Source organism: Atractosteus spatula (assembly GCF_055471065.1).
Source record: "Atractosteus spatula isolate fAtrSpa1 chromosome 10 unlocalized genomic scaffold, fAtrSpa1.hap1 SUPER_10_unloc_3, whole genome shotgun sequence".
Classification (NCBI taxonomy): Eukaryota; Metazoa; Chordata; class Actinopteri; order Semionotiformes; family Lepisosteidae; genus Atractosteus; species Atractosteus spatula.
In genome coordinates, this window is record NW_028296623.1 from 776,315 (window position 1) to 848,403 (window position 72,089).

General features: G+C 41.9%; 5 non-coding genes and 1 pseudogene across 5 annotated transcripts; 3 read left to right on the forward strand and 3 right to left on the reverse strand.

The window, feature by feature from the left end:
* Positions 1-6,488: 6,488 nt before the first annotated feature.
* Positions 6,489-6,562, reverse strand: trnah-aug (transfer RNA histidin (anticodon AUG)). The gene has a single exon. It is a non-coding gene; the product is annotated as a tRNA-His (tRNA).
* A 12,522-nt stretch (positions 6,563-19,084) lies between these two features.
* LOC148812371 (U4 spliceosomal RNA) lies at positions 19,085-19,226 on the reverse strand. Its single transcript, XR_016086347.1, has one exon. It is a non-coding gene; the product is annotated as a U4 spliceosomal RNA (small nuclear RNA).
* A 3,125-nt stretch (positions 19,227-22,351) lies between these two features.
* On the forward strand, positions 22,352-22,425 carry trnan-guu (transfer RNA asparagine (anticodon GUU)). The gene has a single exon. It is a non-coding gene; the product is annotated as a tRNA-Asn (tRNA).
* Positions 22,426-23,859: 1,434 nt separating this feature from the next.
* trnaw-cca (transfer RNA tryptophan (anticodon CCA)) lies at positions 23,860-23,931 on the forward strand. Its single transcript has one exon. It is a non-coding gene; the product is annotated as a tRNA-Trp (tRNA).
* A 1,603-nt stretch (positions 23,932-25,534) lies between these two features.
* On the forward strand, positions 25,535-25,608 carry trnan-guu (transfer RNA asparagine (anticodon GUU)). The gene has a single exon. It is a non-coding gene; the product is annotated as a tRNA-Asn (tRNA).
* A 32,495-nt stretch (positions 25,609-58,103) lies between these two features.
* LOC148812375 (5S ribosomal RNA) lies at positions 58,104-58,222 on the reverse strand (annotated as a pseudogene).
* Positions 58,223-72,089: the final 13,867 nt, after the last annotated feature.

Consider the following 72,089-nt stretch of genomic DNA (forward strand, 5'->3'; position numbering starts at 1 on the left):
CCAGTGTGTCCGAGTGCCAGAACTTTCCTTTGTTCTAAGAGTCTAGAGCGGAGGTTGCCAGAGAGTAACCAGAGGATCCACCCGAGGTTAGCACCAGCAGCAGGCCTCGTGAACAGGTCGGAACTGTGGACAGCTGTGGACAGTGTTTATTCAGAACTAGCGCTTCATCAGGAACGAACCGGTCTTCTTCCTGACTTGCTGGGACCCACAGTCATCTTTTCTCCTGTGCGCAAACTTTGCTAGTTAAAGCCAACACTAACCAGCCGGTCAGTGAGCATCAGCACCGCACCATCACAAGCCGCACAGCACAGCCTGGCACCGAGCCAGAGAGCGCGGATTGGACAGCAACAGCCTGCAACTGTTTCTTTGAGTCTGCAGGAGATCTGAATCCCCAGAGATTGGATGAGTATTCAACTTCACTGCATTACAGCTAGAGAATTCAATTGTTATCCCAACCAGTTGATATCACTTTAATTCCTAAGAGTTATGTACTTGTTTTGAGAATCTAATATAGAAGTTATAACCAAGTTCATTTACGAAACGGTCTAAATGAATGATATATTGAACGTATGTCCTTTTGATATGTGTAACACTTTGTAACTGACTGAATATATACCTTTTGTATTCTGATAACCCCCTCGATAAGATCTGTTAGGTTTATATGCATATTCTATGTATTAATAAATGTATCCTCGTGTATTAGTACCTGTGTGTGTGCGTTGTTCGAGTTATGTCGCATGGTTGGATTCTAAAGCCATCAAAAGAATCAATTTTGTGATTTACTGCTACAATTAATAATTGTCCCAGTAAATGCCCAAACCCTACAGAACTGGTGCCTTCAGAGAGCACACTACAGTGTGATTGCATATTTTTGTGTATTTTCATATGTCAATATTTAATTCACTCACATTCCTTTATGCTTGGAAGGAAGGCAGATTGGATTTGGCACAGGACGCCTGCTCATATATGTTGATCTTTGTTGGGCTGTAAAAACAATGATAAAAAGTGAATGAAAAAAGATCTCTCCAACATTTCCCTTCTCTTGGCCATGGTTACACTGCCCTTTCTTTCCATCTTTTGTCCTTCTACAAAGATTCCAGGGCTCTTTATCCACCATAATATCAGAAGCCAAAAATAACCATCTAATGTGTAAACAGCATTTGTAATGTTGGTAGCTGGAAGAGGTTAAGTATGTTTGCAAGACCTAGTTGATTACACCACAGACTTACCTTGTTTTTTTTTCTCTTTTAAAGGCTGTGCTGGACTGTACCACTATCATAGAAGATTTTTTTCAAGACACATCGCAGTTCCATAGTAGTGTTTATCAACAGTAGAATTCCATAGGACATTATTTATCAACATCTAACATTACCCAGTGTGAGACTCTGCCAGTAAACCTCAGAGCATTGAGTTCTCCACTGGTGAAGATGGCTTTCTGAAGTCATGAAATCCACTGCTGGGATGCCTGAGAGACAGTGATTGAATCCTGGCTGGAATTAGGCTCTCTGTTAGTGTTGATCTGTGGGAATTATGTGGTAAAAAGGGAAAACTCCTTTACTTTAGTCACTTTGAAAGTTCAAATGTACAGATCTTCAGAAACCCCAGTCTGAAGGATGAAGCAGGTTCTGCTCAAGGAGTTGCCTACGTTTTGCTCCATTCAATCCAAGCAGATAGTCCAACATTTGCCTTTTCTTGGCCATGATTACACTGCCCTTTCTTTCATCTTTGTACTTCTACAAAGATTTCAGGACTCTTAATCCACCATAATATCAGAAGCCAAAATTAACCTTCTAACATGTACAAATCATTTGCAGTGAAAGGAGGTGGAAGGGTTTAAGAATGTTTGTAAGACCTGGTTGATTACCACACATAGACATACTTTGTTGTCAGTTTTTTTTTCTCTTTGAAAGGCTATAGGAGGGGTTTGATGGACTGTACCACTATCATAGAAGATATTTTTCTTCTAAGGACACTTATGTAGCGGCAAGGCGTATTTAAAATACAGGAATTAAGTTTGCTGCTCCCTTGCCAGTCCCTCTCTCCCTCATCTCAGTGCAGCTGGATACAGAGAGGCCATTCCATCTGGTTCACATTTAAGGTGTTTTGCTAGCTGATAGAGTTTCCTGATAAGGAACAGCTCCCAAGGCTGAGATTCACCAGCCACCCTAATAAATGGTCATCTCTGGCGCCTTACTGTCTGGGAGATTCCATGGGAGAGGCTCATCCCAAGGTTTACAACCCTAAGGTCAGAGGTCACTGTTACTCATCCTCCACCTCAATCAGCCAATCAGGAACTGGTAGGGCAGGGTAACCCCACGTGGGTCTCGAATGCCCGCGGAACTTTAAGCCACTGAACTACCGTAGTTCCTCCAGATAAAACAGGCAGCACAATGCCCAGAAGGTGCCCCTAACAAAAAGATCTGCCCAAGGTTAGCCCAGCTGACAGCCTCGTGAACCACCGGTACTCCACCGCCAAAGGTCGCCTGATCAACGAGTGAACTACGGTCGGAACTGTCGACAGCTGAATCTCAGGATTCAGGACTAGCGCTACATTGGGAACGAACTGGTCTTCTTCCCATCTAAAGAGTGTGACTGGCTTGGACCCGCAGTCACTTTCCATGTGCACAAGCTCTGCTAGTTTCAGCCAACACTAACTAGCCGGTCTTCAAAGAGCATCAGCAGCGCATCGCAGCAGGAACCTCTCCCTCCTCTCCTTCTCGCCAGCCACACCGGCCACTGCCTGGCACCGAGCCAGAGAGCGCCGATTGCACACAGCAACAGCCTGCCACTGCTTCTTTGTGTCTGCGGGAGATCTGAATCCACACAGATCGGATGAGTATTCAACATTCTGCATTACAGCTCGAGAATTCAATTGTTACCTCAACCACAATTGATATCAATCTAATACCTATGAGTGATGTACTTGCTTTTGAGTATCTAGTGTAGAAGTTGTAATCCCAGTTCATTTACGAAACAGTCTAAATGAATGGTATACTGAATGTATGGCCCTCTTGGTTTGGAACTCTTCATGATTTAATATATACCTTTTGTATTCTGCTAACCCACACTCTTAAGATCTGTTATGTTTATATGCACATTTTATGTATTAATAAGTGTATTAGTATCTGTGTGTGTGCGTTAATGAGTTAACCCGCAAGGTCGGTTTTCTAATAGCCATCAAAGAATCATTTTGTGACTTACTGCTACAATTAATAATTGTCCCAGTAAATACACAAAACCCCTACACATTCATGGAAACCAATATTTACCTGCTAATCCAGAATGCAGCAGAGAACAGTTGGACAGAGTTTAGTATTTGTCGATACTGCATCACAGAAGTCAGTCTCTTCCCCCTCATTATGCAGGCTGACTTGTTGAACGATGAACTGTCCTCCAGTGACAGTCAGCTGCAATCACTGACTCAGACATGGTGTTGATCCATTTATGGCACTTTGGCTGATTTGGTTAACATGCTTTCCTCTTAAACAGGAGATGCTGAGTTCAAATCCCAGTAGTGCTTGTCTTATAAAATGAATCACTATGGATGATTACGTACAGCTTGATTTTGTTTAACGCAAGTTTTTATTTTCTTTCTGGAACAACTTGCTTTTCATGAAATTCATACAGCTTGTGAAAGATGAAATACAAATCTTGCCTTGTATATCGCAGGCTGGTAAGAAAAAAGCATTATTTTCTTTTTTTAAGCTTGCAAATGGAGAAAAGGGACACACGTGAGTCTCTGTTAATTGAAAGGTTAGTGGTTTGAGCCCACCCAGAAATGCACTTCTCATTATTTCAATGTAAACCTCATCTCTACTTATTCGGATTTCTTAGCAAAACCTTAACCCACTTGATATTTGCAAGAAATGTGAATGTTTTTGTTAAACAATTAAGTACGTAAGTCAATATCACTGGGAATGGCCAATAATGACCAACATTCAAGGACATCATATTCAGCCAAGGACTTTGATCTTCGAACGGCTGGCAGAAGAATTCATTTATGCTCTCGATGCATCCTTAGTTAGAATATTTAAAATTACGACACAGATTTGTTGGAGAACTTGACAAGCAAAAAAGACAGTTGGACAGCATGATTATGTTAGGACTGTACATTTGTATTTTAATACTTTTGTATATTTATCTTAATTTTAATATACATGTAACCATAAGTGCTGTTCTATGTAAATAAATTTTGGTTGTATTTTATCATATTTTAGCTGAGGGCACAGGGGGGTATATTATACCTTCCGAAACTTCCAAGACAACTACAGTATAACAGAGGCTCATACTTTAATATAATTTGCTTTAAAAGAAAACCACAATTTGTACGATATCATCCCTCAATATCGACGTTCAAATGAAGGATTTAAAGAAGCAACAGCGATAGGAGAGTACATTGATTTTGGACCAATGGTTGCATCTGAACAATCCTTCCTCCTGGAAAGAAGAAAAAACAGGTATGTTTTGAGTCTCATGATGATGCTCTTCTGGATAAAAAAAAACAGTGCAAATTTGTTTCGGATGTATTTTGGATAAAATTATAACTGTCATCGAAGAGAAATTTGATCAGTTGAATGCAGTTGAAACTTTTGACATTTTATATGATGACAGGACGTACATTTAGGACTCAGTACCGATAACGCTGCTGCTATTGATGGAGTAGAAATAAGTGTATTGGCAATTTTATCTGAGGCAAGAAGTACTAGAACACCTCCTATAAAAATGTTAGGATTCAGAGCAAGAAATATTTTTCCACTTCACCCAATGGTATTGCATTAACGAGGCTGAAGCTGGCTTCTTATTCACCAGCTTCTTCTTCTGCCTTAAATGCTGCTGCTGTGATGTTATGCCGCCTTTCGCCTGTAGATCGCTCTTTACAGTAATTTTTAAAAGTACTAATCGGGATGGATTACTGTATTTATCCTCAGTAAATGGGAATATGTAAGTAGTGACTATCCAAATAACATTTTTGTGTGAAACACATTTCAGAAAATTGTAAACCAATTTTCAAAACTCATAATAACACAAACACAATAAGTAAATAAGACAAAGGCAAAACAGAAGTTCACAGGCACTTTCTGCATATTTACCACGACCTTGCCTTCTGACCATAAAAAGTCTTAAAATCTTGCATTTTACAAGAACTTTTTAATATAAATGGGACGTCTAGAACATGGCATATGAGAATATATGGTTAACCGAGGATGAGCAACGGGTGATGGCACTTTCTGCTTCTTGCTATAAACCTACCCCCTGGTTATAAAAACATCTAAAAAATCTGACAGTGAGGTGTGAGAGACAATGGAACAGACTATCAAAATCCTGAACTTTTTTTAAATATGACCCTGTGAACCTGGCATGTCCCTCCTTCCTCATTACCAAAACATCTCAATGTTCCGACACTATGTACATTGGTAATTACAACACTTCACTGTTGCATTTCTGAGTTGTGACATTGTGAACATGGCATGTTAAAGTATATAGAAAATCTAGATCAGAACAGGCTAAATGCAATTCATAGTGATTTATCATTTTCTTACTTTCTAAATGAAAAAAAAAAAATTTCAGTGATTATGACACTTCGGTATGACATAAAATATGCTTCAATGACAGAATAAATAATCATGGAAAAAATACCCACAGTAGACATTCATATTTGTGATTATAGGAAATTTAAATATCAGGTGAGTAGCTGCGTCAGCATGCGTAGGCTGCAAAGGAACAAGTAAAGGGTTATTCCATGCTGAAAAGAGAAGAAAGGAAACACAACGTGTTGGCCGTGGAGCCTTCTTCAGGTGTGAGAAAGACAAGGCAGTATGCAAAGATCATTTTCTTTTTATCTTTGCTGACTGCAGTTTATCTTTGATGACAACATCAAAGACATTAAGGAATTCTTACGGCTAACAGCTCCACATCAACTTCCTTCTATAACTAACCTCATCAGATCTCTCAACTCCCAACTCTTCCAGTTTCTCACTTCAGAGAAGGATAAAAAACTCAATCATCCTCTACAGAGAAAAACCATCAACACCCCTACCACCTCCACCAATCCTAACCTTGTTGTTACTATACCCTCTGACCTTTCCCTTTCACCCCTTTGCATCCTCAGCTAACATATTTTAATATTACAACACAATTACAACAGATTGTACAGTATTTACAGTTTAAAATTAGGGTAAATATGTCAAAATATCAAAATCCAGATGCACAGTGCTAACAAAACAATGCTTGTCAAGCTCTCAAACAAATCTGCGTTGTATTTTTAAAATATTTCAGCAGAGGATGTGAGGGGAGTATAAATGACGATTAGACGATCATTTTCCTTGGGTGAATATGGTTTTCTGGGGAGTTGCGATGTTGGGCATTATTGGACATTTTTGACACGTGTTGAACAGTCGCATCTCCTACAAATATTAAAATGGCTATGGTTTAGCTGAGAAATCCAATCGACCTATGCAAAAACAATGTTTACATCGCAAAAAAAAACACGTCCCTGGGTGGACTTGAACCACCAACCTTACGGTTCATAGCCGAACGCCCTAACCGATTGCACCACAGAGACTGACTGGTGGAGTCTTTTCTCGAATCAAAAAAAAATCTCTTACCGTTCTTTTTGCCAGCCGGTAATATTTCTTCTGCACTGATAACCAAGAACTGAATTTCATGTTTCGCAAGCTGTGTGAATTTCATCAAAAAACAAGTTTTCCAGAAAGGAAATGAACACATGCATTTAACGAAATCAAGCCCTTTGTGAGTGCCCAAAATGGTAAGATCTATACTACAAGATAGGAAGAAATACACGGCTGGGATTTGAACATAGGTTCTTTTGTTTAATAGAAAGGTGCTTTAACCAACGAAGCTATGGTGACAAGATAACCATCACCTTTAACAGCTACTTGGACACACCGCTCTGAGACATCTGCGTTCAGAAAGCGCTGAAACTGCTCTCAGAGAAAATTGCCTCTTTTACATACAGTAGCAGCCCCGACACTGAGAAACGAAGAGAAATGGCTTTTATTGGGCATTTTTCATGTCCAATGCGTTTGACATCTCCCAAGGGCGACAGAGTTCTTTTGCGACACTATTTCTTCTTCTTTTTTCTTGCTGTACGTTTTGATAAAAAACGAAAAATCGTGCAAGGGAAAAATGTATTTTTTTCATAGAGAAAATGTGCACCAGGAAATGTTGTGTTGAGAAGAAGTGATTTAACATGATACGTGACCTAATTTATCGGAGCAAATGCTCACCCAGCAAGGTCTGGAGAAGTTGGAGAGTCTGGGGGATGTGATAATTATACGGTGTTGTGGAAGAAAACAGTCTTTCTTTGAATTCTCAATCAATCGGAATTTCGGAATCGGAATCGAAATTTTAGACGTGGCGGTGGATTACTAGTAGCGACGCTGAGCACACTATGAGGGAATTCAGGTTATGTGAAATGCCAGCGATTTAATAAATAACGCATCTGATTTCGGATCGTAAGATTGGCTCGTTTAAATTTTATTCGAGCTCCTCAGTAATATCTTTTATGTAATGAACCGCACCTGAAAGCAAACATTGGGTCTGTTTCCTTTGTTTTCCAGCATGAAATAGCAAATCGTTACAAAAAGTACCTGCTATTGTCCAATAGCGGTATTTTTTTCAAATTACATTTTCAGGCTTCAGACACTTTTTAATAAAACAAAAGTGTCCGGAAACTCCCTAACTTTCAGGTTTGCTTGAACCTGTATTAAAAGAAGTTATTTTAAACTTCCGGGATTCCATTCTCTGATGTAGCTGTCTCTAAAGACAGAGGTGATGTTTCGCAGATTTGAACTGTGCCTTCTCTCTTGTGTTCAAGGGTATTCGCTGTGTGAGACCCTAACTGCGTGTCCTGTAGGGTTCTATTGTGTTTAGATTATCTATGTGGTGTACAGATAGAACTCAACTACATGGTGTGAATTCCGTGTTCAGGACCAACAGAACCTGATAAACTAATAGCAGACCTCGACGCGATTTGAACACGCAGCCTTCTGATGTGGAGTCAGACATGCTACCTTTGCGCCACAGATATCAGCACTTTTGAAATCCCCAAAGGAGACAAATCAGCTTCACAAAAAATTCTCCTGTGAAGAGCGCCGCTCTTCCGAAGAGAGTCTCTTCATCCCATACCACATTTTATTCTTCCTGCGCAGCTCTTGTGCAGGTGTTGTTCTCGATAACAGATCCAGGAACACTGACTGTTTTTCTATTTTTTTTAAATCAAATACCCCATGGTGCAACGGTAGCACGTCTGACTCTAAATCCCGAAGTTATTTTTCAAAGTATATCGGAGTCAACTGACACTGATCAGGTTCTGCTGCTGCTGAACCCGCAGTCTTCACCTTAAAGTTCAATTCCCCAAGCCTTCTGACCTTATATGTCCACCCCTTCTCGTCAAAACTCGTATTTTCACAGGGTACCCTACAGAATTCACAGTATAGAATGAAAAACTCCAGTAGATCTCGGCCGCTGTTGGTGATTTTCCTTTAAAAACAAATTAATCTCCGGAAATTTTACGGAGTGTATCACTTTCACCGAGACCGAGAAGTGTTAAGCTGTATATGAGTCCTTGTGGCTCGGTTGTTAACCAAAAGGGTGGTGGTTTGAGCCCTCCCAGGGACACTATGAGCCTTTTAATGTACACACCAGTCTCACTTCATCTCCACAGCCGGTCTTGTACCACAATTAAATACAGAGCCCGCAGCGGGTAGTAGGCTCGCAAATATAGCTCACTGTGTATAAAATGAAGAAGCAGAGGTTAGTTTCTTACCTGCATGTTGCAGAGCCTTACGCAACTCGTACCATTAGCTGAGGTTTGAGCCCTGCACGGGCTATTAGTTGAAAGGCCATTGTAAATGATGTGTAAGAGATTTATCCAGCTGGCTTTTATGTTTCACACTAAATTGAGATCTTGAAACCAAAATAGTTAGAAATATGGAACACAACCGTTGTTCCCCAAGAAGGAAAGCTGTTTTGTACTGACGTCACTCCTTTTTATGTAACCCAGATTGTGAAGACAACTCTGCCCTATCAAAGGAAAATGTTACACAAAAGTTGGAAAGCACACTCTGAGCCCATCTGTATATTTGATTCCCGCGATCTGTTCAAAGCTGCTTAGTGCTTCGCAAGCAAATCAAATATTTTCAGGGAAGAAACTCAGTTTAGTGAACTACTTTTGTATTTTCACTCATTGAATTTGATCTTTGTATTCTCTTTGCATTCTCAGCAATAATATTTCAAAATTACAGTTCGGATTTATTGGAAAACTTCACAAGCATTATTAGTTTAGGACTGTACAATTGTTTTTTAATATCTTGGTATATTTACCTTCATTTTAATATAGATATAACCATAAATGTTGTTAAGCATATTGTACTTTTGTCGCACTTTTTAAAACATTTTAGCTGAGGACACACAGCGACTATTATACCTTGTGATACATGCAAGACATCTGTAAACGAAGATGTAATTACAATAAAATTGGCAATTAACAGAAAACCACAATTTGTATAATATTATTCCTCGATATCAATGATCAATTGAAGGATTTGAAGAAACTATCAAAGAAACAGCAGCAATAGCAGATGATTTTGGTTTTGAACCCATCTTTACACCTCAATAATCCATTTGTCCTCGAAAAAAGAAAAGACAGGCATATTTTGAGTCTCATAATTATCCTCTTCTCGATCCAAAAGAAACGTTGATTGCTTCTGTACTTTTTTGGATTTTCTTACGAAGATCTCACAAAGTATTGCCAGGATCTATATTTAGCGTTCGGTAGCGATAGCACTGCTGATATTGATTGAGTAAAAATCTATGATGTATTTTTTTATTTAATCTTTATCTGAAGCGAGAAATCCTCGAACGCCGCTTATGAAGTGTTGGGATTCATACCAAGAAATACCTTTTGTTTTCCCACCCAAAATGCTACTATTACATTACACATTATGCAAACATTACCAGTTTTAGTAGCTTCTGGGCGCGATTTTCCAAAACTGAAACTAATTACAAATTATTTAAGATGAACAATGTCCAAAAATTGTAAATCAGGATTAATATAATATCAAATGAAATTACTACAGAAGAAAAGGTTTAACTGAAATATGAATAAGACTATGCAAGCCTACAAAATAGAACAATTCAATTTATATAACTTATTTTTTTATTTTTTGAGAAATGGGCTTACACAACGGAAGACACTAACGTTTCTCTTCGTTAGAGTATGTGAATAACAGTTTAACCCCAAATGTTTGTAATTCTGTGATTCTGTTAAAATTCAAAAAAGCATCTATCAATAGTAAGAAATTGTGTTATTTCATAAACTGTAAGACATGAAGACATTTACAAGTTATATCCTTTGCTTTGTCTTTTAACGCAAGCGTTCAGGATCCAAGCCCATGTTCGGACGGTTGTGTTTCTCTTGCAATCATCAAATGGCATTATTTTGTCCGTCAGTTCTTTCTCGAGTTGTACCATGGATATTTTATACCATCAATACTTTTCATGCTCTTTTGCATTTTCCTTCACATACGGAAAAAGAACTCAAGGCGTTCTTGTCACTGTGCTACACAGTACAGGACACGCAGGGACGAATTCGCACAGCTTTCAGCTCAGGGCGGAGTCCAGAGGGAAGACTCGCTCGGTGAATGATCTCTCAGGAAATTCCGGGTGAGATTCAACATCCCGGGTGAGGTTTTTCTGCAACAGCCACGACAAGTGTGAAGACGTTCTCTAGATTTCCTGAATGTGACTTTAAATTAGTTCACATTCTTTGGTAGTTAACAGAACTAAATGCTTTGGAGGTACATTTAAAACTGCAGAGAACACTCTAGCACAGCAAGTTTAATTGTGTAAACCTGGCTCTCTATGAACACGAGCAAAGAGTTCTCACTCGAGAGAAGACTGCGATGTGAGCACAGTAACATAAAGCACTTGGAGATGCCAGGGATCGGACTCAGGACCTCATACATGCAAAGCATACGCTCTACCACTGAGGTACATCCCCGACATAGAAGGGTGTGGAAGTGACTTAGAGATGTGCAGGTGCTCACAGAACACAATCTATCTTTTGCATCTTTTAAGTGCTCTTGATTAAACTATGCATAGAAAAACAGCAGTACTGATGATTTTCATGGACTGATGCACACTTGTTCTGTACAACTCCAGTGATAAAACCTTGTCTGTAAAAATTGTAGAATGTAAAAGGGCGAAACAATGCTCCAACCACAGGAATGGTAACAGAAAGGATCATTTTCTTATTTAATACATCCTTTTGAGATGCCTTGTTAAAGCACACAGACGTTAGAGCTGAACAAATATTTTGTACACAAGACAGCAGTGCGATATTAGATTTTCTGTCTTCTTGATGGATTCAGAGGTCCTTGCTCGCCAAATAACTTTCCAGCTAAGGAAGAGTAGCTTGTAAAATACCCAACTCAAAAAGCGAGCGCATTGGTTGCTCTTGCTCTGAATGCAAGGAGCTGTTTTTTTTTCACTTTAATCATTATTATCCAGAAACAGCTGCACAACTGGTCATATTTGTGATTATGTCACTTCTCTGCTTCAGCAAGGTCAATAAAAGACTCTGAAAGTAGTAGAGAAAAACCGAATTAAAATCATATTAGCAATTCTGAGCGATATCTGCATACAGGCAATCCAATAAGAACGTTGAAATCTTTGAATATCATCTCTCTATATATTGCGCTGCTTTTTACTTGGAGTAAAACTATTGGATTGGAGGAATGCTAACCACTTTGTTAAAATGTATTGTTGTTATTTGGAGAAATCAATGAACTCGTGATTTTATATGTTTTAAAAGACGGTCATGCGCACAGAAAAAAGACAGTGCTGATTATTTTTCTGGAGACGGAGCACTGATGACCTATCCGAGCCAATTGATAAAGCCCACCCAGTGGATACTCTAGCAGAACGTGGAAGAATGTTCACCATTGTAACCAAGGCAACCACAGGAACAACATCAAGAAACACAATCAATTCCCCATTTAAATCTTTCGTGTAAGGTATGCTATGTGAAAGTATGAAGTAAATCCCCTGATCTCTTTTGAACATGGACAAGGTATTTCTGATGGAGCGCTATGAGCAAAGATTTAATAAGCTACTCCTGCCGATAATTCAGCTTGAAGAAGTAAAAGCTTCACAAACAAAAGCAGCTCGCTACAACAGCCAATATTAAATGTACTTGGTGGCACATTACCATGTGCACTAGCTCAAAAGTGATCTCGGCAGACGTTGTTCCCTACGTAAAGTTGAAAGCGCCAAAGAGCATTTCCATTGAGAAAAAAAAAATCTGCCTTGATGTTAAACATAGAGAACATAGAAACATAGAGAGCCTACCTTTTAGACGTTCTCCCTCTAAACACCTTGTGCAGCCTCCCGACAGACTAACAAAAAGCACATTTTCACCAACTCAATTTATAATACTCCCCTCAAAACTCACAACCGAATAACAATCCATCTGTATATTTGAATTCCAAGATCCATTCAAGGCAACTTGGCTCTTCGCAAGCAAATAATTTCAGGGAAGAAACTCAGTTTAGTCAACTACTGGTACATTCAGCACACCCCTTGCTTTTGCTTGTTAGGGTGGCCGAGTGGTCTAAGGTGTCAGATTCAAAAGCCTGTGTCTTTCCAGCTGGCTAGGGTATTCTGGTCTCCAAATAGAGGTGTGGGTTCAAATCCCACTCCTGACAGCCTCTGTTTTTACCTCTCTTGAATTGTTCCAGTGCTAGCTGACAGTGAATGACTGAAATATAAAAGCAGCAGAAGAAAGGAAGCAACTCAGTGCAATTTGTGAGTATTCTGCACTGTTAAAATGCACAGGTTTTCATACTTTTTGGAATTCGTAGCTCAAGAAGTGACTCCTGTTTCATTTTCTATTCACCAACTCGATTTGCATTCCGCCCCTCACACCTCACAACAGAATAACAAACGGCTTCATGTGCCACAGCATTCCCCTGTAGATTCGGTTTGCACTATGAATTAGGCGACCCCGAATGAAATATTTTAGTGTTGGCTCAAATGTGAGGAATTTCATGAACCCTCAAAAAGGAACGCTTTCAGAGAATGCCAGCAATTCAAAGCGTGTAGGCAGCAATTCTGCAATTTCTTTTATCGCGAGCGGTGCTTTCCGAGTCGATGGCTCTGCATTAGAAATGAGAAGTGCTGAACTCTAAAAGTGTTCTTGCCATTACTGCTACTCCTGCTGCTACTCCTTCGTCCTCGAAAAAAGAAAAGACAGGCATGTTTTTAGTCTCAAAATGATCTTCTGGATCCACAAGAAACATGTAAATTTGATTGATTCTGCAGTATTTTGGATGTACTGTACTTATAACTTCCATCGAAGAGAGATTTCATCAGTTGCATGAAATTGAAACTTTCGATTTTTTGTCTGGTATTGAAAATATGTTAAAAAAAACATAAACAATTTTCTAATGAACAACTCATGAAGTATTGCCAGGATCTATATTTAGCGTTCGGTAGTGATAACACTGCTGATATTGACTGAGTAGAAATCTATGTTGTATTGACAGCTTTATCTGAAGCAAGAAATCCTAGAACGCCCTCTATGAAGTTTTAGGATTCATACCAAAAAATGCCTTTTGTTTCCCACCCCAACTGCTGCTATTGCATTACACATTATGTGAACATTACCAGTTTTGGTAGCTTCTGGGCATGATCTTCCTAAACTGAAACTTATTACAAAATTATTTAAGATGAACCATGTCCAAAAATTGTAAATCAGGACTAATTTTAATATCAAATGAAATTACTACAGAAGAAAAGGTTTGATTTATATAACTTATTTTTTTTATTTTTTGAAATGGGCTCACACATTCAGATTCGTTCTCAGTGGTTCTTGCTCACCAAATAACTTAAAAGCTGAAGAAGAATGCTACGAAAAATACTAATCAAAATACAAAATAATAATCATTATTAACCAGAAACAGCAAAAAAACTGGTCACATTTGTGATTATGTCGCTTCTCTGCTTCAGCAAGGTCAATAAAGGACTCTCTGAAAGTAGTAAAACACTAAAGAACTGCAAAACTGAATTCAAAATCATATTAGGAATTCTGAGTGATGCCTGCTTACATGCAATCCAATACAGATGTTGTCTTTAAATAAGAATTCTCTATGCCTTTTCCCTGGAGTGAAACTATTGGATTGAAGGAATTCTTATCACAGGTTTACAAGGTGTCGTTGATATTTGGAGAAATCTATGAACTCGTGATTTTTATATACTTTAAATAACGGCCATACGCACAGAATAAAATGACGGTACTGATGATTTTTTTCTGAGACGAAGCACAGATTATCTTTCCAACACAGCTGATAAAGGCAAGCCAATAGATACTCTAGCAGAACATAAAAAAACAGAATCAATTCCCCACTTAAATCTGACATGTGAGGTATGCTTTGTGATCGCTTGAAGTAAAACCCACGATCTCTTTTGAACTTGAACAAGTTATTTCTGATAGAGCACTATGCAGAAAGACTTTATCAGCTCTACCTCTGAGGACGACTCGACTTGAAGACGCAGAACGATAAAAGGAACACAACCGACATCATAATTGAGGGCACACTGTGATTTGAACTGACTCAAAAGTGATCTTGGTAGACAAACATCCCTGCTGAAGGTGGAAATGAGAATTTGTGTTGAGAAGACGAATCATTTTTTTCCCTGCTTTGATGTTAAGCTGATAAAATAGCTTTTGCTCCATTTATCAAAAAACACATGCCCCCCATTGGATTCCTAAACAGTAGGAAGGTAGTTTTAACACAAAAACACCAGGCAGCAAAGGGATTGGAACCCACACCTCCGAAAAGACTGAAGCGTTAAGACAGAGCCTTAAACCACACAGCCACATTACCTGCCTGGAAGAAACTGGGTGGCTTTTGCTCTTGTCGCCCAACTTAGTGGTGTTATGACCGTGGAACCAACTGCACCTGCTTTTTCTGAGATGCTTCCCCTCTCATGGCAAGATCTCGAATTCTTTAACACCTCTGGATATAGTTCTTCTGTGAAACAGGCTTCACACCTCTGCGTACAGCGCCCTTGATGTCATTTTATTTTTACAGCAGCCGCATCCGGAAAGTTGTGTCTTTTACTTTTTATTTGAACAACAGAACTACATACAATACAAAAAAGAGCACATATAACGTATCAAGAAAATCGTCAGCGGTACATGCTATAATACAATTACACTTTATGAAAAATGATTACACAAGGTAAATAAAGAAAAGGTCCGCAGAACTTGTTCTTACATTTCGAAAGAGTCCGTAAATACCCCTTAACGTCTATTTTGAACTGTTCAAACGTAGGACTCTTCCCAGACTATTTCACTTTATACCACATTCCTAAACAAGGATGCATCTCCTGTTTTTGAACTATTTTGGGCAGTATGGCTTATACAACACACCCACAGTATTCTAATGGTGGACTGCAGATCTGTACTATAGTTCAGTCGAATTCGAAGGATCCAGCAATCGTACTGGATTTGACTGGGATTCTGAAAAGTCTCTTGCAAAAGTATTCGGGTTTGCTTGAACCTTTGATAAAAAAAGTGATCTGATCTGAAACTTTGTTTTGTGCCAGCTTACAATCTCTGAGGTAGTTGTCACTAAACTCGGACGTGATGTGGCACACATGTGCCGTGTGCCTTTACTTTTGTAAAAAACTGGTATCGGGAAAGTTTCTTAATATTTCTTTTGATTAGCATGCAAGAAAATGTGATCATTACCTATGGAACTTCCCGCCAGCATGGAGCTTGAATTCACAACCTTGAGATTCAGTGTTCAAGAGTCACAGAAGAGGTCAGCCTGGTCTTCAGTTTGCCAACGATAAGCTCTGGCAGTGCTCTTCTGTAAAGCAGATTGTTCGGATCGGTTATGTGGGACGGCACTTCGATACTAAGATCGTTTGCAGCACACGCATGGTTTCCCCCCTTCACGCAAAAAACATAAAAGGAAGCTCTCTTGTCTTGGGCTGCTGACTCCCAGATTTAAAGCGCTCTGGGTGCCAGCTAAGTCTCTAACAAGCACACTATAAAGACAGGAATTACACTTTGCTCATGTCACGCATGGAATGGCGAGGCTACTTGTTCCAATATTATCTAGTCTCACCTCATATGGTGCCGATTCCTGGTTTTCATTTAAGAAAGAGCACTGCAAACACCGTAAACAGTGCAAAACGTGTGATGAAAGAAGTCTTTTCCCCACTTTGTCTAAAGCAGAACAAAGCGGAGTCATGCCGAGGGCTGTGAGATCAAGATTTCAGCGGAGCACTGTCGTCTACGTCTTTAGCTACATGAGTTGGACATCCTCTTGTACACGGAAAGCAGATTGAGATCCTCTGACATGAAAAGTGCCAGATAAAAGCCATTTCTCATCCTTTCTCTTAGTGGTGGAGCTATCGCATGTAAATGAGGCAACTTGCAAGGCGAGCAGGCTCGGTGCACACTGAACGCAGATGTCTCAGAGCAGTTGAGACGTGTCCAAATGGCTGTCAAAGGACAGCACTTTGCCGGTGCTGTGGCTTAGTTGGCTAAAGCGCCTGTCTAGTAAACAGGAGATCCTGGGTCCGATTCCCAGCGGTGCCTTTCTTCCTGTCTTACTGTACAGAATTTATCCTTATGGGCAAATCCCATGCCTTTTAATTCAGGTGAATGCAAGTGTTCGTTTCCTTTCTGGAACAACTTGTTTTGAAAGAAATCTATACAGCTTCCGAAAGATGAAACACAAATCTTGCTTATCAGTGAAGAAGAGGTACTCCCAGCAGGCCAGCTAATACCAGCAAAGTTTTTTTTTTCACCCTAACCCAGAGTATGGAGAAAAGCGAGGCGCCTGTGGCTCTGCAGTGTAATCAGTTCGCAAGTTCGGCGGTTAGCTGAAAGAGTGGTAAATGGAGCTCGCCCCAGCCCGTCCTTATTCTTTTAAAGAGGATAAAAAATTAACTTCGCCGCCAATACTACCAGCTTTAAAAGACTGCCATGGGCACGGAAAAAAACACACTACAGATGACTTTTCTGGAACCGAAGCAGAGATTCCTTTACCAACCAACTGATAAAGCTCAGCCAGTGATAACTGTTAACAGAATGTGAAAGCACGATCAACTTTGTAACTGCAACCACAGGAAAAACAGCAAGAAGCAGGCTCCATTCCCCATTTAAATCTGTCGTGCGAGGCATGCTTTTTGAACGCATGAAGTAAATCCCACGATCGCTTTTGAACTTGGACAAAGTCCTTCCAAAGGAGCACTATGAGCAAAGATTTAACAAGCTCAAACCCCGCCAACGATTCGGTGTGAAGAAGCAGAACATTCAAGTTTCACAGACAGAAGCAGCACGCCAGCACAGCCAACATTAAAATGGAGGGCACACTGCGATTTGCATTGACACAAAAGTGATCTGGGCAGACGTCGTTCCCTGCATAACGCAAAAAGTGGCAAAGCGCTTTTGGGTTGAGAGGACGCAAGAAGGTTTTTGTTTTGTGCCTTGATGTCAAGCTGAGAAAGTATCTTTAAACACTTTGCTTAGTTTCTCGAGAGACTGCCAAAAAGCAGTTCCCTCCCTTTCGTATGAAGTCAGCTGAAAGGGGGCCTCAACAGAAGCACCTGGCAGCGGTGGGATTCAAACCCACACCCCAAAAGAGACTGGAGCCTTAATCCAGCGCCTTAGACCGCTCAGCCACGCGACCCAGTGTGCACTGTTGCTCTGTCTCATTACTTGCCCGGAGGAAGCCGGCTGGGTTTTGCTCTTGTCGCCCGACTTGGTGGCGTTATGACCGTGGAACCGACTGCACCTGCTTTTTCTGAGATGCTTCCCCTCTCATGGCGAGATCTCGACTTCTTTAACACATCTGGATAAAGATCTTCTGTGGAGCAGGTTTCAGACCTCTGCGTACAGCACCCTTGATGTCATTTTATTTTTACAGCAGCCGCATCCGGAAAGTTGTGTCTTTTATGTTTTATTTGAACAACAAAACTACATAAAATACAAACAAGAGCACATATAACATATCAAGAAAATCGTCAGGGGTACATGCTATAATACAATTACACTTTATGAAAAACGATTACACAAGGTAAATAAAGATAAGGTCCGCACAGCTTGTTCTTACATTTCGAAAGAGTCCGTAAATACCCCTTTACGTCTATTTGGAACTGTTCAAACGTAGGACTCTTCCCAGACCATTTCACTTTATACCACATTCATAAACGAGAATGCATCTCCTGTTTTAGAACTATTTTGGGCGGTATGGCTTATACAACACACCCACAGTATTCTAATGGTGGACTGCAGATCTGTGCTATAGTTCAGTCGAATTCGAAGGATCCAGCAATCATACTGGATTTGACTGGGATTCTGAAATGTCTCTCGCAAAGGTATTCAGGTTTGCTTGAACCTTTAATAAAATAGTGATCTGAAACTACTCAGTTTACAATCTCTGAGGTTCTTGTGGCAAAGCACAGTCATACCTGACCTGTCTGGAATGACTACTGAGAGTCTTTATCCAGAAGCGACGGCACCACTCCCAGTAGAATGTGAGAGAAATACAGCATGACATGGGGAGTCATGGGGCTCCCACAGTTTGTTTTTCCTCATGTTACTGATTTTTTCACTAACATTTTGACCTTTTCACAATCAGACCTTTTTTCACATTTAATAAAATCTTTTAACCAGCAAACTGGTTTAATAGGTTTGTGAGGTTTGTGAATGCGTGCAGTAAGTCCTTTTTGAACTAGGACAAAATATTCCTGATGGAGTGCTGTGTGCAAACATTGAATAAACTGAACCTTTGCAGATGATTCGGCATGAAGAAGCAGAAGATTAATTTTTCACAGACAAGCAGCACACCAGTACAACCAATATTAAAATTTAATTGACAGCTCACAAACATTTGCACTGACTCAAAGGTGATCTCGACGGACGTTGTTCCCTGCATAACGCTGAAAGAGCTAAAGAACATTTCTGTTGAGAAGACAAAAACACGCTTCTTTGTGCTATGATGATACAATGACAAAATTTGTCTTTAAACACCTTGCTCAGCCTCTCACGAGACTGTCAAAAATTGCTCCCACTGATTGTATTTCAAATCAGAGGAAGCGGGGTATTGGGAAATGTTTTCAACTAGCAATAACTGCGCCTCTGCTAAATCTCATAGGCGACGATACTGCCACTGCGCAAAGCTGACGGTTGCCAGGCAACCATGGGGCTCCTATGGAAATTGCGATTAATCATCTCATGATATGCCATTGCTGTAACGCTTCACATTTGTCTTCCCCTTATAGCTTTAGGTTTATATAGGTTAAACTATTTCATAGTTTACATCCTTTGGATACATAGGGCATTCTGAAAAATCCACTGCTCATTTTCAGCAGTAGATGACAGAGCCTTGATGATGATGACAGAGCAAAGATATAAGATAACAGAGCAATGTTCTCGGATTTTGCACAAACAAATCCTAACTTCCTGAAAGTATTACAGCACATTTGCGTCTGACTTTCCATAGCTTCAGGATGACTGACACGACTGGACAAACACAATCTGTGGAATTTAGCACGAATAGCATGAATAGTCTAGCAGGCATTGTGTTGTCTCACTGCAATACAATACCACTGCGGTTCGTGACTCTCTAGGAAACAGTCCACCTGGCCCTGAAACCCACTCAAACGTCTAGCGACAGTATTGAACAATATCATGATTCCTTCGCGATATGTGGAATCAGCACAAATGCTGGAGAAAGCTTCCGATATCAGTGGCATTATCGTATGATGTTCTGAGGGGCTCTGTGGTGTGTAGTGTCGGGCATAGCTGTCTTCCAAGACAGACCCCAAGACAGCCGGGGTCGGTTCAAGCCCAATGCATCGACAGCCCTTTTCAAATGCTGTTGAAAACTGTTAGGAAGCTAGTCACCTATACATTTTTGAAAGCATTAAAGCACAGCCAGTTTGAATTCTGGACAATCATACAGGTGATTCTGAGTGATGTCTGCATCCACGCAATTTGATAAATGCTAAATGGAGAGAGGATTCTGTGTTAATTGTGCTTCTCCTGGGAGAGGTCAAGTTGAGAAGTTCACGATAAAAGGGTGGTAAATATCCTGTCCAGGAATATCGGGGCTGTAGGGGGTCAGATCTATAGATGTAGTAAACACATTAGTGGAGACGGTGTGTCTGGTCTCTGTGAGAGAGCCGGGCGGGAAGAATAATCTGTGGTCTGGGAAGAAGAGACCCTCGGAGGCGCTCCACACAGGAGAGAATGAAAAAAATATATATTTTTCCGGGACGCTGATTTTTCTCTTTGAATGAATTAAAAGCATGTCTAGCCAGTGAGTTCGTGGCGCAACGGTAGCGCGTCTGACTCCAGTTTGGAAGGTTGCGTGTTCAAAACACGTCAAGGTCAGTTAATGGGTTTGCAGGTGCTGCTAGTGCCCAACCCGGAAATTATACCACGCAGTTCAGTTATATCTGTACACCACCTAGGTAATCTGAAAGAAATAACAGAGCAGTACAGAACACTCAGTCAGGAGCTTATGCAGCGTTTCATCTTGAACACGACAAGAGAAAAGGCACACTGTACATCCGCGAAACATCATGACCGATGACAGAACATCAGAGAACGGAAGCTTCAGACTTGTTTTTTATTATAGGTTCAAGCAAACCTGAAAGTTAGGGAGTGTTTGGTCACTTTTGTATGAAAACGTGTCTGAAGCCTGTAATTATAATTTGCTCTTTTTTAATTGTGGTTGAAATCCACTCCCATGTACCAAGACCTTACAGTATATTCATGTTTGCTTAAATGACTACCCAGTGGGCAGTGATTTGTCGAATATACGTATATAACACGGCGAAAATACGGCTATATACGTATATATAAGTCGCCGCGAAATATAATCAACGTCGAATTGCAACCGTGAAATCGACGACATTAATAAACGCATATATAACGTCGAAAACACATCTAACACAGTGCCTGAGGCTTTTTACTGTATATATCGTGTGTGCCGCAACTAGGGGTATATGGCAATCTGCGTAGAGTACGAAGTAAATTCTTTTAGCAGTAATTATTTTATTTACACGTCTATAATAAATATAGTAAATATAGTAAATAAATTAATTACTGCGAAAAGAATTACTTCGTACACTATGCTGGTGTTTTTTGTAACGATTTGCTATTTCATGCAGGAAAGAAAGGAACCCAGACCCAACGTTTGTTTCTGGTGCGGTTTATTTACATAACGGACATCTATTTCTGAGGAGCCTGATTTAAATCACACAACCCCGGTAGAAGTCGAATCGACAATGTAATAAACCGAAATCAGACGCCTTATCCATTAAACCACTAGCCCGTCACGTAAATGAATTGCACCATGGTGAGTTCAGCGACGCTACTAGTAATACCCCACCCCCATCTTAAATTTCTACGTGAGAAACGTGTTTTCTACATTTTTATCAGTTTTTAAAAATCATCACTTTTAAGCAGACAAAGCCTTTATGTGTCGCTCTGAATTTCTAATTGATTTAGAATTCCAAGAAAAAAGCGTTTTGTTCCACAACGGCGTGAAATGATCACGTCTTTCACTCTACTTCTCTCTTGTAGTAAAGCAGATCTTGCTAGGCGAGCATTTGCTCCGGTAAATTAGGTCACTTTTCATGTTAACTCACGTCTTCTAAACACATTTCCTGGTGCATGTTTTCTCCATGAAAAAAAGTCATTTTCCCTTACATGATTTCTCGCTTTGTTTCATCAAAGAGTGCAGAAAGAAGAAAGAAAGGAAAAGTGTCGTAAATGAACTCTGCCGCCCTTGGGAGATGTCAAGCGCATTGGATATGAAAAGTGCCCAATAAAAGCCATTTCTCTTCGTTTCTCTTACAGTCGGGGCTCCTGTTGCGTGTAAAGGAGGCAGCTTGCTCAGCCAGCAGACTCAGTGCTTACTGAACGCAGATGGCTCAGAGCGGTGTGTCCAAGCGGCTATAAAAGAGGAGAATTTTGCTGGCGCCGTAGCTCAGTTGCTTAAGTACCTGTCTCTTTAACTGGAGGTCCTCGCTCTACATCCCAGCTGTGCCTTTCTTCCTGTCTTTTCGTGCAGAAAGTACCATTTTGGACAACCGCATAGGGCTTTATTTAGTTTAATGCATGAATGCATTTCCTTTCTGCAACAACTTGTTTACAAGAAATTCATACAGCTTGTGAAAAATGAAATTTAATTCTTGGCTATCAGAGCAGAAGGAATATTGCCGACTGGCAAGAAAATGCAAGCAATGTTTATTTTTTGACCGGAAAGGTGCGAATGGAGAGAATCCTCTCTCGTCAGTCTCTGTGGCGCAATCGGCGAGCGCGTTCGGCTGTTAACTGAAAGGTTGGTGGTTCGAGCCCACCCAGGGACGGTCTTCTTATTATTGTCAATGTGAACACTGGCTCCGCTAAAGCCGAAACCTTAACCCTCTTTATATTTGCCGAAAATGCGAGTCTTTTGCCCGTGTCCAACAACAACACTTGAGACCGGGGAAGTCCAATAGTGACCAACACCGCAACTCCCCAGACAACCATATTCACCCATGGAAAAGTATCTTTGAAGGGCTGGCGGGAGATATCATTTATACTCCTGTTGCGTCCTCTGCTAAAATAGTTTAGAAATACAACGCGGATTTGTTTGAGAATTTGACAAGCATTGTTACGTTAGCACTGTGAAGTTGGATGTTGATATTTTGATATATTTACCTTCATTTTAACAAAAATATAAACATAAATGCTGTACAATCTATGCTGTACAATCAAACACAGGCATATTTTGAGTCTCGTGCTGATCGTCCTGTGGATCCAAAAGAAAATTTTAAAGCTGATACATTTTCGATTGTAATTTGCATCTAGCTACAACGTCCCTGGAAAAGAGATTTTATTAGTTGCGTGCAATCGGTATCTTTTACTTTACGTATGGTCGTGGAAATAGTTTTAAAAATGTTTTCTAAAGAAGATTGTATTGCCAGGACCTGCCTTTAGCGCTCAGTAGCGATTACGCTGTTGATATAGATGGAGAAGAAATGTCAGATGAATTGATGATCTAAGCTAAAATAGCCCTAACACGCCTCCTGTAACAGTGTTTGTATTCATAGCAAGTAATATTAGTTTTCAAACCCGAACGTTGCTTTTGCTTAAGTGTTATGTAACCATTAGCGGTTTCGGTAGCTTCTGAAGAGCGCACTTTTCCAAACTGAAGCCTATAAGAACATTATTCAAGATGCACCATGGCCCAGAATCGTGCATCGGGACAAGGATTAACATCAACTGAAAGTACTCCCAGATAAAAGATTTGACTGAAAAATTGAAAGAGTAGGCAAGTTTTAAAACAACGCCATGACGTCTTGATTTCCAATCTCTTTCCTGGTTCAGGCCATGTCCAATGACATGAGCAGTAGAGTCATACCGAGGTTGTGAGTTCAAGCCTCACCTGGAGCAGCCTGGCTTTCTGTCTTGACAGGTAAACAGTGTTTTGTGTTATTTGCTAAATGGAGAGAGGATTCTGTGTTAATTGTGCTCCTCCTGGGAGAGGACAAGATGAGAAGTTCACGAGGCTGGTGGTAAATATCCTGTCCAGGAATATCGTGGCTGTAGGGGGTCAGATCTATAGATGTAGTAAACACATCAGTGGAGACGGTGTGTCTGCTCTCTGTGAGAGAGCCGGGCAGAAAGAATAATCTGTGGTCTGGGAAGAAGAGACCCTCGTTGGAAGAGCGGCGCTCCTCACAGGAGAGAATGAAAAAAAACTTTTCCAGGGACGCTGATTGTTCTCTTTGGGGGAATTAAAAGCACTTGAGGCGAGTGACCTCGTGGCGCAACGGTAGCGCGTCTGACTCCAGATCAGAAGGTTGCGTGTTCAAATCACGTCGAGGTCAGCTGATGAGTTTGCAGGTGCTGCTGGTGCCGAAGCTGGAACTTACACCACGCAGTCGGGTTTTATCTGTACACCGCATGGGTAATCTGAACGAAGTAACAGCGCAGTACGGAACACCCAGTCAGGAGCTTATGCAGCGAAGCATCTTGAACACGGCAAGAGAAAAGGCACAATGCACTTCCGCGAAACATCACGTCCGGCTTTAGAGACAGTAACATCAGAGAATGGAAGTTTCAGACCTCCTTTTTGTTACAGGTTCAAGCAAACCTGAAAGCTAGGGAGTGTTTGGTCACTTTTGTATGAAAAAGTGTCTGAAGCCTGTAATTATAATTTGCTCTTTTTTAATTGTGGTTGAAATCCACTCCCATGTACCAAGACCTTACAGTTTATTCATGTTTACTTAAATGACTAACGCTATTGGACATTAATTGGTGTTTTTTTTTTTTGTATTGATTTGCTATTTCATGCAGGAAAGAAAGGATCCCAGACCCACCGTTTGCTTTCAGGTGCGGTTCATTTACATAACGGACATCTATTTCTGAGGAGCCTGATTTAAATCACACAACCCCGGTAGAAGTCGAATCGACAATCTAATAAACCGAAATCAGACACCTTATCCATTAAACCACTAGCCCGTCACGTAAATGAATTGCACCATGGTGAGTTCAGCGCCGCTACTAGTAATACCCCACCCCCATCTTAAATTTCTACGTGAGAAACGTGTTTTCTACATTTTTATCAGTTTTTAAAAATCATCACTTTTAAGCAGACAAAGCCTTTATGTGTCGCTCTGAATTTCTAATTGATTTAGAATTCCAAGAAAAAAGCGTTTTGTTCCACAACGGCGTGAAATGATCACGTCTTTCACTCTACTTCTCTCTTGTAGTAAAGCAGATCTTGCTAGACGAGCATTTGCTCCGGTATATTAGGTCACTTTTCATGTTAACTCACGTCTTCTAAACACAACATTTCCTGGTGCATGTTTTCTCCATGAAAAAAAGTCATTTTCCCTTACATGATTTCTCGCTTTGTTTCATCAAAGAGTGCAGAAAGAAGAAAGAAAGGAAAAGTGTCGTAAATGAACTCTGCCGCCCTTGGGAGATGTCAAGCGCATTGGACATGAAAAGTGACAATAAAAGCAATTTCTCTTCGTTTCTCTTACAGTCGGGGCTCCTGTTGCGTGTAAAGGAGGCAGCTTGCTCAGCCAGCAGACTCAGTGCTTACTGAACGCAGATGGCTCAGAGCGGTGTGTCCAAGCGGCTGTAAAAGAGGAGAATTCTGCTGGCGCCGTAGCTTAGTTGCTTTAAGTATCTGTCTCGTTAACTGGAGATCCTGGCTCCACATCCCAGCTGTGCCTTTCTTCCTGTCTTTTCGTGCAGAAAGTACCATTTTGGACAACCGCATAGGGCTTGATTTAGTTTAATGCATGAATGCATTTCCTTTCTGCAACAACTTGTTTTTCAAGAAATTCATACAGCTTGTGAAAAATGAAATCTAATTCTTGGCTATCAGAGCAGAAGGAATATTGCCGACTGGCAAGAAAATGCAAGCAATGTTTATTTTTTGACCGGAAAGGTGCGAATGGAGAAAAGCCTCTCTCGTCAGTCTCTGTGGCGCAATCGGCGAGCGCGTTCGGCTGTTAACTGAAAGGTTGGTGGTTCGAGCCCACCCAGGGACGATCTTCATATTATTGTCAATGTGAACACTGGCTCCGCTAAAGCCGAAACCTTAACCCTCTTTATATTTGCCGAAAATGCGAGTCTTTTGCCCGTGTCCAACAACAACACTTGAGACCGGGGAAGTCCAATAGTGACCAACACCGCAACTCCCCAGACAACCATATTCACCCGTGGAAAAGTATCTTTGAAGGGCTGGCGGGAGATATCATTTATACTCCTGTTGCGTCCTCTGCTAAAATAGTTTAGAAATACAACGGGGATTTGTTTGAGAATTTGACAAGCATTGTTACGTTAGCACTGTGAAGTTGGATGTTGATATTTTGATATATTTACCTTCATTTTATCATAAATGCTGTACAATCTATGCTGTACAATCAAACACAGGCATATTTTGAGTCTCGTGCTGATCGTCCTGTGGATCCAAAAGAAAATTTTAAAGCTGATACATTTTCGATTGTAATTTGCATCTAGCTACAACGTCCCTGGCAAAGAGATTTTATTAGTTGCGTGCAATCGGTATCTTTTGCTTTACGTATGGTCGTGGAAATAGTTTTAAAAATGTTTTCTAAAGAAGATTGTATTGCCAGGACCTGCCTTTAGCGCTCAGTAGCGATTACGCTGTTGATATAGATGGAGAAGAAATGTCAGATGAATTGATGATCTAAGCTAAAATAGCCCTAACACGCCTCCTGTAACAGTGTTTGTATTCATAGCAAGTAATATTAGTTTTCAAACCCGAACGTTGCTTTTGCTTAATTGTTATGTAACTATTAGCGGTTTCGGTAGCTTCTGAAGAGCGCACTTTTCCAAACTGAAGCCTATAAGAACATTATTCAAGATGCACCATGGCCCAGAATCTTGCATCGGGACAAGGATTAACATCATCTGAAAGTACTCCCAGATAAAAGATTTGACTGAAAAATTGAAAGAGTAGGCAAGTTTTAAAACAACGCCATGACGTCTTGATTTCCAATCTCTTTCCTGGTTCAGGCCATGTCCAATGACATGAGCAGTGGAGTCATACCGAGGTTGTGAGTTCAAGCCTCACCTGGAGCAGCCTGGTTTTCTGTCTTGACAGGTAAACAGTGTTTTGTGTTATTTGCTAAATGGAGAGAGGATTCTGTGTTAATTGTGCTCCTCCTGGGAGAGGTCAAGATGAGAAGTTCACGAGGCTGGTGGTAAATATCCTGTCCAGGAATATCGTGGCTGTAGGGGGTCAGATCTATAGATGTAGTAAACACATCAGTGGAGACGGTGTGTCTGCTCTCTGTGAGAGAGCCGGGCGGAAAGAATAATCTGTGGTCTGGGAAGAAGAGACCCTCGTTGGAAGAGCGGCGCTCCTCACAGGAGAGAATGAAAAAAATATTTTTCAGGGACGCTGATTGTTCTCTTTGGGGGAATTAAAAGCAAATCTTTTGAGTGACTTCGTAGCGCTAAGGTAGCGACTCTGACTCCAAATTAGAGCTTTGTGTGTTCAAATCACGTTGAGATCAGTTGATGTGTTTGCTGGTTCTGCTGGTACCAAACCTGTAATCTACAACACGCAGTCAACTTGTACCTGTACACCACATACAGTATGGCAGTACACAGCGGAGCTATGCCGAGGTTGTGAGTTCGAACCTCACCTGGAGCTGTATGGCCTGTGTCTTTAGCTACTGAAAGCAACTGACGAGTTTAGGTACTGGAGATGAGGTTTAAATTCATTTGAAAGAAACAAGTAAAGGTTTATTCTATATCACACCCAAAGAAGGCTCCACTGCTGAAACGTTGTTTCCTGCTCGTTTCAGCATGGAATAAGTAGTTGCAAGAATATCAGCTGCCTGAATAGGGACCCTGAGAAGAAAAGTTCGATATTCTACTGACTGGGCTATTCCCGTCTACTCAGTTTCTTTCTGCAACAGCATTTTTCCAGAAATGCTTACAATTTGTAAAATTTGAAATACACTCTTGCTTAAAAATGCAGATAATTTTTTTCCCAAAAAACGTAAATGGAGAACACCGACCCTTTTGAGTCTCTGAGGTACAATTGCTTAGTGTGGTCACGTTGGGACTAAAATGATAGTAAGGTGCTGGTTCAAGCACAACCTGGCATGCTTTTCTCACTGATCCAACATGAACATCATCTAGGGAAGAAGTGCCATGTAATGTTTAATTCATTATTGACTTTATTGATAATTGGAGAGAATGCAAATGCTTTGCATGTATCGAATTACAGCACGTAACAACTGAGTACCTGAGTCGATATCACTGGGCAATTTCCAATAGTGACCAACATCATCAACTTCATGTAAAATAAGATTCACACATGGAGTTTTATCTTGGAATGGAGGGCGGGAGAATTCATTTATACTCCCGTTGCATTTTGAGCTAAACTATTTTAAAAATATGACACAGATTTGTTCAAGACATTTGTAATCGCCTTAAAGAGCGTTTTCATGAAGACATACGTCGGCTAGCTCTCCACTGTTAATTGACAGGACTTTTTAAGAAACTGTTCTCATACAATCAACATACAAATTACACATCTTAATAAACATGAATGGAAATCCGTGTTGTGAATAACATAAAACTGTCACTACACATGATTGAGTCCTTGAGTCTGGCACCTAAGACCACTCAGCCATCCTAACAAGCAGTAGAGGCTGGTGTTTGGAATGCACCCGTTTCTTTGTCAAAGGATTATTAACTACTACTGATAGTTCTTTTCTTCTTATTACAGAGATTTCTACATTGCAAGACAATTGACGATATAAATAAAGTAAATCTTGGCAAACGAAATAGGAATGGACGTGGTTGGACCCTGCGGTCTTCGGTTTATGAGACCGCCACCTTACCGATTTATAATGAGATTCACAATAGATTTAAGGAAAGCACAACAGCCTGAACAGGGACTTGAAACCTGGACCCTCAGATTAAAAGTCTGATGCTTTACCAACTGAGCTATCCAGGCTCCACAAGAAGGTTGATACTGTCTAGATCCTCGCAAGTCACATGTCTCTTCTTGTGCCGAAGCGCAGTCGTACCTGACCCGTCTGGAATGACCACTGACGGAATTTATCCAGAAGTGACGGCGCCACTCCCAGTAGAATGAGAGAGAAATACAGTACAACATGAGGAGTCAAGGGGCTCCCACAATTCATCCTTCCTCACATTACACAGTTTTTCACTAACATTTTGACCTTTTCACAATCAGATATTTTCACATTTAATAAGATCTTTTAATCAACAACATTTAAGAAAGAAAACAAATGGAACATTTTTTGGAATAATAAACAACAAAAAACTTTCAATGCCTTGGTTGTATACGTGTGCAGACCCTTTATAAAGGGGGTTGCAACTGTGCTGAAATTTAACCAGTCACATTCCAGATCATGTACAAAGGTTATTTGCCTTTGCCAGACATCAATTGTATTTATTCTGATTAGTCCTTATTTATATCAGCTGATCTCATATAACCAACCGATCTGGGAGAACAAACGCTCAAACTGCACACCGGAACATGAAAAGAAATCCGACTGCTGGTTGTCAGCAAAGAATGTTGTTACAAATTATCCACCGAGCTGTTTTATGTATCCGGCCACCTCTTTTCTTTCTACTTTGCAGTGAGCACAATTCTTTCCGTTTCTTCTCTTGTATATTCTTTTCTGTCATACTGTCCCTTTCCCACATGTGGAGATGGATTCACAACCGAAACCCTGTTTTCACCCTGTGTTTCTGCAGCGTCAGACGGTATGAGAAGCAGGTGTCCCACATCTCCAGTGGTGCAATTGGTCAGCGCGCGGTACTTATACGGCAGTATGCAGTGGAGCTATGCCGAAGTTGTGAGTTTGCACCTCACCTGGAGCAGTATGGCCTGCGTCTTTAGCTACTGAAAGCAACTGACGAGTTTAGGTGCTGGAGATGAGGTTTAAATTCATTTGAAAGAAACAAGTAAAGGTTTATTCTATATCACACCCAAAGAAGGCTCCACTGCTGAAACGTTGTTTCCTGCTCGTTTCAGCATGGAATAAGTAGTTGCAAGAAAATCAGCCGCCTGAATAGGGACCCTGAGATGAAAAGTTCGATATTCTACTGACTGGGCTATTCCCATCTTCTCAGTTTCTTTCTGAAACAGCGTTTTTCCAGAAGTACTTACAATTTGTAAAATTTGAAATACAATCTTGCTTAAAAATGCAGATGATTTTTTTCCCAAAAAACGTAAATGGAGAAAACCGACCCATTTGAGTCTCTGTGGTACAATTGCTTAGTGCGGTCACGTTGGGACTAAAATGATAGTAAGGTGCTGGTTAAAGCACAACCTGGCATGCCTTTCTCACTGATCCAACATGAACATCATCTAGGGAAGAAGTGGCATGTAATGCTTAATACATTATTGACTTTATTGATAATTGGAGGTAATGCAAATGCTTTGCATGTATTGAATTACAGCACGTAACAACTGAGTACCTGAGTCGATATCACTGGGCAATTTCCAATTGTGACCAACATCATCAACTTCATGTAAAATAATATTCACACATGGAGTTTTATCTTGGAATGGAGGGCGGGAGAATTCATGTATACTCCCGTTGTATCTTGAGCTAAACTATTTTAAAAATATGACACAGATTTGTTCAAGACATTTGTAATCGCCTTAAAGAGCGTTTTCATGAAGACATATGTCGGCTAGCTCTCCACTGTTAATTGACAGGACTTTTGAAGAAACTGTTCTCATACAATCAACATACAAATTACACATCTTAATAAACATGAATGGAAATCCGTGTTGTGAATAACATAAAACTGTCACTACACATGATTGAGTCCTTGAGTCTGGCACCTAAGACCACTCAGCCATCCTAACAGGCAGTGGAGGCTGGTGTTTTGAATCCACCCGTTTCTTTGTCGAAGGATTATTAACTACTACTGATAGTTCTTTTCTTCTTATTACAGAGATTTCTACATGCGTTAAAGTTGCACATCAGCATGCGTTAAAGTTGCACATCAGCACACAGCAGGGAGCACATTGCTGCGATGTATTATCAATTTTAAATTGCAACCGTAATATCGACAACATTAATAAACGCATATATAATTGACATTGGAAACACAGTAACTTTTCTGGTTATATACCAGAATGCATTGCTGATATTCGTTAGTCGCCATTTTGGTTAAATACTTTCACGTTTTTCAACGAAGAAGAAATCTGCAAAAATCTCAGAAGTCCTCTTTTGACAAGTAAGTATAAATAATAATAATACTATTTGAATACATACAGGTCTTACTTAATATTATTTTGGTTAAAAATAGTACGTTAATAAGCAATAAATGGCACATAAAATAGTGTGAAGGTGAAGATCACACAAAATCAACTACAAATGTGGGAATTTTAAAATTTTAGGATTATAAATTGCATGTAGCACATTAGTAACACTACAGTAATGCTAATATAACAATAGTGTAAGAAAATCCTCACCTAGTTCCTTTCAAATGCTGATACAAAATGTGAATGATTTCAGAGTTTCAGAAGTGGGTATTGAGTCTCCTATAGAGATCAGAGATGAATTGAGGCGTGTGAGAAGGTGTACAGAACCGTTGGACTCCCAATTCCACATCAAGAGGCTGAGTAAATTGGAAGAGTTCTGTACACACGAGCGAGTCCTTGCTGCTGGCATGATATTATATTTTCTCTGTGGTGTAGCCAAAAGCAATATTAAATGGAACTGATGGCACACTATGGTTTGCACTGACTCTCGGCAGCTGTTGTTGCCAGCATAAAGCTGAAGGGACCAATGAGCATTTCTGTTGAGAAGACAAATTAAAGCTTTTTTCTGCCTTGATGTTCAGCTGACAAAGACTATCTTGAAAGACTTAGTTTAGGACAGACTGTCAAATAAATCTTTCACTCATTTAATCTCTGGGGATTGGTGTTGATCAAGTCAAATAGAGGACTTATTAATAGCCGACAGTTGAAAATGAACCAGCGGCCACAATGGAGAAATTAGCACTATGCCTGATCAGTGATCACATTATTCCTATCCTGTAGTCCTTACACTGGCTGCCTGTCAAGTTTTGTGTCGACATCAAAATCCTTATGCTCACCTATAAGGCTCCGCATGGCTTGGCACCTCAGTACCTTTCTGAGCTGTTATTGCCCAACTCCCCACCTTGCAATCTTTGCTCTTTTAATTTTGGTCTCCTATATGTCCCCCAAGCCCGTCAACACTCCCTGGGTGACAGGGTCTTCTCCCGTTATGCCCCATAGCTCTGGAACTCTCTCCCCAAGCATATCAGAGAGTCACCTTCTCTAAGCTCCTTCAAATCCAGACTCAAAACCTTCTTCTTTAGAAGAACCTTTATTTAACTGTTCCTTACCCCTCTGCTTCTACTGTACTTAGTACCACCATCTACTGTCTCCTCTAACTGTATATCCTCATCCTGCTTATCTTGTGTATTTTTTTTTATTTTATTGTTGTTATCATTCTGTAAAGTACTTTGAGAATCCACCTTTAAAGGAGCTATATAAAATAAGGTTTATGATTATTATAAATGATGAACAGTGTATTTAACACAGACCACACACGGTCCTTCGTTGCAAAAGATTGCAGGGGTAGGGAGTATTCTTTTCACTCGTTTTTTTGGCTTTGTTGCAGGAATTGTCTGGATGCCATCATTGTAGGAAGGAGAGGATCAGGGTTTAGGGGAGTCTTTTTGATTCCTGACACTGTGTGGTTCTCTAAACAAGCTTTTCAATTGTGTTGTTGAAGACCGTATCCCTGCTTTGTTGCAGGAAATGTGTGGATGCCATCATCGGAGCAAGGAGAGAATCAGGGTTTTGGGGAAGTCTTTTTGACGCCTGAAACTGTGTGGTTCCTGGTTGTAACGGCTGGCACTCTACACCTAAACAACAGAGAACACCGATGAAATTGCTGAACTGCCTAGCGGACATTTTGTCACTTTCTTCTGACCTGTATGTCATGTTATTTTTTTTTTTGCCGTGCCATAAGAACAGCATGGTTGTTTAAATTAATTGGTCTGAAATTGGTTGAAACCACAGGGATGTAACAAGAAAAAAACAAGTTCTTCTTGACACAGAGATAGTTGGAGATATTTGGAAGCAGTGGAAATCCAACTCGTCGCCCCCAAAGAGACTGGAGCTTTAATCCAGCTCTTTAGAGCGCTCGGCTGTGTTAGCCTTGACTGCCTCATACTTCACACTGTTGGCTCAGAGAAAACTGGGTGACTTATAAAGGCTGGTAGGAGAGGAAAGGAACAAATGCTTCATTTTTGGACAAAAACTTTATCTACTCAAAGAAGGAAAGAAATATTTGATTATTGTTTGTTCATTAGACATTTTGATCAAATTACTGAAATGCAGTGCCAGGTACAATTAAGGTATAATATGTACACGAACATCATGTCTGAGTCAGTGATGGCAGCTGACTATTGCTGGAGGACAGTTCTTCATAAGTGGGTAAGCCTGCATAATGAGGGAGAAGAGATCAGCCTCGGTGACGCAGTGTCCAGTGACACTAACTATCTGTCCTACTTTTCTCTGCTAATGTAGAGGGTGAATGTAAGGTTTTTCTTGTAAAATATTTTCGAGAGCATTTTTGTTGCTGAAAATAAATCTTGTGCATTTGAATGAATTCCAATATTGTCACCTAATTCTATACATTTTATCATCAGTCTACAACATTTAGAGGAGCTCAATTGGATAATGATAGTATTTCTTGCCTTTTAAATACATCAGTCAAAAATGTAGAGAAGGTTCTCCTGTTTTCAGCATTATACTGTGAACTGTGATGTACCACTAATATTTACACTCATAAAAGCATTGTAATTGTATTGTTCTGTTCTGTTACAGTCTTGAATGACACAAACCTTCTCTTTTACTGCACTACACAGTTCAGCACACAAGGATCCTCAGTCAAACAAACACTGCAATCACTTGATAAAAGCCATTTCTCACCCTTTCTCTTGGTGTTGGTGCTACTACTGTATGCAAAGAAGGCGACATGACAATGAAAGGTGTAATCATCTTAAAGAGAGTCTTCATGAAGGTGTGTGTCATGAAGCTCCTCACTGTCAATTGACCAGGCTTGTGAAGAATCTCATTCAACAATCATACAAATCACAGCTTAAGGCACATGAAGTGAAATCTGTGAGCTGATTGACACAAAATAATGTCGCTACACATTATCTACAAAGCTGTTTTGCTTGTCTGACCACCTCTTCCTACTTTACAGTGAGCGCATATATTTCAGTTTCTTCTTTTGTATTTTCCTTACTATTTTACTGTCCCTTTCCCCCTTGTTGAGATGTATCCACGGCCAAAACCCTGTGTTTCACCCTACGTTTGTGCCAGTTTTACAATCTGTGTAGGAGCCTGGCTTACAGAGGTCCAGTGGTGCAATCGATCAGTGTATGGTACATACACAGCTGTGCACAGTGGATGTTGGTCTGGACTCTAGAAAGTGTTTCAATTCACAAGCTACTCTGGACCTCAATACCTGTTGATGGGTCACTTCTGTCAAACACACCAGTGGAGCCCACACATTTACACACACTGACAGATATATACCTACACACTCACACACATTTACACCCACAGACACAACACACTCTCACAGACACAACACACAATCAGACACTCACACACTCACAGATACACACCCACACACTTACTCACACACATTCACAGACACACAAATAAACACTATATACACAAATAGACACCGCATACACTCTTAGGTACAGATGCACTATAACTAACACTAATGCAGATACTGCTAATATTACAACAATAACACCATCACCAAAACTTACACTATCATTGTTACTAACACTGACAAAATCTACTACTAGACTAATAATACTTATAATTACAGTAATACTGTCATGAAAACTAACATGATGATGATACTCTGACACTAACAGTATAATTATCACTAATATTAACATGAATACTAGCATTAAAACTAAAATTAAAAGTATCTATCATCACAAACTCTTACATGTTTACTTATATTGTTAGTAAAACTACCAGATATACTCTCACTTATATTAACATGAATACTAGCATTCATACTAAAACTATCAGTAATCCTATCATCATTAATACTCACATAGACACATAGACACTACACACACTGACAGACATACCCACACATACACTTACAAATATAAAACTACATACTGACAGACACCACACACTCACAGACACACACCATACACACACATTCACAGGCATGCATTCACAGAAACAAATAGACATTACACATACTTACAGACACACACTTATAGACACCACACACTCAGAGACCCCACACACTAACAGACACAACAAGCTCACAGACACTCACAGACACACAGCCCACACATGAACAGACAACACACACACAGATACCACAAACACACTTATCTACAGATACATGATAACTAGCACAAATTGATTTTACTAATATTACAACAGTAACACTATCACTAACACTGACACAAACTACTAATGATAACAGGAATGATATTATTAAAATTAACATTACTACTGGTGTTAATACTCTAACCGTAACACTTTAGTTATAATTAATATTAACATGAAAATGAACATTAAAAGTAGCGTTATTGTCATTAATACTCACTTGAACACTAGCATTAAAACTACCAGTTGAACTCTGATTAATATTAACATGAAGACACTGGTATTAGTATTAGTTGCTGCCTGTGACGTCACACCGCTCTCTGTGACAAATGCAAGACACTTAGAGGCACGCAGCAACGGGGCACCTGTCGCCGTGGTTACCATTCTTATGATTTATAAACATTGGAAAAATTCATTTAAACTGTTACATACATTTATCAACTTGGAATATAATTTTCTAGCTCTAGGATACAGTTGCCTAAATAATAATATGAATAATCATTGTTTAATTTTGGATTGAACATTATTAACACTAAACGCATTATGGTAATTGATTGATATAGTCTTTATTGACTGTTTTCTAGATATTCAAACAGGGTCGAGAAAAGAATCAATACTCACCAATCGGTGAAGTTAATCGATTTTTCTACTGTTCTTCAGTTGAATTAATTGGTTGTCGATAGATAAGTGATCAATAACTCTCCTGCGTGCTCTCCGCGCACCTCCCGCGGTCTTGCTCTCTGATCCCGGCGATCCTGTTAGTGTCTGTGACATCACAGCCCTGTTTCTGACAGAGCAGAGCGTGTCTCCGCTGGAGGAGACTCCTGTCCAGAGCCCGGAGGGCTTTTCTTAAAGATATAATATCTCCAAATAAAAAAAGAAAACACAGAATCATCACAGTTGGAAAAGGAGAGCGACGGACCTAAGAAAGATATTCATTAAACAGAAAAAAATAGTTGACTTCGCAGATTAATGCGTTACAAAGCGTACCCATGTGGAGCAGTAGAGAACGAGCACGAGTCCCTGAAATAAGCGCTTTTAAGGGTTTTACACGAATCTTCAGTGTAATCTTCAGACTCCAGATCTCTCAATTCCTCTGCGGGTTTGATGATTTCATTAACTGTATAAATGTTATCAGACTCTGTTTAACTGTATATTTATAAGACTCTGAGAGACGTGTGGGAGATGCTGAATCCCAGGTCTGGTGTGGAATCACACACAGACAGGTCTTCTGTTTGATCTGAGTCCCACTGCTCAGAGCTACAGACTGGTCAACTGGTCACTATTGTAGACATGACCTTCAGACCATTGGCTACTAATAATCAATATACTGATCACAGTGTCACTACTGGTGTTAATTACATAAATACTAAGATAATTCCACACTCACTTGTGTTATAAAACGTTTATAAAAAACATCTTTGGAGGCTGAAATACAGTAAAGAAAGTAAAGAAAGTAATACTGAGGGTTAATAGAAACTTGTTGCTTCTGACCTGGAACAGAGCCCACAGCTGCCAGATCAGTGACCCCTGAGCCCTGTTCATGGAGAGGAGAACCAGGAGCTCTTCTCTGTCTCTAAGAGGCTGTGAGGAAGGAGAAAAGGGGGAGATGTGACCTGAGTCCAGGCTGTTCTGATATTATTCATGTAGCAGCACTGATTGTCTGAATGTACTCTTGTTCTGGATTGTGAGGATAGAGAGCAGTATGGAGTTGAACTTCAGTCTGAGTGTGAGTCTAAACTGTGAATCTGACTGAGAAGAGAATAATGATTTTTTATTCTGCCTCAGAATTTTTCTTCTTTGCCAAGTGGTGTTACATCCCCTTCAGAGACTCTGCACAGACTGTCAGAGTGAGAGAAGAGAGAGATGGACAGATAAGAGCACAGACAGCGAGAGAGATATGTCTTGATTTACTTTGAAGCAAGTGTTCATTTCCTTTCTAGAACAAGCTGTTTCCAAACTTCAAGAAATTCATACAACTTCTGGAAGATAAAATACAAATCTTGCTTATGAGGACAGAAGAAATACTGCAAAAAAATGTCAGTGATTCTTTCTCCTTTTAACAAAAAGTGCAGAAAAACAACAGCAGTGCATCTCCGTCGGCTTGATTTAGCTTAATACAAGTATTCACTTCCTTTTCTGGAAATTATAGCCTGCGAAAGATTAAATAAAGTTCTTGATTATTCTTCGTCAGTGCAGAAGAAATACTGCCAGCTGGCAGGAAAATGCCAGTATTTTATTTTCTTTAACTACAAACGTATGAATGGTGAAAAAAGGTGTCCCTGTGCAGCTGTTAAACAAAGGGCTAGTGGTTCAAGCTCAGATTGTTACGATGTAAACATAATCTCCGCTAAAAATTGATGGGATTTCTTTGCAAACCCTTTTGAACTTTGGAGGAAATGTGTTTTACTCGTGTGGAACTACAACAAGTAAAGAATTAAGTACCTACGTCAATGTCCAACAAAACCATTTTCACGTGTGGAATTTTATCTTCAACTGGCTTTCGGGATAATTTATTTATACACCTGTTGTATCCTTAGCAAAAATATTTTAAAATTAGAAAACAGATTTGTTAGAGAACTTGACAATCCTTGACAATTTTTATTAAATGAGCACTGTACAAATGTACGTTGATATTTTTTATATGTACCTCATCTGGAATATATATATATAAACATAATTGCTTTGATATGGATGTTCATTTGAAGAATTTGAGGAAACTATCAAGGATCTCAGAACATCCAAAGATACATTTGGGCAGCTGCATATTTGTAAGGATTAAAGAGCACCATAAGTGTGAAGTTTGCACACACGAGAGAAAAAATCAGTTTCAATGCACTTCATTAAACTGATGGTGTACTTATCAATCATGCGCAAAATGCTTATAGCAGAGGATGGTTTCCATTTGTCGACTTCAGGGTAAGGGGCCCAGCATGGTTTTGCTGAGGGGAGCTATATAACACAACTGCTTTTTCACCCGAGATGAAAAGTTTCAACGGTAAACGCAGACGTCACATTGAGCACTTGGTGTTTTGTAGTACAAATCATCACACGCTACGCTACATGGGCGTTTCTTCAAGATCATTGAGAACCAAAGCTTCTGCCTTCCGAGGCAACTGATTCTTTCATCGTTAATTCCCAAATCTTCAATGAGAATCAGAGAAACGAAAACCAAACACATGTACAGACTCGCGTCCTAGCGTGAAAGAAAAACAATGGAAGCATTTGAGAAATAACAAAAGTAGTCTGAACAGCTCCAGCCTATCAACTGCTCTACAAAGTGATGGCTCCCTCTACACCCAGTTTATAACACTGAAAATGATGCAGGAAGCACAGCAAAGTTCTAAAACCAGCGGTTGAAAAGCGTTTAGATACATAAGATGACAATTTCTCATAAGTAAAATCTTCAGCTTTAAAAGATTTTCATCCATATATTTTTGTTTTTCTCTTTTTTACATAACATGCTTTCGAGAAATAAACTGTCTTGTAATGAAGGCTGCATTAGAAAATGTGTATCTAGCTTTGTTCAATTAAAATCGGGACATCCCAATGGGCAAACGATGTAGAATATACGTCTATTAAACTCATATCTTAGACGTACTGTATAAATGTGGTCCATAATTCCTCTAGAATGAAATTCTAATATACGTATGTCACTATAGGTCAATTAGACATCTATGATTATATGTTCATTATACATAAATGGTTGGAGTTCTATTATACGGATAACTTTAGAGGACTATTATACATATATGGTTAAAGGTCTATTATACATCAAAGATAGATGTTATGGGGTAGAAACTAGTAAATCAAGCCAATGATTTGTTTTAGAAATTTATTCTGAAAATATACAATCATTCACACCAGGAAAATATGTAGTTCAAATTATACATTATATACAATATTGTTATCAACATATGGCTAATCATCATAAAAACACAACTAGTAAACTTCAGCTACAAGTTCTAGTAACATGGCAATATATATATATAGTAATGACAAACACAGACTAATTACATGAACACGCCAATATCTAACTCAAAAACACATTTCGATTCAAATATGTTTTAAAATTGACAACTTCTGTATACCAAGAAAATATTATTAATGTAGCACAAATGCTACTTTCAACGGCACAAACACAGCACTAAAGACCAAGGTGGGTTTCATCGTTTTTGCTGTTTGGAGGGGGCCAACTTCACTGAGCTGAAACAAGCTCGTCCTGCAGCTCCGGGGTTGAGGGTGAACATGTATCGTATTCTAATGGCTTCTATTTCAATTGATGAATGACACAGATTCACGAGGAGATCCTTCACACGATTAAGCAAACACATTGCCTTTTCTGTCTGATGTAGAGGCTACATTTGTGTCAGCAGTACTATACAGGTAAGTCGAATACACTTTCAGGGGCTGCGTCTGAAGCGCTTCATCTAAGAGGATTGTTAGAGCACAATTACATTCACCCACCCAACTTATTCTTTGATCATCTAAGAGGATTTTTTTACTTTCGCACACGGTTACATTCGCCCACACAACATATAATCTCTGAATGTCCAATGGCTCAATAACCCTGTTTTCACCTGGGAACCACCAGTGTACAGTCCCATCCCATTCAAAAATATAATAGATATACTCAATTGATATATCCAATTAACAAATATAAAAAGATATTATGAACAAGAGAACTCTTGTTCATATAGATCCAGGTTTACACAATTAATTTAATGCATACTTGAAGTGTCTTGCTCTGCTGTTTTAAATATACCTCCAAAGCATTTAGTTGTGTTAACTACCAAATTATTTGAACTAATTTAACGTCATATTCAGGAAATTCAGAGAAAGTCAGACTTGTCGTGGCTGTTGAAGAAACCACCTGTTGAATCTTACCCGGGATTTCTTGAGAGATCGTTCAGCGAGCGAGTCCTCCTTCTGCACTCCGCACTGAGCTGAAGCTGAATCGTATAAAATATCCATGGTACAACTCGAGAAAAAACTGAAGACTAAACAACGACTTTAGTCGAAGAGATTCAAGAAACACAACCGTCCGCACACGGGCTTGGATCCTGAACGCTTAAGTTAAAAGACAAAACGAATGATACGAACTGTAAACTCTCTTCACGTCTTACAGTTTATGAAATAAAACAATTTCTTACTTTCTTAATAATTTCTTACTGCTGATAGACGATTTATTGCATTTGAACAAAATCACAATTACAAACATTCTGGGTTAAACTGTTATTCACGTACTCTAGCGGAGAGAAACGTTAGTGTCTTCAGCTGTATGAGCCCATTTCTAAAAAAATAAAAGTTATATTAAATTAATTGTTCTACTTTTAAGGCTTGCATAGCCTTATGAATGTCTCGGTTAAATCTTTTTTTTCTGTAGTAATTTCAGTTGATATTAATATTAGTCATGATTTACAATTTTTGGACATGGTTCATCTCAAATAATTTTGTAATTAGTTTCAGTTTTGGAAAATCGCACCCAGAAGCTACCAAAACTGGTAATGTTCATATAATGTGTAGTGCAATAGCAGCACTTTGGGAGGGAAAACAAAAAGTATTTCTTGGTATGAATCCCAAGACTTCATAAGCGGCGTTCGAGGACTTATCGCTTCAGATAAAGGTGTCAATACATTGCAGATGTTTACTCAATCAATATCAGCAGTGTTATCGCTACCGAACGCTAAATATAGACCGGGGTAAAGTTAGCTTGAAGTTCGAAAACGATTTTACACGAAACCTCTTAGAATCGCGAGAATACTTCCTTTGTGTATAAAATACATTGTGAATGCTTTCTAAGCCTTTACTTTTTCGTTTATATGACATTTTTTTGACCAAGCACGAATATTCTTTTGTCCATATCTTCGCAACGGAAGCACAGAACGCCTTCAAACCAAATGCATTTTAAAGACCACCACATGTGGATATTTCCACAGCCTCTACATCAAAGTATCAGTGAGCTAATTATCTTTTTTAAACCGGTTTTTCATCGATGCGTAATTACGCACTAACTGGAACTCGGGGGACCGCTGTATTCACAACGCGAGAAATACTGTTCAATACGGCTTCATGCGAAAAACCCGTATATGACCATAGGCAACAGAATAGTGCAGTCCCCAGTTACTCAGACTGTAAGCACGGGAATAAAGCTTTGTCTGAATTCAGAAACTCTTCCTTTACGTCCTGTTTTCATTAAGGTAAGAGTCAACTATATGCACAATACAGCAGAAAGATTAAAATATTCTTTACTCAGCAGCTTATTAAAAACAGCTCCCATGAAGTTCAAACCGAATTTTTACACAGAACACTGACACAGCTTTGCGTTCTGAATCTCTTTTTCTCGTGCGTTTATTTAATGTGGCACAATGCACTGGGATAGGGGTATTCTGTTCACAAACCAATAGCATTTAAACCACAGCACCCACAATGCTCCAAGTAAGTGTTTTGCACACTAAGCAGAGAGCGGTGTCTTCCTCGTTAGTATAGTGGCGAGTATCCCCACCTGTCACGCGGGAGACCGGGGTACATCAGGACACGCATTAAAGAGAAAGCAGGATGTGCTGCGACATCCACTGTGCAGATCCCGCCACACTAAGAGGTGAGTGGGTCTGTTCGATCACAGCGCTAGGCAAATCCCCAAACAGTGTGCGTGGCGACAAACTAAACGGGCCTGCTTCCGCCCGGTTTCGAACCGAGAAAATCGGGCCCAATAGAATGTGTAGAATTCTCTACTTCTGTAGCCCGATTTCGTCGATTGCGTGGAGAGGGCTGTAGAATGTGGCGCCGCCTTTCCTGCTCCGTCCATGACAGGCATGCTAGTCTCTGGAGAGAGAGCACGGTCCATCAGCGCACTCCAATAAAGGCACTGGAAGCAGCTGAATCGCATTGACTAAGCTCAGCACTGGGCCGCTGGGCATAGTTTCCCACCGTTTCCGTAGTGTCGTGGTTATCATGTCCGACTCACACGTGCAAAGTCCCCGGTTCGAAACTGGGCGGAAACAGACCGGCTTCTTTTGTCGCCACGCACACTGTTTGGGGATTCGCCTAGAGCTGTGATCGAACAGACCCACTCACCTCTTAGTGTGACGGGATCTGCACAGTGCATGTCGCAGCGCATCCTGCTTTCACTTCAATGCGCGTCCTGATGTACCCCGGTCTCTCGCGTGACAGGTGGGGATAATCACCACTATACTAACGAGGAAGACATCGCTCTCTCCGACCCCCGGCATCGTGTCCCGACCCACCGTGCTGGAAGCCGACGCGTGCTGTGTTTCCTTTACGGAGCAGAAATGACAACCGAGGAGCCGAGAGATCATTTCAGCATTTCGCGTCTGAACGGAAAACACAAACGACCAACTCGGAATGACTTGCTTTTGACGCTTTTCAAAGCGTTCTTTGTGCACGATGACTGCGCCGCCTAGCAGGTACAAATGGGTTGTACAACTTTGAACTAGCAAATGTAAGAGGGCTAAGCCCCCTCTCTTTTAGCCCAGGTTCGATCTGTCTCCCAGAATCACCAGGGCACACACACACACACTGTCTTGTTTCTCGTACACGTATAGTGTAAAAATTAAGAACCCAGGACGAAGATGTGACACTCGAACAAACTCTTTATTATTTAACAAGTAACTCCGAACCAGTTAGCTCCTAAATTCACTATGACCTGTGACCCTGAGCAACCGTTGTTTCCCGCTCAGCCCTTCATCAATCAACATGCAGTTTCACTGCTAACGCACACAAATATCACACCTTCTCCAGCTGTTATGAATCGCCTCTCTTCAAAGCCCGGTGTGTTTTTTTTTTTTTTGGAGATGTTATATATTTTAGAAAGAGCACTGTGACGTCAGAGACACCAGCCAGGGCGCCGGGATCAGAATGCGAGACCTCGGGAAGCGCGCGGAGCGCGCTGCGGAGAGTTATTGATCACTTATCTATCAACAATCTATTAATTCAACTGAAGAACCGTAGAATTAACGATTAACTTCACCGATTGGTGAGTACTGATTCTTTTCCCGTTCTTGACCCTGTTTTAAATATCTAGAAAACGGTCAATACCGCCTGTATCGATCAATTACAGTACCATAGTGCGTTTAGTGTTAATAATGTTCAATCCGAAATTAAAGGATAGTTATTCAAATTATTATTTAGGAATTTAATCCTAGAGCTAGAGAATTATATTCCAAGTTGATAAATTTGTTAAAGTAACAGTTTAAATGCATTTTCCATTTGTTTACAAATCATAAGTATGACACGCGCCACATCACTGTGCCCGGCTAGGCGTCTCACCTTCGTCACAAAGAGCGGTGTGACGTCACGGACAGCTACTAATACTAATGCTAGTGTATTCCTGTTAATATTAGTGAGAGTACAACTGGTAGTTTTAATATTAATGCTAGTGTTCATGTGAGTATTAATGTTGATAGCGCTACTGATTTAATTAATGTTAATGTTTTAATGCTAGTATTCATGTACTATTAGTGCTTATTATAGATTTACTGTTAGACTATTTACACTAGTAGTCATGTTAGTTTTAGTGATAGCAGTAGTGTAGTAGTAAGTTTGTGTTATTGTTAGTAATAATGATAGTGTTAGTCATAGTGATAGTGTTACTGTTGTAATATTAGTGGTATTTTTGTTTGTGTTTGTTATAGTGTAACTGTAGGTAAGAGTGTATGTGGTGTCCGTCAGTGTGTGAGTTTGTGTCTGTGAGTATGTGTACTGTCTATGTGTGATTCTGTAATTGTGTGCGTATCAGTGTGTGGGTGTGTATCTCTGAGTGTAGTGTCTACAGTATGTGTGTCTCTGTGAATGTGTGCTAGTTTGTATTTGTGCATGTATGTGTCTGATTGTGTGTATAAATGTGTATGGTGCAAACCGGTAAGTGTAGTGTCTGTGTGTGTGAATGTGTGTGAGTGTGTAGGTGTATACTGTATCTCTCAGTGTGTGTGAATGTGTTTGTAGGTGGGCTTGGGCTCCAATGTTGTGTCTGATAGAAGTGACCCATCAACAGGTGCTGAGGTCCAAAGCTGCTTGCAAATCGAATCACTTTCTAGAGTCCAGACCAATGTCTACAGAGCTGTGAGTGCTCTGTTTTTATCACTATTAGTAGTAATGACAGCAGTAATAGTAGCAGGAGTATTAGTATCAGAATTAGTATTAGAATCTGAAGTCATGGTCGTAGTAATAATGGTAGTAGTGGTAGTAGCAGTTGTGTCAGTAGCAGCAGTATTAGTAGCAGTAACAGTACTACTAGTAGCTTTAGAAACATTAGTAGTAGCAGTAGGAGTAGCTGTAAAATTTTATTAGTTGCAGTTGTATCAGTGGCAGCAGTAGTAGTAGCTGTAGTAGCAGTAGTAACACTAGAACCATCAGCAATAGTAACAATAGTAGTAGTAGTTATGCTGTATTTAAAATCTTTAGTTCAACAATATAGTAGAGCTGTGTTGGAGCTTCACTTTAATAATTGCAGCAGCAGGAGCAGAAGAGCAGGAGTCAAACAACAAAAAGAAAACATCAGTACTTGTTAATAGACCAAGGCTGAACAGTGAGAACACAGCTCTCATCCTCCGTATAAATAGTAGCAGAAGTAGTAGCAGTGGCAGCAGTAGTAGCAGTAACAGTAGTACCTGCAGCAGTAGGAACAGTAGTACTAGTAGCTTTAGTAGTAGTAGTAAAATATTACTAGTTGCTGTTGTATCAGTGGCAGCAGTAGTAGTAGCTGTCATAGTTGTAGTAGCAGTATTAGTGGTAGTAATAGCAGCAGTAGTATTTGTTGCAGCTTCACCATAATAACTACAGGAGCAGAAAAGCAGGAGTCTGTTTCAAAGTATTAAAAAACAAACAGCATATTTTTAGAGAGGGACATATTATCTTCAATAAAACTGCACTATCTCTTCACTCCCCTGTCTTTAGGAAATGGGCCTGTTTCGACAGAGCTTTACTGGAACTGCAGGTCAGACTGTGCAGTGAGTTTGTGGTTTGTGCAGTGTGATGAGGTATACAGGAAGACACATGGGGGAGCCCAGTGTTCAGATCTCTAACGCTGTACAGAGACACACAGGGAGTCCAGTCAGAGCTCTATTGCTGTACAGTGAGGCACACAGTGGAGCCCAGTGCTCAGAGTTCTAGTGCTGTACAGAGAAACATGGGGAGTCCAGTCAGAGCTCTGTTCCTGTACAGTGAGGAACACAGGGGAGCCCAGTGTTCAGAGCTCTACAGGGTGACAGGTCTTCTACCCACACAGCTGTCTCAGGGCTCTAACAGCTCTCTCAGTGTGTCTTTCAGGGCTGAACAGGAGGGGCTATTCCTGTCAGAATGGAGGCTGACTCTTAGAGCTCCAGAGTCAGTATGAGGAAAAGCTCCCAGACCTGATTGCTGCCAGAGCCTCTGAGCCTGAGTGGCCATGAGCCCTGAGCTCCTCAGCAGCTGAGACAAGCCTCCTGTCTCCTGTGGTCACAGTGTGGTTAAACACCTGCACTGTGTTCCTGCTCCTTCTCCTCCCTCTCCCACTTCATGTCACTCACTTCCTGTCTCTCTTGCTGTGTGTGCTCTTATGTGTCCATCTCTCTCTCCTTTTCTCTCACACTGACAGTCTGTGCAGAGTATCTGAATGAGATGTAATATTGATTGGCAAAGGAAAAGACTTCTCACAGGCAGAATAAAAAAATGTATCTCCTCTCAGTCAGATTCACAGCTCAGACTCACACAGAGAGCATTGGATCCCTCAGTACTTTACCAAAACTCCTACCTCCTGAACAGACAGAAGCTCATCTCCATCCTTCTCTTTATCCTGACAATCTGAGTTCTTCAGTTGAATTGTATTCTAGATATTAAAAACAGGGTCAAAATGGGAAAATAATTCGTTCTCACCAATCAGTGAAGTTAATCGATGATTCTACGGTTCTTCAGTTGAATTAATTGGTTGTGAGTATTGCCACTCTTACCAGTGTATTATGATTCTCAGCAGCAGCAGACCAATGGTTGTGTCTACAATAGTGACCAGTTGACCAGTCTTTAGCTCTGAGCAGTGGGACTCAGATCACACAGAAGACCTGTCTGTGTGTGATTCCACACCAGCCCTGGGATTCAGCGTCTCCCACACATCTCTCGCAGACAGTCTTATAAATGTACAGTTAAACAGAGTCTGATAACAGTTATACAGTTAATTAAATCATCAAACCGGCTGAGGAGCTGAGAGCTCGGGTGGAAATAAAACCAGGAGATACTCTTCAACCTTCAGGATCAGGTGTCTGATCCTCCTGGCTTCTATTCTGTGGAGATTCGTTTAAAATGCTTAAAAGAGCTCAATACAGGGACTTGTGCCCTTTCTCTTCTGCTCTACGGGAGTATGCTATACAATTATTTTAGTCTGTGAAGTAAACTATTTTTTTTGGTTTAATGAATTTTATTCCTTGGTTTGTCACTCTCCATTTCCAGCTGTTACGAATCGCCTTTATTATTGGAGATGTTATATCTGTAAGAAAAGCCACCTAGGCTCCGGACAGGAGTCTCCTCCAGCGGAGACATGTCTGCTCCGTCAGAAAGAGCGCTGTGACATCACGGACACCAGCTAGAGCACCAGGATCAGAGAGCGAGACCGCGGGAGGTGAGCGGAACGCATGGAGGAGAGTTATTGATCACTTATCTATCGACAACTAATTAATTCAACTGAAGAACCATAGAATAATTGATTAACTTCACGGATTGGTGAATACTAATTCTTTTCCCATTTTAACCCTGTTTTTAATATCTAGAAAACAGTCAATACAGCCTGTATCGATCCATTACCATAGTGCCTTTAATGTTAATAATGTTCAATCTGAAATTAGATATTTATTATTCAAATGATTGTTTAGGAATTGTATGTTAGAGCTTAAAAATTATGTTCCAAGTTGATAAATTTTGTGTAGGTAACAGTTTAAATGCATTTTTCCACTGTTTACAAATCATCAGTATGGTAACCACAGCAACAGGCGCCACGTCACTGTCCACGGCTAGGTGTCTCGCCTTCGTCACAAAGAGCGGTGTGACGTCACAGACAGCAACTAATACTAATATTAGTGTCTTCATGTAAATATTAGTGTGAGTACAATCGGTAGTTTTAATATTAATGATAGTTTTCATGTGAGTATTAATGATGATAGTGCTATTGATTGTTTTAATGCTAGTATTCCTGTTAATATTAGTGATAATTACAGAGATAAGGTTAGATTATTTACACTAGTAGTCATGTTAGTTTTAGTGATAGCATTACTGTTATTATTAGTATTATTAGTGTAGTAGTATTTTGTGTCAGTGTTAGAGAGGATGATAGTGTAAGTCTTAGTGATAGTGTTACTGTTGCAATATTAGTGGCATTTGTATTAGTGTTATTTATAGTGTATTTGTAGTTATGAGTGCATGTGTCTGTTTGTGTGTGGTGTTTGTGAGGAGTGTGTGGTGTCTGTCAGTGTGAGTGTGTGTTTGTGAGTTTGTGGATGTGTGTCTGTAAGTAATCATAGTGTTTATGTGTGTGTCTGTGAGTGTGTGTAGTGTCTGTGTGTGAATATTTGGATGTGGGTCTTTCAGTGTGTGATAATGTGTGAGTGTGTGTGCTTATATCTGTCAGTGTGTGTGAGTATGTGTATAGGTGGGCTTGGGCTCCACTGCTGTGTCTGACAAAGGTGACCCATCAACAGGTGTTGAGGTCCAGAGTCACTTGTGAGCCCTTCCTGCTTTCACTTCAATGCGCGTCCTTATGTCGAGTCGTGTGCCATGCAGAGGCTCTGAAAGCGAGAGCAATGAAAAGGTGCATGGCCCTGTGAAAGAAAACAGAGAAGTGAAAGGCAGTCCTTTCTCTAAGGAGGTAAAAGAAAAGCTACTCCCCGTCGGGGAATCGAACCCCGGTCTCTCGCGTGACAGGCAGGGATACTTGCCACTATACTAACAAGGAAGACATTGCACTCTCCGACCCCCGGCATCGTGTCCCAACCCAGCGTGCTGGAAAGCGACACGTGCTGTGATTCCTTTACAGAGCAGAAATGACAACCGAGGAGCCGAGAGATCATTTCAGCATTTCGCGTCTGAACGGAAAACACAAACGACCAACTCAGAATGACTTGCTTTTGATGCTTTTCAAAGCGTTCTTTGTGCACGACGACTGCGCCACCTCGCAAAAACAAATGGGTTGTACAACTTTGAACTAGCAAATGGAAGAGGGCTAAACACCCTCTCTTTTAGCCCAGGTTCGATCTGTCTCCCAGAATCACCAGGGCGCACGCACACACACACACCCATGCCGTTGAAGTGCTCTGCTTCATTTCTAAGGGCAACTCAACATTCACTCTTACCCCGAGAAAAGAAAAGACAGTGTCCGCAGCAACAACAGCTCGAGCCTTTGCATAGGACCTAAGCAGCCCCCATCTCCTCTGCTCTGCGGATCCTACGGAGTGGAGTTCTGCCTGGAGCCGTGTCGCAGGCGGTGGCTCCTGTCGCTCTGTCTGTGCGTCATGTCCAAGGGCTCCTGGGAGGAAGAGAGAGCCCTCCCACTCGGGGGCTTTTCCATGGTCTGTGTGAGGAGGGGCAGGTGTATCCAGTAGCTTATCGAGCGGAAGCCTGGGGCGTCGGAGAGCTGTGATTGTGCAGACTTTGAGGTGTCACCTCTTTGTCTGCTTTCCCACCCCCCCTCCACCCAAGTTCTGGTCCAATGTGGCCCGGCAACCGCTCACACCTCCACGTGTCACAACCTAAGGTGTGGTCATGAGAACCCGTGGGGTGTTGTTCTGTTCTTGCTAATTGTTTCCTGCCCGTCGCAGGTAGGAGTCCACGCTAGCAAGATGCGCTGGGCAGAGCTCAGAGAGCGCAGCTGGGTGGCTTTCCTTCTGAGTGACATTCCTGCAACACTCTCCCGCTCCTCTTGGTGCGCTCATGCTGCAACACAGGAAGGCTGGAGCAGGTGGATGTGTACAGCGCGCACAGCCGAAATAGATCAGTTGGGAGAGTGTTAGATTGAAGATCTAAGGGTCCGTGGTTCGATCGCGGGTTTTGGCATTTTGTTTCATCGCGCCCTTTGTTCCTCTCTCCAGTGCCCCCTGCCTAAAGTGACGCTTCCCTTTCTCAGCCCGAAACGCAAGCGAGACACCAGCAGCAGCAGCAACCTCTGCAGGTTTCTGTAGTGTAGCGGTTATCACGTTTGCCTCACACGCGAAAGGTCCCTGGTTCGAGACCAGGTGGAAACAGCCTCTTTTTGCACGCTCCCATACTTCACAGAGGTCTTGAGCCACCGGTCATTTGTTCCCAATGTATTTCAGGTGCGTTCATGCACTCTTGTACCAAACGCACGTTCTTTTTGTACGCGGAGCCGATCATTTGCAATTGGGCTGTGCTGTGGGTGCGGGCCGCTTGCAGGGACTTGTACAGCTCATACTTACCTGGCAGGGAGATACCTTGATCAGCCTGTAGGTGGAGTAGTTGGATTGTTTTCTTGTTTTGTGGAAGCAGTGTTTGTTTTGCAGTTTATGAAATGGCAACCTTTGGATCCCGCAACAATGCTGTGCGTTTTGAGCTTTTGGATGATCTCTTCATGGATTGTATGCAGTTCAGCAGAAAAGTGTTGCAGAACGAACTTGGCTTTGAACCTCGGCACTTCATCTTCGCTTTCCCAGGTCCGAAAGCATTTGAGGTTGTATTTGCTACCTATCCTCTGTTTGAACAATGTGTGGATGTATTTGAGGCAAAAAGAGGGAAAGTTCCTGCCCTTGAGAAGATCAACTTGCAGCCTCTGACACAGAGAGAGAGGAAAACGGTGCATGTTGTTATGTTCTCGGAATTGGCAAAGACGGAGGACATTCGCACCTGGCTTAACCAGTACTGCACCGTCCACCATGGAACTGAGGTCAGAGATGTTGACGGTATAAAAACAGGAGCAAGGAAATTCGAGGTTTGCTTGCTACCGGACAATGTAAATGAAGGCTTAAGGCACCTGCCCTCTACAATCCAGCTGGGCACCTGCAATGGCTATGTTTTTTATGTGGGACAGCCAAAGGTGTGTTGGCGCTGTGGTGCTGTGGGACACCTGGCATCGTCCTGCACTGTGAAATGCTGCAAGACCTGTGGCAAACAGGGACATTTAGCCTCTGACTGTTCAATGCTGCCAAAGTGCAATTTATGTTGCTCGGAAGGACACGTTTTTAAGAACTGCCCTCACACCTACGCCAATAAACTCAAAATGAGAAAGGATGAGGCAGTGCTTGTTTTAGCCAAACCAGCCCGAAAAGCCAAAGCAAACGACAAGTCAAACAAAGAACCGTTGTTGGACAAAGACTCTCACCCTCCAGCCAGGATCAGTCCTGCTGTGGCTCCGGGGCCGGTGGAAGAGAAATCCACTACGCCCCCACAACCGCAGAGTGCACCAGACAAGCAAGTGGGTTTGAAAACCCCCAAGAACAGCAAGGACCCCTCCCCTACTCCTGCTCCTCAGAACAAGGGCCAGTGTGGGGCCCCCCGGTGGAGCGGGTCCAGCGAGGATACTCAGGATTCAGTGGAGCTGCTTTTCTCAGACTCTGCAAGTGCTACAGATGCCCTCCTCTTCTCCATCCAGTCCATCACGGAGGATCTGCAGCAGCTGGTGGGTGAGGGGGAAGAGGAGACTGGTGCATCGGCTGCACCCCATTCCCCTCAGTGCTCCCAGGAGCTGGACTTGAGGAAAAGGAGAAATTACTCTGTTTTCTCCCCGAGCGAGGAGGAAGGAGAGCATGGCGATGGGGACAGCTGGAATCCCTCCACCCCTCCCTCTACCCCCTTCCTTGAAATGGACTCCGTGAACGCTTTTACTGCTGCCACCCTGATGAAGGCTCATTCAGAGGATGGCTGGCAGGAAATTGGTAAGAAGAAAAAGAAAAAGAAGAAGGTAACAGGTGAGACAGAAGAGAAATGTGTTTTGTAAAGACTGGTTCCACTTTCTTACGTAATACGGCTCTAAACATAATTTCTCTTAACACCAGAGGTATCAATGACAGAGTTAAATGCCAGTCTGTCTTTGATTACCTCCAGCAGAGAGAGGGAGATGTGTTGATGTTGCAGGTGTGTCCTTTAGCCTATCAAGAGAGGTATAAAAGCTTTGAAGATAGGTGGGATAAAGGGCCTTCTGTTTGGTCAGGGGACAATAACAACAGAGCCTCTGGCGTGGCCATTCTTTTCAAAGGATGGGCATTCAAATTGAAAAGTATTCAGAGGGTCATAGATGGCAGGTTGCTTTGTGTGGCTGTCGAATGGGGGACCGTTAACCTGCGTCTAATCAATGTGTATTGTCCTACTGACGTGGGAGGAAGGGTGGAGCTACTCAAGGCACTCTTTCCCCTATTGTTATGTAGCACAGATGTGATAGTGGGAGGGGATTTTTATTGTATCTTAGAGCACACAGACAGGCAGTCTAGCTCTCCAATTAAATTGGATTCCAGCTCACTGGCCCTGCAAAACTTAGTTCAAGACTTTAAACTCTCAGACACATATAGATGTATATATCCCACAACAGCAGGATATACATGGTCAGGGAGGAATAGCAGCCCTAGAATTGACTATTGCTTTGTCTCAGAGAGAGTGAAAGTTGTTGGGGTCACTCTTCAGCCTGTCTTCTTCTCAGATCATCAGGCTTTAGGGTGTAGAGTGGAACTCCAGGGTGGGACTGTCTTTGGCCCAGGCCTCTGGAAACTCAACACAAAGCTGCTAGAGAACGAGGGGGTAGTATCCCGCTACAAGGAGAAACTATCACAGTGGCTGTCCTTGCAGTGTCTGTACAGGTCAGTAGGAAAGTGGTGGGAGGAGGTGAAGGTGAGGACGAGGGCCTTTTTCATGGTGAGGGAAGGAAGGCTGCTGCCAGATGGAGAGGAGTGCTAGCCAGGAAAATAGCCAGCTACAGGTTGGCTATTTATCAGTCTTATTGCCTGGAGGTAGAAGCTGTTCTGTAGTCTGTTGGACTTGGACCAAATGCTTTGGTACACTTTACCGGACGGTAGGAGGGAAAATAGTTTGTGAGTTGGATGACTGGAGTCCTTGATAATGGACCTGGCCTTCTTCAGACATCTAGCTGAGTAGATCTCCGGGATGCTTGGTAGCTCAGAGCTGGTGATAAGCTGCGCTGACTTCACCACCCACTGCAATACTTTGCGATCCTGGGCGGAACAGTTCCCATACCAGGCAGTGATGCAACCAGTCAGGATGCTCTCAATAGTGCACCTGTAGAAGTTGGCCTGGATATGTGATGGCATGCCGAACTTCTTTAGCCTGCGGAGAAAGAACAGGCGCTGCCGTGCTGTCTTGACCACAGTGTTGGTGTGGTGGGTCCAGGTTAAATCCTCTGAGATGTTAACTCCCAGGAACTTAAAGCTGCTGACCCTCTCCACTGCAGTCCCATTGATGTAAATAGGTGTGTGGGCTCCTCCCTGATGTTTCCTATAGTCCACAATCATCTCCTTAGTCTTACTGATGTTCACAGAGAGGTTATTCTCCTGGCAACATACTGCCAGGGTTTCAACCTCCTCCCTGTATGCAGACTCCTCACCATCTGAGATCAGGCCAATGACTGTTGTATCGTCCGCAAACTTGATGATGGAGTTTGAGTTATGCCTGGCGACACAATCATGGGTAAATAAGGAGTACCTTCACCACCTGCGGACGTTCCGTCAAGAAGTCCAGGATCCAATTACAGAGGGAGGTGTTCAGTCCCAGGTCCTGGAGCTTGATGACGAGCTTTGAGGGCACTATGGTATTGAATGCTGAGCTGAAATCAACAAACAGCATTCTCACATATGTTCCTTTCTTATCCAGGTGTGAGAGGGCAGTATGGAGGGCAGTGGCAATAGCATTTTCTGTTGACCTGTTCTGGCAGTATGCAAATTGCAGTGAGTCTAGGGTGTCAGGCAGTGAGGAGGTGATGTATGCTTTGACCAACCGCTCGAAGCACTTCATGATAACTGATGTGAGTGCAACAGGGCGGTAGTCATTTAGGCAGCTGACTCTGGATTTTTTAGGAACAGGGACAATGGTGGTTTTCTTAAAGCAGGAAAGAACTATAGACTGAGCTAGAGAGAGATTAAAAATGTCTGAGAAGACATCTGCCAGCTGATCTGCACATGCCTTCAGAACGTGGCCAGGGATGGCATCAGGGACAGGAGCCTTGCGTGGATTGGTCTTTTTAAAAACTTTACACACATCCGCTCTGGATACAATCAGTGGGTTTCCGTTTTGGATTTCTGGAATCTTCCTGACTGGATCTGCGTTGCTGACCTTAAACCGAGCATAGAATGAATTTAGCTCATCAGGAAGAGAGGCAGACTGTTGTGCAATATACAGTGGTGTGAAAAAGTGTTTGCCCCCTTCCTGATTTCTTATTTTTTTGCATGTTTGTCACACTGAAATGTTTCAGATCATCAAACAAATTGAAATATTAGACAAAGATAACACAAGTAAACACAAAATGCAGTTTTTAAATGAAGGTTTTTATTATTAAGGGGAAAAAAAATCCAAACCTACATGGCCCTGTGTGAAAAAGTGATTGCCCCCCCTGTTAAAACATAAATCAACTGTGGTTTATCACATCTTTGGAAAGCTGAGTTTAATTTCTCTAGCCACACCCAGGCCTGATTACTGCCACACCTGTTCTCAATCAAGAAATCACTTAAATAGGACCTGCCTGACAAAGTGAAGTAGACCAAAAGATCCTCAAAAGCTAGACATCATGCTGCGACCCACAGAAATTCACGAACGAATGAGAAACAGAGTAATTGAGATTTATCAGTCTGGAAAAGGTTATAAAGCCATTTCAAAAGCTTTGGGACTTCAGCGAACCACAGTGAGAGCCATTATCCACAAAACATGGAACAGTGGTGAACCTTCCTAGGAGTGGCCAGCTGACCAAAATTACCCCAGGAGCGCAGCGACGACTCATCCAAGAGGTCACAAAAAACCCCACAACAACATCCAAAGAACTGCAGGCTCCACTTGCCTCAGTTAAGGCCAGTGTTCATGACTCCACCATAAGAAAGAGACTGGGCAAAAATGGCCTGCATGGCAGAGTTCCAAGACAAAAACCACTGCTGAGCAAAAAAAACATAAAGGCTCATCTCAGTTTTGCCAGAAAACATCTTGATGATCCCCAAGACTTTTGGGAAAATACTCTGTGGACTGACGAGACAAAAGTTGAACTTTTGGAAGGTGTGTGTCCCATTACATCTGGTGTAAAAGTAACACAGCATTTTAGAAAAGGAACATCATACCAACAGTAAAATATGGTGGTGGTAGTGTGATGGTCTGGGGCTGTTTTGCTGCTTCAGGACCTGGAAGACTTGCTGTGGTAAATGGAACCATGAATTCTGCTGTCTACCAAAAAATCCTGAAGGAGAATGTCCGGCCATCTGTTCGTGACCTCAAGCTGAAGCGCACTTGGGTTCTGCAGCAGGACAATGATCCAAAACACACCAGCAAGTCCACCTCTGAATGGCTTAAGAAAAACAAAATGAAGACTTTGGAGTGGCCTAGTCAAAGTACTGACCTGAATCCGATTGAGATGTTGTGGCATGGCCTTAAAAAAGCGGTTAAGGCTCGAAAACCCTCCAATGTGGCTGAATTACAACAATTCTGCAAAGATGAGTGGACCAAAATTCCTCCACAGCACTGTAAAAGACTCATTGCCAGTTATCGCAAACGCTTGATTGCAGTTGTTGCTGCTAAGGGTGGCCCAACCAGTTATTAGGTTTAGCGGGCAATCACTTTTTCACACAGGGCCATGTAGGTTTGGATTTTTTTCCCCTTAATAATAAAAACCTTCATTTTAAAACTGCATTTTGTGTTTACTTGTGTTATCTTTGTCTAATATTTCAATTTGTTTGATGATCTGAAACATTTCAGTGTGACAAACATGCAAAAAAATAAGAAATCAGGAAGGGGGCAAACACTTTTTCACACCACTGTAGCTGGGTTGCGTTTTGTAGTCTGTAATGGTGCGTATACCACTCCACATTGTCCGTGTGTTGCAGCCGTGATAATGACTCTAGTTTTACTCTGTAGTTGTATTTAGCTCTTTTGATGGCTTTCCTGAGGTCGTATCTGGATTTTTTGTATTTACCCATATCGCCAGAATTGAAAGCAGCTGTCCTAGCTTTCAGTTTGGCACGTATCTCACCATTTATCCACTGTTTCTGATTTGGATATGTGCGAACAGTAATCCTGGAAACCACGTCTTCAATACATTCGTTGATGTAGCCAGTAACATAGTCCGTATACAGATTGATATTATTTTCGGCAGCTTCGCGGAAGATCTGCCAGTCAGTGGTAGCAAAACAGTGATTTAGTATAAAATCTGATTCATCCGACCAACGTTGAATGGTTCTTAACGCTGGCCTCTCCTGTTTAAGCTTCTGCTTGTAAACGGGAAGTAGCAGAACGGAGACGTGATCAGATTTGCCGAAAGGAGGTGGGGGGAGGGCTTTGTAACCATCCCGGAAGGGAGTGTAAACATTGACCAACGTGTTTGTTCCGCGCGTCGGGCAATCGATGTATTCATGTAGATTAAGCATTGTTTTTTTCAAGTTCGCACTGTTGAAATCACCCGCTATGATGAATGCCCCCTCAGGATGTGTATTCTCCTGTCTGTTAAGGTGAGAGTGTAGTTCATCCAGTGCCTTTGTGTAATTTGCCTGTGGTGGAATATACACCACTGTGAGAACTACCGATGTGAACTCCCTCGGGAGATAGAAAGGGCGACATTTTATTGTCAAATGTTCAAGATGTGTAGAGCAAGATGTTGAAATAATCTCCACGTCTGTACACCAGGAATTGTTTACCATGAAGCATACCCCGCCCCCTTTGCTCTTACCCGAATCCGTTGTTCTGTCCTGACGGTGAACAGAAAATCCTCCCGGGAGGATAGCAGAGTCCGGAACAGACGGGTCAAGCCAGGTTTCAGTTAATGCCAGCACATTGCTGTTCTTGATGTCCCGTTGGAAAGTAAGTCTTGCTCTCAGTTCACCCAGTTTATTGTCCAGTGACTGAACATTAGCAAGAAGTATACTCGGGGCTGGGAGCGATTTGCTGCGTTGCCTCAATCTTACCAGAACGCCGCCCGTTTACCCCTCTTCCTATGATGCCGTCTTCTTCCCAGTACAGGTACAGGTGAGACACCACAGTCCAGATAGTCTGCAGTAATTATTGGTGTAGATTTAACTGTGCCAATATTCGATCTTATGTTTATAAGTGTTTGTCGGTTATAACTAATCACTGAGCAAGCAGTATGTGCAGTTAGCAGTACGAAAAACAACAAAAAATAAAAAAATAGACAAGGACGAATGGGAGCTCGCAGGACGGCAGCCTTCCCTGTCGGCCCCATCTTGCATGTTTTCTCCTGTGTCTCGGTGCAGTGTCAGTGAACTGTAGCATCCACTCAGTTTGTGAATATTGGGGTGACAAGTGCTCTGTGCTGGTCTATCTAGGTGCTATAAAATACCTTTCATTTGTAGGAGAACAAGTCTTGTTCTGCATCTGCAGTTCATGCTTTTCTGATCACTGTGGCTGAACGTTTCCTTTTGTTGGATTCAGAACCTCACCCGGACAGAAACTAGGATGAAAATTATTTTATTATTTTCAGTTCCTTTTCACGTTATCTATGTTCAGGCAACTCAAGTGTGTTTGACTACTTGGTGTATATCTAGTTTAAAAAATGAGCTTTGACAATTTAATTTAGACAAGGTTATTGATGATATTTCCTTGCTATCTCAAAATTAAATTTTTTAGCCTCTTATGTATGAATATTATTTCCTTTTGAATTCTCCTCTAAGATCACATTAAAGGTTTTATTCTCTTCTCCTGTGTTTTCAGGGTCAGAGGCCAGTGCTCTCCCTGAAGCTGGGGAAAGGGCTCCTCTTGAACAGCAGCACAGTGAGGGGGAGTGGGGCTCCAGTCTGATGCAGGAGACAGAGCTCACTGCTGCAGAAGGGAAAGAAGCACTCAGTGAGCAGCACACAGACAGCAGACAGAGTGTCAAGGATCTGGACTCTGTGCCCATGATGAAGGCAGAGCCTGAGAGTGAGACACCTGGGCTCTTAGTATCTGAGGACTTTACAAAGAAGATTAATAATCTAGATACTAACAATATTAGACAAGGTTGTAAAGAACTTGACTGTGACTCTGTACAAAATCACAAAAAACAACTGTATGCATTTAATCTTAAAAAGCAGGATGTGGATCCTCAGTTGATTGACCCTGCAGATCAGCAGACTGATGTACCTGAAGAGAACAGTACTGAGTCACACACAGAGTTAGGACAGGGAGGAACAACAGCAGCTCCTACAGCGCTTGATGATAATAAGGCCTTGTTCTGTTAGAGTGGAGAGACTGTCATTGCAGAAGTGTTTTAAACAAATGAATAATGCTTTAGTATATAAGAACTTTACAGAGATGTATAATAATGTGGACACTAAGATTATATCTGATGTGCTTGGTCCAATATCAGATATGGAAGAGTTACGACACCACGAACTGTGTGGCTGCGATAGGATCCCAGTTCGAAAGGAGTCGATGACACTGCTGGTTCTCGGTTTCTTTTAGTTAGTGGTCCGAAGAGGCATTTCAAGCTGGTTACACTACTCCTTCCGGACATTCATTCCCTTTTCAAAGTCAGTTGTTTTGCTGTAGTCTGCATTATTTAGGCTGATTATCGAGGTTAGCCTTTATTTGGTCATGGGGACCTCGGTACTGTATGCTAATTCTAAAGACAGTTTCACCCATTTTCTGATTGCTAGGTTCTGTACCAGTGCAGACATGTCAAACAGTGAATGGCTGTACCTCTATTGTATCCGTGCTCAATGAATGAAATCAGTAATAAATGAATATATGTATAGTTGTACGAAAAACAAGTGGTTTATCGACTCATCTTCATTTGTAGATTTCGAGGCAGCTTCGATATTCGTTTTACAAACGGGTTTTTTTTTTATATGGGTCACACACATGCCATAGCAACAAAACATCTCTAGAGATGAGGCTATAGATCACCTTTCCATCCTCCAGGTTTTCCCCCCAAAGCCTACGGCACCAATGGCGACCCCTGCTGGCCGAGAGAGCAAAAGCTTGCAGCACCAGGTATTCCCAGGCGGTCTCCCATCCAAATACTAACGAGACCCAACCCTGCTTAGCTTCTGAGATCAGACGAGATCAGGCGCGTTGAGGGTGGTGTGGCCGCAAGTGAAAGCAGTGGCGCCTGACTCGCTACTTGAAGCTGTGTGTGGCTGGGGCTCCGTGCCCCCCAAGCAGGACTGAAGGATCGATCGTGTGCAACTCTTTGGAAAGGAGCTTCTTTCCAAATCGCATTGCGTGCCTGGATGTTGGCGAATGTGCTCCCTAGTGTTGGCTTGTCCCGCACTGGAGGAGGACAAACAAACTGCACGGAGGAGCACAAGGCAAGTCTTCACAAGACAAAAACCTCCAGTGCACAGCACTCTGAAAACATTTCTGGGCTGTCGCGTGTTTATTTCAGCACATAAAGCGCACCAGTCCAACACGTCGGCCGGGCGCGCGGCGCCTCCGCCCTCTTGTGGCCTTGCGGCATCAGAGCAAGAGGTTCCTTCTCGCTGCCTTTCCGCTGTGTTGCAGAGCCCCGAGAGGGAACCTGGAGCGCACACTTTCTGGGGGGGGACAGTGTTCGCGCTCTGCCCCCGGTCTCTTGCACGAGTACTAAATCTCACGGCGCCATCCAGCAGCCAGGAGACAAGTACAATATCGCGGGACAGGGGGGCCTCTTCATTGATTGTTACATATGAGACAGGGATTAGGAGGAGACCCCGACTGATTGGTAAAGGGGAACACTAACACCAGAGTGACACCCCCGGCGTCTCTTTTTGAGAGACGTCTTGGGATTTCTTAATGGCCAAGGAGGGTCGGGACCTAGGTTTTACGCCTCCCCCGAAGGACGGCACCTGTTTGTGCAGCAGAGTGTCGCCATCAGGATGCTGGGGCATAAGAAAGCCACACAGACCGCAGGGTGAGCGCTCCCTACTGGTCCCAGTCACACCTCTTGCAGGAGCAGCAGCAACCTGAGCTTTTCCGGGGGGAATCTCCCATCCGGGTGCCGGCTAGGCTCACACCTGCTGGGCTGCCGTTGGTGAGCCCAGTCGAGAGTCGCAGGGTGAGATCTAGTCACCGGGGAGAAACGATACAAGCGAAGGATTACTCGGCTCCCAGCACTTGAAATGACCGACAAATGACTTGTTCCTGCTGGAGCTGAATGTACCTGCATGTGTCGTGTCGTCTTCTTCCTCCGCCCCGCTGTGTTTGCTGTATTGTCATTGAAGCCGGCCCCCGAGACGAGACGGGCTGTTCCTGTGCCCCAATTAACACTTTACAGGTGCCATTCCCCAGCATTGTGGCCATTGTCGGTGGTCACACGCGATAAGATAAGGTGGAGGAGAGCGGGGCATGCCCAGCGCCAGACATTCAAGGAGGGGGCTGTGCGAGGTGAGGTGAGGTGAGGTGCGACACACCGGCTGTGCTGACCCCTGCGAATTCCCCAAATGTGGGAATCTCAACTGCATAATTTCTGGTAGTGGGGGCCTGCGTTCGCGCTCTCCCCTGATGTGCTTGGTCCAATATCAGATACAGAAGAATTACGACACCACGATCTGTGTGGCTGCGATAGGATCCCAGTTCAACAGGAGTCGATGACACTGCTGGGTCTCGGTTTCTTTTAGTTAGAGGTCCGGAGAAGCATTTCAAGCTAGTTACACTACTCCTTCCGGAGATTCATTCCCTTTTCAAAGTCAGTCATTTTGCTGTAGTCTGCATTCTTTAGGCTGATTATCGAGGTTAGCCTTTATTTGGTCATGGGGACCTCGGTACTGTATGCTAATTCTAAAGACAGTTTCACCCGTTTTCTGATTGCTAGGTTCTGTACCAGTCGATAAATCACTTGTTTTTCGTATAACTATACATATATTCATTTATTACTGATTTCATTCATTGAGCACAGATACAATAGAGGTACAACCATTCACTGTTTGACATGTCTGCACTGGTAGATGTCCGATGATTCCGATGTCCACTTCCAAAATTTACTGGCGAACTGATGTCACTCATACGTGCGTGTCTTAAAGCGACAGCTACCAATTTCAGTGTCAGATTTCAAATATCCACTCCGTAACCACCCGGTTACACAAGCAAACTACATAAATATGAGAAAACATACAAGAGAGTTGTCACTCAGAGTGTCGAAGGGTCAATGTATACTGGGGCTCAGTTGAAATGCAACGTCAGGACTTCCGAATTATGTCACACGAAGAGAGCAGAGCCTTTTCCACCCTGCCACATGTGTCTCGGTAACTCGCCGTGATCGTATAGTGGTCTGTACTTTGTGTTGTGGCTGCAACAACCCCAGTTCAAATCTGGGTCACGGCAGAATAGGAGCGTCTGCTTTTACTACTTGCACGAATGAAGGCAAAAAACGAACGAACGGCGCTTTACAGAGGAGTACTGCCTGACTGGATCGTTGATCGTTGATGAGTGGCTTCAATGACTTACTAAGGATCTTCTTCACATTCGCCCATGCAGGGGAAGCCAGTTACACCAAAGCAAACGCAGGAAAGTGTAGACGCAGGAAAGTGTAGTTAAGCAGAGACCAGGAGGGACCTGTTTACACCGAGATTGGTCGGAGTATGGAAAAATGCGCCCAGCCCTGTTGCTGGAGCCGATTCTTGATGAGATTTTCAGCTCACTAAGAGGCCCTCGCTTATCTTTTGCTTATCTTTCTGTTGTTCTCGCAGGTGCTGCGCTGCTTTTGAGCCGACAGAGCTCGTCCTGGTCTGTCAGCACAGCCCAATTGCAAATGATTGGCTCCGCGTACAGAAGGAACGTGCGTTTGGTACAAGAGTGCATGAAGGGACCGGAAATACATTGGGAACAAATGACCGGTCGCTCAAGACCTCTGTGAAATACGGGAGCATGCAAAAAGAGGCTGTTTCCGCCCGGTCTCGAACCGGGGACCTTTCGCGTGTTAGGCGAACGTGATAGCCGCTACAGTACGGAAACCTGCAGGGGCCGCTGCTGGTGTCTCGCTTGCGTTTCGGGCTGAGAAAGGGAAGCGTCACTTTAGGCAGGGGGCGCTGGAGAGAGGAACAAAGGGCGCGATGAAACAACATGCCGAAACCCGGGATCGAACCAGGGACCTTTAGATCTTCAGTCTTACACTTTCCCAACTGATCTATTTCGGCTGTGAGCGCGGCACACATCCACCTGCTCCAGCCTTCCTGTGTTGCGGCATGAGCGCACCAAGAGGGGCGGGAGAGTGTTGCAGGAACGTCACTCAGAAGGAAAGCCACCCAGCTGCGCCCTCTGAGCTCTGCCCAGCGCATCTTGATCGCATGGACTCCTGCCTGCGACGGGCAGGAAACAATTAGCAAGAACAGAACAACACCCCACGGGTGTCTCATGACCACACCTTAGGTTGTGACACATGCAGGTGTGAGGGGTTGCCGGGCCACTTTGGACCAGAGCTTGGGCGGAGGGGGGGCGGGAAAGCAGACAAAGAGGTGACACCTCAAGGTCTGCACGATCACAGCTCTCCGCCGCCCCAGGCTTCCGCTCGATAAGCTACTGGATACACCTGCCCCTCCTCACACAGACCGTGGAAAACCCCCGAGTGGCAGGGCACTCTCTTCCTCCCAGGAGCCCTTGGACACGATGCACAGACAGAGCGACGGGAACCACCGCCTGCAACACGGCTCCAGGCAGGACTCCACTCCGCAGGAGCCGCAGAGGAGAGGAGATGGGGGCTGCTTAGCTCCTATGCAGAGACTTGAGCTGTTGTTGCTGCGGACACTGTATTTTCTTTTCTCAGGGTAAGAGTGAATGTTGAGTTGCCCTTAGAAATGAAGCAGAACACTTCAACGGTACTGGTGTGTGTGTGTGTGAGAGGGGGCTTAGCCCTCTTACATTTGCTAGTTCAAAGTTGTACAACGCATTTGTATCTGCTAGGCGGCGCAGTCGTTGTGTACAAAGAACGCTTTGAAAGGTGTCAAAACCAACTCATTCCGAGTTGGTCGTTTGTGTTTTCAAAATGCTGAAATGATCTCACGGCTCCTCGGTTGTCATTTTTTCTCCGTAAAGGAATCACAGCACGCGTCGGCTTCCAGCACGGTGGGTCGGGACACGATGCCGGGGGTCGACAAGAGCGATGTCTTCCTCGTTAGTATAGTGGTGAGTATCCCTGCCTGTCACGCAGGAGACCGGGGTTCGCTTCCCCGACGGGGAATCGCTCTTCTTCTACCTCCTTAGAGAAAGGACTGCCTTTCACTTCTCTGTGTCTTCTTTCACAGCACCATACATCGTTTCATTGCTCTCACTTTCAGAGCCTCTGCATGGCACACGACTCGACATAAGGACGCGCGTTGAAGTGAAAGCAGGAAGCGCTCACAAGTGACTCTGGACCTCAACACCTGTTGATGGGTCACCTTTGTCAGACACAGCAGTGGAGCCCAAGCCCACCTATACACATACTCACACACACTGACAGATATATGCACACACACTCACACATTATCACACACTGAAAGACCCACATCCAAATATTCACACACAGACACTACACACACACATAGACACTACGAATACTTATAGACACACATCCACAAACTCACAAAGACACACTCACACACTGACAGACACCACACACTCCTCACAAACACCACACACAAACAGACACATACACTCATAACTACAAATACACTATAAATAACACTAATACAAATGCCACTAATATTGCAACAGTAACACTATCACTAAGACTTACACTATCATCCTCTCTAACACTGACACAAAATACTACTACACTAATAATACTAATAATAACAGTAATGCTATCACTAAAACTAACATGACTACTAGTGTAAATAATCTAACCTTATCTCTGTAATTATCACTAATATTAACAGGAATACTAGCATTAAAACAATCAATAGCACTATCATCATTAATACTCACATAGAAACTATCATTAATATTAAAACTACCGATTGCACTCACACTAATATTAACATGAAAACACTAATATTAGTATTAGTTGCTGTCCGTGACGTCACACTGCTCTTTGTGACGAAGGCGAGACACCTAGCCGTGGACAGTGACGTGGCGCCTGTTGCTGTGGTTACCATACTGATGATTTGTAAACAGTGGAAAAATGCATTTAAACTGTTACCTACACAAATTTATCAACTTGGAACATAATTTTTAAGCTCTAGCATACAATTCCTAAACAATCATTTGAATAATAATTCTTTAATTTCAGATTGAACATTATTAACACTAAAGGCAATATGGTAATTGATCGATACAGGCTGTATTGACTGTTTTCTAGATATTAAAAACAGGGTCAAAATGGGAAAAGAATTAGTACTCACCAATCCGTGAAGTTAATCAATTATTCTATGGTTCTTCAGTTGAATTAATTGGTTGTCGATAGATAAGTGATCAATAACTCTCCTCCGTGCGCTCTACTCGCCTCCTGCGGTCTCGCTCTCTGATCCTGGTGCTCTAGCTGGTGTCCATGAGGTCACAGCGTTCTTTCTGACGGAGCAGACATGTCTCCGCTGGAGGAGACTCCTGTCCGGAGCCCAGGGGGCTTTTCTTACAGATATAACATCTCCAATAATAAAGGCGATTCGTAACAGCTGGAAATGGAGAGTGACAAACCAAGGAATAAAATTCATTAAACCAAAAAAAATAGTTTACTTCACAGACTAAAATAATTGTATAGCATACTCCCGTAGAGCAGAAGAGAAAGGGCACAAGTCCCTGTAATGAGCTCTTTTAAGCATTTTAAACGAATCTCCACAGAATAGAAGCCAGGAGGATCAGACACCTGATCCTGAAGGTTGAAGAGTATCTCCTGGTTTTATTTCCACCCGAGCTCTCAGCTCCTCAGCCGGTTTGATGATTTAATTAACTGTATAACTGTTATCCGACTCTGTTTAACTGTATATTTATAAGACTGTCTGTGAGAGATGTGTGGGAGACGCTGAATCCCAGGGCTGGTGTGGAATCACACACAGACAGGTCTTCTGTGTGATCTGAGTCCCACTGCTCAGAGCTAAAGACTGGTCAACTGGTCACTATTGTAGACACAACCATTGGTCTGCTGCTGCTGAGAATCATAATACACTGGTAAGAGTGGCAATACTCACCACCAATTAATTCAACTGAAGAACCGTAGAATCATCGATTAACTTCACTGATTGGTGAGAACGAATTTTTTTCCCATTTTGACCCTGTTTTTAATATCTAGAATACAATTCAACTGAAGAACTCAGATTGTCAGGATAAAGGGAAGGATGGAGATGAGCTTCTGTCTGTTCAGGAGGTAGGAGTTTTGGTAAAGTACTGAGGGATAAAATGCTCTGTGTGTGAGTCTGAGCTGTGAATCTGACTGAGAGGAGATACATTTTTTTATTCTGCCTGTGAGAAGTCTATTCCTTTGCCAATCAATGTTACATCTCATTCAGATACTCTGCACAGACTGTCAGTGTGAGAGAAAAGGAGAGAGAGATGGACACATAAGAGCACACACAGCAAGAGAGACAGGAAGTGAGTGACATGAAGTGGGAGAGGGAGGAGAAGGAGCAGGAAGACAGTGCAGGTGTTTAACCACACTGTGACCACAGGAGACAGGAGGCTTGTCTCAGCTGCTGAGGAGCTCAGGGCTCATGGCCACTCAGGCTCAGAGGCTCTGGCAGCAATCAGGTCTGGGAGCTTTTCCTCATACTGACTCTGGAGCTCTAAGAGTCAGCCTCCATTCTGACAGGAATAGCCCCTCCTGTTCAGCCCTGAAAGACACACTGAGAGAGCTGTTAGAGCCCTGAGACAGCTGTGTGGGTAGAAGACCTGTCACCCTGTAGAGCTCTGAACACTGGGCTCCCCTGTGTTCCTCACTGTACAGGAACAGAGCTCTGACTGGACTCCCCATGTTTCTCTGTACAGCACTAGAACTCTGAGCACTGGGCTCCACTGTGTGCCTCACTGTACAGCAATAGAGCTCTGACTGGACTCCCCGTGTGTCTCTGTTCAGCGTTAGAGATCTGAACACTGGGCTCCCCCATGTGTCTTCCTGTATACCTCATCACACTGCATGGCACAAACCACAAACTCACTGCACAGTCTGACCTGCAGTTCCAGTAAAGCTCTGTCGAAACAGGCCCATTTCCTAAAGACAGGGGAGTGAAGAGATAGTGCAGTTTTATTGAAGATAATATGTCCCTCTCTAAAAATATGCTGTTTGTTTTTTAATACTTTGAAACAGACTCCTGCTTTTCTGCTCCTGTAGTTATTATGGTGAAGCTGCAACAAATACTACTGCTGCTATTACTACCACTAATACTGCTACTACAACTATGACAGCTACTACTACTGCTGCCACTGATACAACAGCAACTAGTAATATTTTACTACTACTACTAAAGCTACTAGTACTACTGTTCCTACTGCTGCAGGTACTACTGTTACTGCTACTACTGCTGCCACTGCTACTACTTCTGCTACTATTAATAAGGAGGATGAGAGCTGTGTTCTCACTGTTCAGCCTTGGTCTATTAACAAGTACTGATGTTTTCTTTTTGTTGTTTGACTCCTGCTCTTCTGCTCCTGCTGCTGCAATTATTAAAGTGAAGCTCCAACACAGCTCTACTATATTGTTGAACTAAAGATTTTAAATACAGCATAACTACTACTACTATTGTTACTATTGCTGATGGTTCTAGTGTTACTACTGCTACTACAGCTACTACTACTGCTGCCACTGATACAACTGCAACTAATAAAATTTTACAGCTACTCCTACTGCTACTACTAATGTTTCTAAAGCTACTAGTAGTACTGTTACTGCTACTAATACTGCTGCTACTGACACAACTGCTACTACCACTACTACCATTATTACTACCATGACTTCAGATTCTAATACTAATTCTGATACTAATACTCCTGCTACTATTACTGCTGTCATTACTACTAATAGTGATAAAAACAGAGCACTCACAGCTCTGTAGACATTGGTCTGGACTCTAGAAAGTGATTCGATTTGCAAGCAGCTTTGGACCTCAACACCTGTTGATGGGTCACCACAACATTGGAGCCCAAGCCCACCTACAAACACATTCACACACACAGAGATACAGTATACACCTACACACTCACACACATTCACACACACAGACACTACACTTACCGACTAGCACCATACACATTTATACACACAATCAGACACATACATGCACAAATACAAACTAGCACACATTCACAGACACACACATACTGTAGACACTACACTCAGAGATACACACCCACACACTGATACGCACACAATTACAGAATCACACATAGACAGTACACATACTCACAGACGCAAACTCACACACTGACGGACACCACATACACTCTTACCTACAGTTACACTATAACAAACACAAACAAAAATACCACTAATATTACGACAGTAACACTATCACTATGACTAACACTATCATTATTACTAACAATAACACAAACTTACTACTACACTACTAATACTTATAATAACAGTAATGCTATCACTAAAAATAACATGACTACTAGTGTAAATAGTCTAACAGTAAATCTATAATAAGCACTAATAGTACATGAATACTAGCATTAAAACTATCAGTAGCGCTATCAACATTAATACTCACATGAACACTAGCATTAATATTAAAACTACGAGTTGTACTCTCACTAATATTAACAGGAATACACTAGCATTAGTATTAGTAGCTGTCCGTGACGTCACACCGCTCTTTGTGACGAAGGTGAGACGCCTAGCCGGGCACAGTGATGTGGCGCGTGTCATACTTATGATTTGTAAACAAATGGAAAATGCATTTAAACTGTTACTTTAACAAATTTATCAACTTGGAATATAATTCTCTAGCTCTAGGATTAAATTCCTAAATAATAATTTGAATAACCATCCTTTAATTTCGGATTGAACATTATTAACACTAAACGCACTATGGTACTGTAATTGATCGATACAGGCGGTATTGACCGTTTTCTAGATATTTAAAACAGGGTCAAGAACGGGAAAAGAATCAGTACTCACCAATCGGTGAAGTTAATCGTTAATTCTACGGTTCTTCAGTTGAATTAATAGATTGTTGATAGATAAGTGATCAATAACTATCCGCAGCGCGCTCCGCGCGCCTCCCGAGGTCTCGCATTCTGATCCCGGCGCCCTGGCTGGTGTCTCTGACGTCACAGTGCTCTTTCTAAAATATATAACATCTCCAAAAAAAAAAAAAACACACCGGGCTTTGAAGAGATGCGATTCATAACAGCTGGAGAAGGTGTGATATTTGTGTGCGTCAGCAGTGAAACTGCATGTTGATTGATGAAGGGCTGAGCGGGAAACAACGGTTGCTCAGGGTCACAGGTCATAGTGAATTTAGGAGCTAACTGGTTCGGAGTTACAGGTTAAATAATAAAGAGTTTGTTCGAGTGTCACATCTTCGTCCTGGGTTCTTAATTTTTACACTATACGTGTACGAGAAACAAGACAGTGTGTGTGTGTGTGCGCCCTGGTGATTCTGGGAGACAGATCGAACCTGGGCTAAAAGAGAGGGGGCTTAGCCCTCTTACATTTGCTAGTTCAAAGTTGTACAACCCATTTGTACCTGCTAGGCGACGCAGTCATCGTGCACAAAGAACGCTTTGAAAAGCGTCAAAAGCAAGTCATTCCGAGTTGGTCGTTTGTGTTTTCCGTTCAGACGCGAAATGCTGAAATGATCTCTCGGCTCCTGTCATTTCTGCTCCGTAAAGGAAACAGCACGCGTCGGCTTCCAGCACGGTGGGTCGGGACACGATGCCGGGGGTCGGAGAGAGCGATGTCTTCCTCGTTAGTATAGTGGTGATTATCCCCACCTGTCACGCGAGAGACTGGGGTACATCAGGACGCGCATTGAAGTGAAAGCAGGATGCGCTGCGACATGCACTGTGCAGATCCCGCCACACTAAGAGGTGAGTGGGTCTGTTCGATCACAGCTCTAGGCGAATCCCCAAACAGTGTGCGTGGCGACAAAAGAAGCCGGGCTGTTTCCGCCCAGTTTCGAACCGGGGACTTTGCACGTGTGAGTCGGACATGATAACCACTACACTACGGAAACGGTGGGAAACTGTGCCCAGCGGCCCAGTGCTGAGCTTAGTCAATGCGATTCAGCTGCTTCCAGTGCCTTTATTGGAGTGCGCTGATGGACCGTGCTCTCTCTCCAGAGACCAGCACGCCTGTCATGGACGGAGCAGGAAAGGCGGCGCCACATTCTACAGCCCTCTCCACGCAATCGACGAAATCGGGCTACAGAAGTAGAGAATTCTACAAGGCAGCGCCACATTCTACACATTCTATTAGGCCCGATTTTCTCGGTTCGAAACCGGGCGGAAGCAGGCCCGTTTAGTTTGTCGCCACGCACACTGTTTGGGGATTTGCCTAGCGCTGTGATCGAACAGACCCACTCACCTCTTAGTGTGGCGGGATCTACACAGTGGATGTCGCAGCACATCCTGCTTTCTCTTTAATGCGTGTCCTGATGTACCCCGGTCTCCCGCGTGACAGGTGGGGATACTCGCCACTATACTAACGAGGAAGACACCGCTCTCTGCTTAGTGTGCAAAACACTTACTTGGAGCATTGTGGGTGATGTGGTTTAAATGCTATTGGTTTGTGAACAGAATACCCCTATCCCAGTGCATTGTGCCACATTAAATAAACGCACGAGAAAAAGAGATTCAGAACGCAAAGCTGTGTCAGTGTTCTGTGTAAAAATTCGGTTTGAACTTCATGGGAGCTGTTTTTAATAAGCTGCTGGGTAAAGAATATTTTAATCTTTCTGCTGTCAGTAGTATTGTGCATATAGTTGACTCTTACCTTAATGAAAACAGGACGTAAAGGAAGAGTTTCTGAATTCAGACAAAGCTTTATTCCCGTGCTTACAGTCTGAGTAATTGGAGACTGCACTATTCTGTTGCCTATGGTCATATACGGGTTTTTCGCATGAAGCCGTATTGAACAGTATTTCTCGCGTTGTGAATACAGCGGTCCCCCGAGTTCCAGTTAGTGCGTAATTACGCATCGATGAAAAACCGGTTTAAAAAAAGATAATTAGCTCACTGATACTTTGATGTAGAGGCTGTGGAAATATCCACATGTGGTGGTCTTTAAAATGCATTTGGTTTGAAGGCGTTCTGTGCTTCCGTTGCGAAGATATGGACAAAAGAATATTCGTGCTTGGTCAAAAAAATGTCATATAAACGAAAAAGTAAAGGCTTAGAAAGCATTCACAATGTATTTTATACACAAAGGAAGTATTCTCGCGATTCTAAGAGGTTTCGTGTAAAATCGTTTTCGAACTTCAAGCTAACTTTACCCCGGTCTATATTTAGCGTTCGGTAGCGATAACACTGATGATATTGATTGAACATCTGCAATGTATTGACACCTTTATCTGAAGCGATAAGTCCTCGAACGCCGCTTATGAAGTCTTGGGATTCATACCAAGAAATACTTTTTGTTTTCCCTCCCAAAATGCTGCTATTGCATTACACATTATATGAACATTACCAGTTTTGGTAGCTTCTGGGTGCGATTTTCCAAAACTGAAACTAATTACAAAATTATTTGAGATGAACCATGTCCAAAAATTGTAAATCATGACTAATATTAATATCAACTGAAATTACTACAGAAAAAAAAGATTTAACCGAGACATTCATAAGGCTATGCAAGCCTTAAAAGTAGAACAATTAATTTAATATAACTTTTATTTTTTTAGAAATGGGCTCATACAGCTGAAGACACTAACGTTTCTCTCCGCTAGAGTACGTGAATAACAGTTTAACCCAGAATGTTTGTAATTGTGATTTTGTTCAAATGCAATAAATCGTCTATCAGCAGTAAGAAATTATTAAGAAAGTAAGAAATTGTTTTATTTCATAAACTGTAAGACGTGAAGAGAGTTTACAGTTCGTATCCTTCGTTTTGTCTTTTAACTTAAGCGTTCAGGATCCAAGCCCGTGTGCGGACGGTTGTGTTTCTTGAATCTCTTCGACTAAAGTCGTTGTTTAGTCTTCAGTTTTTTCTCGAGTTGTACCATGGATATTTTATACGATTCAGCTTTCAGCTCAGTGCGGAGTGCAGAAGGAGGACTCGCTCGCTGAACGATCTCTCAAGAAATCCCGGGTAAGATTCAACAGGTGGTTTCTTCAACAGCCACGACAAGTCTGACTTTCTCTGAATTTCCTGAATATACTGTAACATTAAATGAGTTCAAATAATTTGGAAGTTAACACAACTAAATGCTTTGGAGGTATATTTAAAACAGCAGAAGAAGACTTCAGGCACTTCGAGTATGCATTAAATTAATTGTGTAAACCTGGATCTATATAAACAAGAGTTCTCTTGTTCATAATATCTTTTTATATTTGTTAATTGAATATATCAATTGAGTATATCTATTATATTTTTGAATGGGATGGGACTGTACACTGGTGGTTCCCAGGTGAAAACAGGGTTATTGAGCCATTGGACATTCAGAGATTATATGTTGTGTGGGCGAATGTAACCGTGTGCGAAAGTAAAAAAATCCTCTTAGATGATCAAAGAATAAGTTGGGTGGGTGAATGTAATTGTGCTCTAACAATCCTCTTAGATGAAGCGCTACAGATGCAGCCCCTGAAAGTGTATTCGACTTACCTGTATAGTACTGCTGACACAAATGTAGCCTCTACATCAGACAGAAAAGGCAATGTGTTTGCTTAATCGTGTGAAGGATCTCCTCGTGAATCTGTCTCATTCATCAATTGAAATAGAAGCCATTAGAATACGATACATGTTCACCCTCAACCCCGGAGCTGCTGGACGAGCTTGTTTCAGCTCTGTGAAGTTGGCCCCCTCCAAACAGCAAAAACGATGAAACCCACCTTGGTCTTTAGTGCTATGTTTGTGCCGTTGAAAGTAGCATTTGTGCTACATTAATAATATTTTCTTGGAATACAGAAGTTGTCAATTTTAAAACATATTTGAATCGAAATGTGGTTTTGAGTTAGATATTAGCGTGTTCATGTAATTAGTCTGTGTTTGTCATTACTATATATATATATTGCCATGTTACTAGAACTTGTAGCTGAAGTTTACTAGTTGTGTTTTTATGATGATTAGCCATATGTTGATAACAATATTGTATATAATGTATAATTTGAACTACATATTTTCCTGGTGTGAATGATTGTATATTTTCAGAATAAATTTCTAAACCAAATCATTGGCTTGATTTACTAGTTTCTACCCCATAACATCTATCTTTGATGTATAATAGACCTTTAACCATATATGTATAATAGTCCTCTAAAGTTATCCGTATAATAGAACTCCAACCATTTATGTATAATGAACATATAATCATAGATGTCTAATTGACCTATAGTGACATACGTATATTAGAATTTCATTCTAGAGGAATTATGGACCACATTTATACAGTACGTCTAAGATATGAGTTTAATAGACGTATATTCTACATCGTTTGCCCATTGGGATGTCCCGATTTTAATTGAACAAAGCTAGATACACATTTTCTAATGCAGCCTTCATTACAAGACAGTTTATTTCTCAAAAGCATGTTATGTAAAAAAGAGAAAAACAAAAATATATGGATGACAATCTTTTAAAGCTGAAGATTTTACTTATGAGAAATTGTCATCTTATGTATCTAAACGCTTTTCAACCGCTGGTTTTAGAACTTTGCTGTGCTTCCTGCATCATTTTCAGTGTTATAAACTGGGTGTAGAGGGAGCCATCACTGTGTAGAGCAGTTGATAGGCTGGAGCTGTTCAGACTACTCTTGTTATTTCTCAAATGCTTCCATTGTTTTTCTTTCACGCTAGGACGCGAGTCTGTACATGTGTTTGGTTTTCGTTTCTCTGATTCTCATTGAAGATTTGGGAATTAACGATGAAAGAATCAGTTACCTCGGAAGGCAGAAGCTTTGGTTCTCAATGATCTTGAAGAAA